The following is a 72,089-nucleotide window of genomic DNA, read 5'->3' on the forward strand; positions in this document are numbered from 1 at the left end:
CATTAACAACCACCATTTAACCAACACAACCGCCGGCAGGCTCGACACCACCACACCCCTCCCATCTCGGCCACCACGACATCCCTCCTCTTCTCTTCGTCTTCCCGTATTGCTCCTCTTCATCATGGTAACTCAAATTCAACGAAATTAGGGCTTTACAGTGTTGATGAAGGTGCATATGCTTTCGTTTCAAAGCCATTGATTTGGGTGGAGTTTGAGGTTTTTTTAGGGTTCTTGGAGATTTAACAGGAATGTAAGGGTTTTAAAAAATTTTCTCACCGGGTAAGTTAAATTATGATCAGGTTATGTCATATATGAGAACACAAATCAGAGTTTAGGATTACGGGTTTAGGGATGTGGGGAGGGGGGGTGGTGACTGGTGATGTTTAAATCTATGGTATGAAGATACAACTAGCCATTTTTTGATGTTTAAGTCGGTTTAGTAAAGTTTTTGGTGACTGGGACTAGGTGATTAAAGAAAAAAGGAAAATAAATAAAAAGGAAATTACAAGTTTACCCTTGACTTAACGGTGTAAAATAGACGGGGTTACGAAAAAAAATACTAAAATGGCCAGTTTTTGAAACATGGGGTAGCCAGTTGCGAAAAATTCAAAAAAAAGTACTAAAAGTGCACAGTTAATAAAACCACAGGTACTAAAATGGCATTGAACTCTTTTATTTTAATAATGTTAGCTCACTTTGTATGTAAGTTCTTCTCTCCTAGTGAGAATCCCAATTTCTAATATAAGGTTATGCATTATTGGTCACTTTACATTGTTCTAGATCATTCGATGCATCAACACCACCTCAACTAATTTTCCTCTATCATTCAAACACTCACTCAACCAATGTTATATTTCATTATCCATCATTCATCAATTTCTATTTTTTTATTTAATACAATTTATAATTATAATATTTATACAATAAATTAAAACCGGTAATATTTATAAAATAAAATAAAATGAATACTTTGGTTAAGAAAAATACAAATCATAAACTTAAAAAACTAAAAAGAAAACCCGCACAACAAACTTTAAAAAAACTAGATAGTTAGACTATGTTTTTGATGATTTTTCTCTTCAGCATCAACACCACGTCGAGGTCTGCTTCAGTAAGATGGTTGATATTTCACGTTATGATATTAAAATATTCCCGATCGACTCCTTTAAACAAATTTTTATTTGTTTGATCTCAGTCGTCACGTTGCTTAGTGTCTCCTTCAACCTTATCTTCTTGATTTGCTATCTTTAAATTTTGTGAATTCATCCTTCATAACATCCAAATTGGAATTAAACCATGATAAATTCCTAATCATCTCCCTTCATTTTCCAAATTTTGTGAATTCATCCTTCATAACATCCAAATTGGAATTAAACCATGATAAATTCCTAATCATCTCCCTTCATTTTCCGTTTAATGAATTGTTTTGCGATACGCCTGTAATTGTAGAATTTAATGAAATTTTATTGTGATACTCTTCTAAAAATACGATCCCAGTTGATAGTTACCTAATAAAATATATATTTTTTTAAACGGTAACTAAGACGTAAATTGTTTAATGTTTCCAAATTAGTCCAACTTCGTACCTTTTCGGCATAAACCATATATCTCAGAGAGGTCGTATTTCTTTTGGTTGGTAGTAAAGGAATGCTTTAATTATCTAAAATGAAGAATATTTCCCACCAAAAGATCAGTCCAATAATACCACTCACCAAGGGCGGATCCAGTGTTTGGTCGGGGGGGGGGGGGGGGGGGGCGTTTGCATCCACTAAAGTTCATATTTTATTTTATAAATTTGTATATATTAGGTCCAAAGACCCAAGTGAACAATCCAAAAAAAATTTAGTGACCCATCCAAAAACAATTTAGTGACCCATTCAAAATTTTTTTTGAATGCTTGTGTAATTTGTAGTGTTGAAAAAGAAGCACTTTTAAGTGTTACGAATGAAACTGGACCGTTTTCAAAAGATGAAATCACGTAGAGGTCAGTTGTAATATGTATGTTGTTTATCTTTAATGAAATTTATTGTTTACATTTCTATACGTAGTTTGTTTAATGTAATTTTTTACTCGACCCGTTTCGGTTTGACCCGACCCATTTTTGTTTGACTTTTTTTAGTTAGAATTGATGAGTTTTAGGTTGAACCTTTTTTTGCACCCACTGGCTACATTTTCTGGATCCGCCACTGCCACTCACCGGTAAATAGCGCAATACTTCTTCATGAATCTCATGCATAGTGGTGGAGGGAGAAGTGTGTCACGTGACTCCCAGTCAACAAAAAAATGGGTTGTATTTTAGGGGGTTATAGTGGTGTGGGAGAGATTGGGGGAGAGATGTCATAAATTTAGCGGTTTCTTTGATCGGCGTTAACATAAGTCATTTCTCTCTCCGGACGGGTCAACGTGTTCCTTATCTGCCCACTTTCTCATCTTTTCTTCTTTGCGAGTTGGGTTTGGATTTCCGATACAAACAATGTTTTAAATCTAAAGCTAATAACTTGTATAATTGTTCATGCCCTAGTTTCTGTTCATTAATCAAATAATTTAAAATAATAAAACTATCAGATTCACTTAATCACTTACCTAATTGTCCGTAATCCGACCTGGCGAAGGGCGTATTTGACAAATGAAAAACAATTGATTACCTTGATTGATTGTCAAGTTATCAAAAAAAAAAAGTTACACCGTTGTCCAGCTAAAATTTATATACAAATCAAGCAAAAAATAACCTATAACATTTTTAAAATATTAAAAAGTAAGTGAAAAATAGAATAGTGGGTTAGGTGGTACGTTTCTTATACATACATCATCCCATACTACATCCATTATTCAAGAAAGAAAACAAACATATACTTAAGTAATTTAACCGCCGGTCTTCTTCTTTTAATTTCTACTTGCAATTGCAAAGCTTTCTAAATTAGATGGTCGAAAAAATCTCCGACACTTTGTTGTTATTTTCTTCAGGGGCGTTTCCGAGAATTTACATACCTCGGTCGAACCGAAATAAAAAGGCCCATATGCCTTAACAAATAATGAAATACGTAAGCTCATTTTTTTTATAAAGGACGTTTAATGTTATAACAATAAACATAGTAAAAATATAGTAGTAATATAATGCCCCAATTTTCGAAACCCAAAAATTTAATACATATACAAGTTATTAATACAAAAATGGTATGTTGTTGAAATATAATTTATTAAATTAAGGGTGAAGTTTAATTGAAACAAAACTAAAAATGGCAAGTATGTAGATAATAATTGAATAATGAAATAAAGAGCGTAAACTATTTTTATTATTCCTTAAAACTTCATTTTGAAATCATCCCTGCCTCGATTTTTTTTGGATGAGTAGGTTTAGGAAACAACTTATGGATACTAGGTGTACGAATACGTTAATCATGAAAACTAGATATTTCGCCATCTCAAATGGTGGAATATGACACTTTATCACGTTTTTATGCTTTCAAACTAGTAATGTTAGTAAAAAAAATTATATATGAATCAACAGCATCTCTTAATTTATAAAGACAGAATAATTACGCATCAATTGGTTTCAAATTTCATCCATTTTAGCGTGGATTCATTAGTAAATACTTGCTACAAATCTATACTATCGTTTTTTCATAAATCAAGTTCAAGGGTTAGTAAAATAAGTTAATAAGTTATAAAACTTGAAGGTTAATGCTTGTTTTGTTTAATTAATATTTATTGTATGTTGAGATTAGAGATTAATATTTACTGCATGTAAAAAATAATAAAATAAAATTATTGTATATCTAGATTAGAGATGACAATATATTAATATTAAAATAAATCAGAGACCAGTTTTGCTATTTCTCTTAACTTGATTTGCAACAAATTCAACATCACGTGTGCCTCGTGTTCTCCGGCCGGACCTCTAATATTCCAACGCAAATGAACTTTTCTGGCGAGTTTTCTACAACCAAAATTAAAGGCCAAATCGACCAATAGACAACGTCGTTTGGCTTAGGAACATTTACCGATAAATATATATATACATGTAGGGGTATGGTACTAAAACCCGGTTCTACGACCCTAAATCTATTATGTTTGGCTTATTTTATTACATGGACTAATATAATGTTATTGGGCTGAGGGGGTTTTGTGGAGGTAACCCTAACTGGGCTAGGCCCATTAGGGTATCATGATGGTGGCCATGAGGCTCTCTATATAAGGAGGTCTCCACCTCCTTATTAGGGGGTCATGCTCAATAAGAGCCACCACCACTTTTTGTGTCTGTAAACAAGAGATCTTAGGATTTCTTAGCAGTCACCTCCACACCTCCAAAAAGCCATCGCAGGTCTCAAGCAGCCGAAGAAGAAGATCAAGACGTGGTTCGTTCATCTCAAAATCCATGGAAACATCGTCATGGATCAGGTCAGATTTCATCTCGTGTTTCGACATTGGCGCCATCCGTGGGACGGCAACGAACTACCCTTCGATCTTCATCTCGGCTGTCGGATCTCTCCCAGGAAAAACCCAGATCTGGAAGTTTACAGAAAAAGGCTTCAAGGCTTGTTCTATTAAAGCTCAAAAAGATCCATAGATCTAAAAAGAGGCTTCCAGATCTGGGCAAGAAGAAACGGCCTGATTCAAATGATCAGGTCTTCGGATCTGTGATGGTTTTAAATCTGCTCCGAGCTTCAGATCTATCTAGGTCTGAATTACAGATCTAGGTCTAGGTTACAGACCTGGATTTTAGGTCTAAAGTTGCAGATCTGACTCTAAAATTGCAGATCCAGAAATTACCAGACTTCCGCCGCCATGTACGCGCGCCCGCGGATTCTCACTCCACAGCCGTGCATGTGCCGCCGCGGAAACCACCATCTGGGTTTTGCGTAAGAGACCTCCGCCATGCACGCGCACTCACGAGTCACCACTCCAACGTCGTGCATGCGCGCATCAGGCCTCGCGCCAAACTTCTAAGGTTGGGAATCCTCATAATATCCCATATGGCTACGCGCCAAAACTTAAAGGTTGGGAATCCTCATAATATCCCATATGGCTACGCGCCAAACCTCAAAGGTTGGGAATCCTCATAATATCCCATATGGCTACACGCCAAACTTCAAGGTTGGGAATCCTCATAATATCCCATATGGCTACGCGCCAAACCTCAAAGGTTGGGAATCCTCATAATATCCCATATGGCTACGCGCCAAACCTCAAAGGTTGGGAATCCTCATAATATCCCATATGGCTACGCGCCAAACCTCAAAGGTTGGGAATCCTCATAATATCCCATATGGCTACGCGCCAAACCTCAAAGGTTGGGAATCCTCATAATATCCCATATGGCTACGCGCCAAACCTCAAAGGTTGGGAATCCTCATAATATCCCATATGGCTACGCGCCAAACTTCAAGGTTGGGAATCCTCATAATATCCCATATGGCTACGCGCCAAACTTCAAAGGTTGGGAATCCTCATAATATCCCATATGGCTACGCGCCAAACCTCAAAGGTCGGGAATCCTCATAATATCCCATATGGCTACGCGCCAAACTTCAGGGTTGGGAATCCTCATAATATCCCATATGGCTACGCGCCAAACTTCAGGGTTGGGAATCCTCATAATATCCCATATGGCTACGCGCCAAACTTCAGGGTTGGGAATCCTCATAATATCCCATATGGCTACGCGCCAAACTTCAAGGTTGGGAATCCTCATACCATATGCTCATGCATCACATATGCTCACGCATATTACACATGCTTACGCATCACATGCTCACACATATCACTGTCTACGCGCACGCGCATGCAACATCTGCGCGTGGCGCATAACACAAAACCAAAGTCTACGCGCACGCGCATGCAACATCTGCACGTGGCGCGGTACATAAAGTAGCTCGTAAGCCGCCTCACGCGCGAGCTCTACTATTATTACAGCCCGTAAGTCGCCTCACGCGCAGGCTTTATTATTCATACAGCTCATAAGACGCCTCGCGCGCAAGCTGTTATTATTCTTTTAGCTCGTAAGACGCCTCGCGCGCAAGCTCTATTATTATAGCTCGTAAGCCGCCTCACGCGTAAGCTTCATTATTCTTACAGCCCGTAAGTCGCCTCACGCGCAGGCTTTATTATTCATACAGCTCATATGACGCCTCGCGCGCAAGCTGTTATTATTCTTTTAGCTCGTAAGACGCCTCGCGCGCAAGCTCTATTATTTTAGCTCGTAAGCCGCCTCACGCGCAAGCTTCATTATTCTTACAGCCCGTAAGTCGCCTCACGCGCAGGCTTTATTATTCATACAGCTCATAAGACGCCTCGCGCGCAAGCTGTTATTATTCTTTTAGCTCGTAAGACGCCTCGCGCGCAAGCTCTATTATTATAGCCCGTAAGCCGCCTCACGCGCAGGCTTTATTATTCATACAGCTCATAAGACGCCTCGCGCGCAAGCTGTTATTATTCTTTTAGCTCGTAAGACGCCTCGCGCGCAAGCTCTATTATTATAGCTCGTAAGCCGCCTCACGCGCAAGCTTCATTATTCTTACAGCCCGTAAGTCGCCTCACGCGCAGGCTTTATTATTCATACAGCTCATAAGACGCCTCGCGCGCAAGCTGTTATTATTCTTTTAGCTCGTAAGACGCCTCGCGCGCAAGCTCTATTATTATAGCTCGTAAGCCGCCTCACGCGCAAGCTTCATTATTCTTACAGCCCGTAAGTCGCCTCACGCGCAGGCTTTATTTTTCATACAGCTCATAAGACGCCTCGCGCGCAAGATGTTATTATTCTTTTAGCTCGTAAGACGCCTCGCGCGCAAGATCTATTATTTTAGCTCGTAAGCCGCCTCACGCGCAAGCTTCATTATTCTTACAGCCCGTAAGTCGCCTCACGCGCAGGCTTTATTATTCATACAGCTCATAAGACGCCTCGCGCGCAAGCTGTTATTATTCTTTTAGCTCGTAAGACGCCTCGCGCGCAAGCTCTATTATTATAGCTCGTAAGCCACCTCACGCGCAAGCTTCATTATTCTTACAGCCCGTAAGTCGCCTCACGCTCAGGCTTTATTATTCATACAGCTCATAAGACGCCTCGCGCGCAAGCTGTTATTATTCTTTTAGCTCGTAAGACGCCTCGCGCGCAAGCTCTATTATTATAGCTCGTAAGCCGCCTCACGCGCAAGCTTCGTTATTCTTACAGCCCGTAAGTCGCCTCACGCGCAGGCTTTATTATTCATACAGCTCATAAGACGCCTCGCGCGCAAGCTGTTATTATTCTTTTAGCTCGTAAGACGCCTCGCGCGCAAGCTCTATTATTATAGCTCGTAAGCCGCCTCACGCGCAAGCTTCATTATTCTTACAGCCCGTAAGTCGCCTCACGCGCAGGCTTTATTATTCATACAGCTCATAAGACGCCTCGCGCGCAAGCTCTATTATTATAGCTCGTAAGCCGCCTCACGCGCAAGCTTCATTATTCTTACAGCCCGTAAGTCGCCTCACGCTCAGGCTTTATTATTCATACAGCTCATAAGACGCCTCGCGCGCAAGCTGTTATTATTCTTTTAGCTCGTAAGACGCCTCGCGCGCAAGCTCTATTATTATAGCTCGTAAGCCGCCTCACGCGCAAGCTTCATTATTCTTACAGCCCATAAGTCGCCTCACGCGCAGGCTTTATTATTCATACAGCTCATAAGACGCCTCGCGCGCAAGCTGTTATTATTCTTTTAGCTCGTAAGACGCCTCGCGCGCAAGCTCTATTATTATAGCTCGTAAGCCGCCTCACGCGCAAGCTTCATTATTCTTACAGCCCGTAAGTCGCCTCACGCGCTGGCTTTATTATTCATACGGCTCATAAGACGCCTCGCGCGCAAGCTCTATTATTATAGCTCGTAAGCCGCCTCACGCGCAAGCTTCATTATTCTTACAGCCCGTAAGTCGCCTCACGCGCAGGCTTTATTATTCATACAGCTCATAAGACGCCTCGCGCGCAAGCTGTTATTATTCTTTTAGCTCGTAAGACGCCTCGCGCGCAAGCTCTATTATTATAGCTCGTAAGCCGCCTCACGCGCAAGCTTCATTATTCTTACAGCCCGTAAGTCGCCTCACGCGCAGGCTTTATTATTCATACAGCTCATAAGACGCCTCGCGCGCAAGCTGTTATTATTCTTTTAGCTCGTAAGACGCCTCGCGCGCAAGCTCTATTATTATAGCTCGTAAGCCGCCTCACGCGCAAGCTTCATTATTCTTACAGCCTGTAAGTCGCCTCACGCGCTGGCTTTATTATTCATACGGCTCATAAGACGCCTCGCGCGCAAGCTGTCATTATTCTTATAGCTCGTAAGTCGCCTCACGCGCCAGCTTCATTATTATTACAGCTCATAAGTCGCCTTGCGTTCAGGCTCCATTATTGTTATAGCTCATAAGTCGCCTTACGCGCAGGCTTTATTATTCTCATAGCTTGTAAGACGCCACGCGCGCAGGCTTTATTATTCATACAGCTCATAAGACGCCTCGCGCGCAAGCTGTCATTATTCTTATAGCTCGTAAGTCGCCTCACGCGCCAGCTTCATTATTATTACAGCTCATAAGTCGCCTTGCGCGCAAGCTCCTTTATTGTCATAGCCTGTAAGACGTCACGCGCGCAGGCTTTATTATTCTCATAGCTTGTAAGTCGCCTCGCGCGCAGGCTTTTATTACAACATGTCACCATCATGAAGAAAACCTCCCAAAACTCAAAAGACAATAAAGACAAGGCCAAAGAAAAGGGAAAAAACCGCCTCACACCTTATAAAGTCCAGCGCTCCACCTAGACGCTTGCGCGCCCAGGAGCAACGCTGGACTTGGGGGGCTTGTTGGGGTATGGTACTAAAACCCGGTTCTACGACCCTAAATCTATTATGTTTGGCTTATTTTATTACATGGACTAATATAATGTTATTGGGCTGAGGGGGTTTTGTGGAGGTAACCCTAACTGGGCTAGGCCCATTAGGGTATCATGATGGTGGCCATGAGGCTCTCTATATAAGGAGGTCTCCACCTCCTTATTAGGGGGTCATGCTCAATAAGAGCCACCACCACTTTTTGTGTCTGTAAACAAGAGATCTTAGGATTTCTTAGCAGTCACCTCCACACCTCCAAAAAGCCATCGCAGGTCTCAAGCAGCCGAAGAAGAAGATCAAGACGTGGTTCGTTCATCTCAAAATCCATGGAAACATCGTCATGGATCAGGTCAGATTTCATCTCGTGTTTCGACAATACATAAAAAAGTTTTGGCTCCCAAAAATTACGTGCCCCGGCCGAGGGTGCGACTCGCACACCCTTCGGGCCGGCCCTGATTTTCTTTTATCTTTATTTGCAAAGTTTTTTTTTTTTTTTTTTGGGGGGGGGGGGAGGTGTGGAGCACTTGGGATCAACACGTATGTATAGTACCACATCCGTCCCATTAAAAGTGTCTACATTTTCTTTTTTTATTTGTGCCATTACAAATGTTCACTTTCAAATTTATTAGTCAATATAAAAGTTTACCCTTAAACACACACAACTAATATTAATAAAAAATATTGATGACCCAATTTTCAAGGACATTATTGTCATTTGATAAGCAAAAAAAACAATAAGTTAATCTACCTTAAACTTTGTGTTTTTCAAAGTAATACATTTTGACGGGACAGAAGGAACACTAAAAAGAAAGATTTCAAGGGGGGTGGCCTGCCCACCCATGGATGATCATGAGTCGGCCCCTGTTTATTATTGAGGGTAATGATAGAAAATTAACTAGTAACGAATTGAAAATTGAATGTATAAACAGATAGACTACGGGTCACTCGAGATACATAATACATCACTTGATTAAACCGTAGGGTAGCCTAGCAAACATTTAGGATATAGAAATCACCACCTACACAGCTAAACTTGTAATTAGGTTCCAAAAGACACCACTCAGGGTAGGCAATAATTAACATTTTTTTTTCAACATAAACTCATCTGCCCTTCTTTCATTCATCCATGGATATTACAAGCAATAAAATAAACAAAGAGTAAAGTGTCATTTTTGTCCTCTTAGTTTGGTAAATAATACGAATTTAGTCCAAAAATTTATTTTTTTGCTTATGGACCCTCCACGTTTCCCAGTTCTTGCCAATTACGTCCAAATCACTAACCCCGTTAAATTTTATCGCTAAGTCAGGGGTAGACATGTCTTTTCATTCTTTCTTTATTATAATACTTATCTAAGTGAACTGCGGTTTTCGTCCCTCTGGTTTGTCCAAATCTGCAGTTTTAGTCTAGTAGTTTCAAATTTATAATTTTCTTCCCTACGGTTTTATTTCACTTGCAATTAAACCCGAATTTATATAACCTCGTTAAGTCTTGTCGTTAACCCATTTGCGTGCCCCTCATGTGACAATCAGTTTTGTCGTTTTTCTCCCTAAATAAACCTTAGTCCTAATTCGCAACCCCCATCATGTGAGGGGCTGGGATGTGTTTGGGGAAAAGAGAAAAAAGAAGAAACAAAATTGCCCATCACGTGAAGGGCACACTGATAAGTTTAACGACCAAACTTAACGAGATTTGGGAATTCAAGTTTAATTGCAAGTGAAATGAACCATAGGGAAAAAATTACAAATTTGAAACTACTGGACTAAAATTGCAAATTAGGACAAACCATAGGAACGAAAACCGCAGTTCACTTAGATAAGTATTATAATAAAGAAAGAGTGAAAAGACATGTCTACCCCTGACTTAGCGATAAAATTTAATGGAGTTAGTGATTTGGATGTAATTGACAGAAACTGGAAAACGTGGAGGATTCATATGCAAAAACTAAATTTTTTGGACTAAATTTGCATTACTGGCCAAACCACAAGAACAAAAATGACACTTTACTCTAAAACAAAAAAACAAAACAAAACGCCTACAACCCATATGATGAACTCAGGATAGTGAAACAACTACTTTGAAAGGAGTTCATGGGCTGTTGCTTAGTTGAACCAAGGCTGACCTTCCAGTTTTTACCAAGTGGGTTTAAATTGCCACCTCTAGTACTCATTCAATATTATTTGCATTGGCTTAAAATATCTTGATCAACCCATTGTTATGCTGCAGCCGTTTTGGAAAATTTGTTGAACTTCAGTTTGATAAATTCGGAAGAATATCTGGAGCCGCCATCCGGACATACCTTCTAGAAAGATCTCGTGTTTGCCAAGTATCTGATCCTGAACGCAATTATCACTGTTTTTATCTCCTTTGTGCAGCACCTCCAGAGGTAGTTAGTTATGTAACTAAAACTTTAGCTAATAACTTAAAGATTGTTAACTAACTGTTTTCATAACTTTCAAGGAAGTTAAGAAATATAAACTGGGAGATCCTAAGTCTTTTCACTATCTCAATCAATCAAATTGCTTCGAACTTGATGGTGTAAGTGATGCCCATGATTATCTTGCCACTTGTAGAGCCATGGATATTGTTGGAATTAGCAAAAAGGAACAGGTTTTTACATCTTCTAATGGAATTGTTAGTTATCTTTCTTCAAACTGAATCGTTAGTTATGTTTCTTTTGCGGTTTTCAGGATGCAATATTTAGAGTTGTGGCTTCAATTTTACATCTTGGTAACTCTACATTTTCCAAAGGGGAAGACGTTGATTCAGCAATTCTGAAAGATGAGAAATCCAAATTTCATCTGCAAACGACAGCCGAGCTACCAATGTGTGTTTCTTTCTGTTTATGTTTTTTTTTGGTGGATATACGTATGTGTGTTTATATGTTTGTATGTATAGGTGTGATCCTCATGCATTGGAAGACGCTTTATTGAAGCGTGTGATGGTGACTCTGGAAGAAGTTATCAAGAAAAGCCTTGACCCGGAGGGTGCAGCTCTCAGCAGGGATGGTTTGGCTAAGACCTTATATTCTCGTTTATTTGATTGGTAATTTCAACTGTTCATGTTTCACCGAATTAACCAACTTGTAACCGATTAAACCGAGATAACCGAACCGAACTCAAAACCGACAGTTCGTTTTCTGAATTTTGTGAAAACCGATTATTTCGGCTCGGTTTTTGTTATGCGGCTTATGCCTTTATCCATCACCGAAAATAACCGAACGCACCGATGAACCGAACAGATCTACATTACCGCACTGACCTTTTGGCTTGAAACAGGTCATATTTTAATATTAGCAAAATGGGATACGTTGGATTTCCCTGCAAACAATATTTTATTCATTTTAAATTCTAATAAATAGTCAGTACAGTATTTGTGAGTGTAAGAACAGTACTTTTACAATATACGAGTCACAATTTTTTTATACAATAATAACTAATATAGTAAAGTGGCAGTAAACCGTTTGAACTCCCCTTTTTAGCTTTATTTTTTATTTGACAAAGTTGAGAAAAAACACTACCTGAATTGGACCCATGCATAAGTTATTAGTGTCAAAATTGCCACCTTTAATGAATTTGCATAATATATGTTTCATATTTACAGGTTGGTGGATAAAATTAATGTGTCAATTGGGCAAGACCCAAATTCAAGTTCATTGATTGGTGTTCTTGACATATACGGCTTCGAGAGCTTTAAAACCAATAGGTATGTTTTATGCTTTGGAACTTATAGTTATTAATGTAATTGTTTCTACATTGACTTGATTTTCATTATTAAATTGTGCAGTTTTGAACAGTTTTATATTAATTTTACTAACGAGAAGCTGCAACAACATTTCAATCAGGTGTGACCTATGTTCTTTCCCAAATTGTTAATTTTCTATTTGTGATCGTGTATTGGTATTAATTTCCATATTATTTGTCCCCTTCAAACAGCATGTTTTCAGGATGCAGCAAGATGTATACAACAAAGAGGAAATTAACTGGAGCTACATAGAGTTTGTAGACAACAAAGACATTCTTGATCTCATCGAAAAGGTTCCTATTTTTACACACACACACACACATATATATATATATATATATATATATATATATATATATAGGGAAGGGTTATCCTAAAAACAAAGAGTTTCCTAGGAAGACTAGGAATAAATCATAGCCGTTGGATCATATCAATCAATGGTTGAGATCTAAAATTACAAAATACCGTCATAGTTTCCTACAATTACTCTTTCACCATTATAACCGACATAGTTTCCTATAATTGTTCTTTCACCATAGGTTTTAATGCTAAATGTCAAAATTCTATTGGTTCTTACCATTCATAGGAAACAACTTTTTTTTATTTGAACCCTTTTCTCTCTCTCTCTCTCTCTCTCTCTATATATATATATATATAGGGTAGGGTTAATGTAAAAAACAATATTTTTGTGAGAAGAATAAGAATAGATCTAGGCCCTTGGATCTATGATCTAGTGGTTGAGATTGGTAGTTTCTAAATAATTGTATCGTTTCCTATTTACATGGTATAGTGTCATATTTAGGTGGTTTGTTTTATTTTAAAGTTCTTCTCACACTTCTCACAAAACAATTGTTTTTTATTTGAACTCTTTTCTATATATATATATATATATATATATATATATGTAGGTTTAAGTTCAAGGAAGAAATGATATTATTGCAAGAAATGTGAGAAGTCCAAACAACCAATCGGATATTTCTTTTACTTTTTTTATTTAATTATATGAAGGGGTATAATAGGAAACATATCAATTTTGTTATTTTGGTAACTATCAATGATTTTTGGTAGTTTCAGTTTTACTAAATTATTATTTTATTTCTTTATTAATCTGTAAATAAAAAAAATTAAAATTATTTTGGATTCAATTAATCACGCTTCTTTTTATCATATATATATATATATATATATTATTTTGTTTTATAAATGATTAATCTTCCAACAAAATGTAGGGTTTCCATTATCAAACATTTTGATTCACAAGTAAATCGATTACTGAAGATGATGATTTGGGTTGAATATTCACATAATTCAATTGAATCTACATGTTGATTCACAACTAAAATGATCACGATGATACATCATTGAATAGTATTCCTACACATATTATATACAAAATAAATTTCAAACCATGCAAAATCATATACACTATCAACATTCAACAAAACATTATTTTTTGTCCTTTTTGACCATACCAAAACAATCAACTCAATCTTTGCATAATCTTTAAAATCATATATATTCAATATCCTCTTTCGAACCAAGAACCTTTAATATATCATCTCTTTTCATGTTTTTGCTTGCGAGTAAGATCTTCATCGGGTTTTCTTTTCTTGCTTTTTTTTACCTAAGCTCAATAGTTGTTAATCCTACTTCATTGAATTCTGTGCAAAACAACGACCCGAATTTCTTATCGATGCTCCGTATAAGTTTCAATAGTTGTTGATCCTAGTTAGTCGAGTCTTCTGCGAAACCATAATCAGAACTTTTTATATACAACTAAACATAATCTCGACTACCTACACAAATAATATAGTGAAGTTACACACTCCTACACAGAATATAAATTACCTACACTGTTACCCTGTAAACTTGCATATCCTACACATAATTAAGAAAGAATATCGGAACAATTGCATGTTAAAAATACTAGTAACTGTAAAAAAAATATACAACAAATTACATAAAGAAAGTATGAATAAAATGTAAATTTACCTACGCTGAACAAGCTATAAATACACACAGATTGATTTGTACATACACATAAAGATACGTACCTACATAGAAAAATCTATACATACACAGAAATATTTAATACAACTCTACAAACCAATTACTTGAGTTCGTATAAAAAAAGACAAACTTAGTTAACATGTATTGCATGCCAAAAAAACAATCTATGTACGCGAACTACACGTGGAAAAAATGATACATTCCAAACTTAACATACCGTTATAAAAAAATAAAACACAATAAAACATTCCACGTGGTACATTTACCCTGCACAAGCTATACACAATAAAACATAAATACCCTACACAATTATAAACAATGAGACATGGCTTTCTTCAAACTCAACTGAGGTGCGGCCACACACAACAAATATATTTTATAAAAAACACACTACATTTCATAATACTACATAACCTACACTTCAATACAGAGTTCTCCACTTCTTGCAATACATCAATACATACACATGAACTAAAACAAACATCAATAGCTACACAAGCATATTAAATACATAAACAAAACTAAATCCTCCACTGGATATTTAATACATGAAAAATTCAATCATCCACTGGATATTTAATACATGAATTTAGTGTAGGGATGGCGACTTTAGTTTATGAAGTAATTTACAATGTAGGAAACATGTGTGCAGTTTAGGAACCATCAATTACAGTGTAGGAGACAGTGTGCAATATACTTCACCAACCCATGATATTAACCTACAATTATTTTGTTTTGACCTACACAATAGTTAACATACATGAACAAAAATCCAGTAAATGACGACAATTCCAGTGACGGCAAACATAACCAATCGGATCCACACCCACTAGTTGAAACAAGTCAAAAACTACGCCTACCTACATCGGAGAATAGAATGACACAAATAATATATATAAACTGAATCTTACCGTCATGGCTGTAAAAACCTTGACCGATTGATGTCAAAAATATCATCAGCGACGATTATGCTTCCCAAACCCTAGCATTATGATTAATGAAGATAACCCCTTTTATAATTGTCCATGATGACGGATCTTCAATACAAGAATGATTTCAGAAATCGTTGATATATTTAGATGATTATGATTGTTCAATTTGATATGGTATCGTGGTTGAAGATGGAAGGTTTTTTTTCTGGAAAGGGAATTTGTGTTTGACCCCCGTGAAGTGTGGTGGATTTTAATGTGGCGCCACAACTAATATGCCACAACAAATACTAACCATTGATCATTCTTAATCGAGGGCTCTTGTTAACTTCTTTCATTTCTTGCAATAAATCTTCTCTCTTGAACCATCCCCTATATATGTATATGTATGTTTTTTATATCTGTATATACAGAAAGAGAGAGAGGAAGTAGGAGGTTCATTAGACAGGAAGAATGTTGGAAGCAAGATGAGTCCAACATATAGTTTCTTTCTAACTGAAAAACCTTAGATATTACGCGCTAAACTAATATTTGTGTTCTGTTTTCAGAAACCTGGTGGGATCATTTCTCTACTTGATGAAGCATGGTGAGCAACATTATGTTCATGCTATTATGCAAATTTGATGATATCTCTACATGCACCTGTGTGTGTTTATATTCATGTTCTATATGCATTTACTTTAGGTCTACACAATTTAGAGTACATATCATATCGTTAGCTCACAAGTGACTAATTCTTTTTCCAGTATGTTTCCCAAGTCAACTCCTGATACATTTGCACAGAAGCTGTATCAGACATTCAAAAGTAACAAACGTTTTATCAAACCAAAATTAGCGCGCTCGGATTTCATCATTTCTCATTATGCTGGAGAGGTAGTCCACAAATTTTAAGATCTCCTAGGAAAGAATTCTTATGATAAAAGTGAAAATGGGTTGGGTCCTTTTTAGATTTTGTAAATAATTAATGTATTAAGTATGATAAAAACTACTTTTGAACCGTTTAACCCATATGAAAATTTTTATTTCAATTACTTTTAATAGCGGTTTAACTTGTTATCAACAACACTGTAAAATGTTTAAACTTTAAAGCATATGTTTTGTGTCAATATTCAGGTTCACTATCAGTCTGATCAATTTCTAGACAAAAACAAAGATTATGTTGTTCCTGAACAACAAGATTTGTTGAGTGCTTCCAAGTGCTCTTTTGTATCAGGGCTTTTTCCGCCATTACGTGAGGATGCAACCAAATCATCAAAGTTCTCATCAATCGGTTCTCGCTTTAAAGTAAGTTTGCTGTTAAGTAATAAACTATGACTTATGAGGTAAAAAGTTCGCTTCTAAAAAAGATTAAAAAAGTGAAGTAGAAATAGAAGATAAAAGATAGAGGAAGGAACAAGCTTAGTATATAACCGTTTAACATCTTTAATGTGAGACTGGGGAATGGTAATGGTATTAGTTGACATCATAGTTGGCTACTTTAGTTGAATGACATGTGGAAGAATGGTATTGTTTTAATAGTATAGGTAGATTTTCAACCAGTTTCTTTATTAATCAATGCAGCTACAACTTCAACAATTGATGGATACTTTGAATTCCACACACCCACACTACATTAGATGTGTGAAGCCAAATAATCTTCTTAAACCTGCAGTTTTTGAGAATCTCAACATCCTTCATCAACTACGTTGTGGGGTGAGTTAAATAGTAAATAAATGATTTAAGCTTTAGTTTTACTTCTTGAACTCATATTCAAAATGGGTTTCTTGCACTTCATGCAGGGGGTTCTAGAAGCTATTCGTATCAGCTGTGCTGGATACCCAACCCACAAAAGTTTTATTGAATTTGTTCATCGGTTTGGTCTTCTTGTTCCAGAGGTTTTGCGTGCCAAGTAAGCCAAATACATCTATAAGAAATTTGCACAAATGGTTAGTTTGACCATATTGCAAGTTTGATCCCTAGATTTTAAAAATTGCAAACTTAGTCCATGCATTTGTGAGAGGGTTGCACGTTTAGTCCCCGCCGTTAATCCCACGTAGTTTTTAACGAAAACGTGATGCCATGTGCCATTCATGTGAGGGCAATTGTGTCTTTTTAAATTTAGAACCCTATTAAAATACTCTTCTAACTCCAAAATTCCTAGCGTAGACTTCATTACCTTCGTTGCACTAAACCTTCGATTTTGATCCGATCGAAGCTGATGAAATTGACGTTACGAATTCTTGTGTTTGAAAAAGTATTTTATCAGGGTTCACAATTACCCTCACATGACGTCACTTCTCCGTTAAATCTAAGAGCATCACTAGTTAATAAATGCCAAGAACCGCCCGCCGCTAGGTCCACGTCAACTCCATCCCTTCCTCTCATCACTTCTCCTTTCTCCTCTCTCCTCTACCTTCTCTTCTCCCTCACAAAACTGTTCGCCTCCCTGGATGGTTGTCTCTCTCTCTCTCTCTCATCTTCTCCATTCCCAGACGGTGCCAACAAGGCATCATTGGAGATGCTCTAACTGGGACTAACAATAGGGAATAACGTGCAACCATCTCAAAAAAATTTGAAGTAAGTCTGCAACTTTTAAAATCTGGGGACCATACATGCAATATGGACAAACTAGAGGGACCATCTGTGCAATTTTCTCCGCGTTTTAAATATATTCTAAAAAAGGTAGATTTTATCACAATCACTTATTTCAACAGTCACGATAAGGAGGATGCATGTAAACAGATTCTGAACGATGCTGGACTCCAGGGATATCAGGTAATAAAGTTATTGGTTTCTTACAAGCAAGTTGGCTTGTAAACGCTCTGTTTGTTTAACTCTAGTTGAACAAAGATTGAACACGAAATGAACAAACATAACTGAGTTAAAACCAATCAAAAGTAAATGTGAACAACAATGTACTGGGCTTAAAAACATATTAAAACTAGTCATCATCATCATCGTACTCAGTATATCCCACCAATAGCAATGCTATGGTAGGGTCTGAGGAGGGTAAGATTAATACTAGTTTATTAAAACTAGTACTAGTCTATATTGTAACGGGCCTTAAAAGTTAAATGTAAAAATTAATAAACGTAAACGAACGAACATAAAAAAACGAACGCTCACTAACATAAATGCATGAATGAGACACATGTTCATGTTCGTTTGTTTATCACACAAACTTAAACAAATTTTCTGCTGAGCGGTACACTGAATGCTCGGTTCGTTTACAAGCCTAAAACAAGATTTATAATGTTAATAACTGTGAATCTTTAACATTGGGTTGTTTTGCTTAATTCGTCCATAAATGTGTATTATGAGTTGGCAGATTGGAAAAACAAAAGTTTTTCTTCGAGCGGGTCACATGGCTGTATTAGATGCACGTAGAGCAGAAAGGCTTACTGTTGCAACCATTTATATTCAAAGAACAACTAGAAGTTACCTTCTTAGAAAGCGTTTTCTTGCTATGGCGAATCTTGCGCTTGCATTGCAAACTCTATGCAGAGGTTTGTCTTTTCAGTTAAATCATATATGAAACATTGACCTAAAAGTGGGTGATCCGGGTTGTTATTGATCTTTAAGGGTAAAATCGGTGAATTATATCAACTTGTTCAACTGGAATAGATGGAAAGTGACATGCAGTTTATTAATGCGTGCATCCTTTTAATATGCTTTGTTCAAAAATTTGGATGATTCTTTTAATAACTTAGTCTTCATGATCATATTCAATAGGGTTAATGTTGGATTATCCATCCAGCTTTCAACATGTTATCAAATACATCCCTAACTTTCTTTATAGTAGTTCACTACCTAAATTTTTCCTCTTATTCAAACATAATCTAAGTAGGTGGATTTCTTATAAGACACATAAAGTTTACTAACTAATTGATAAATTAGGCAAAAATATCCACCCCCTTTTATATGTGTGAATAAGACAATAGAAGTTTAGGGACTTAATCCAAGCACATGCTTGAAGTTAGTTATATATAAAGTTCAAGAAATGGACAAAAGATTGTTTGTGGGTGACCCGACTCAACAAGCATTCAAAAGCACATGTTTAACTTGAACCCGTTTGACCTATTTCTTACCTATCTTTCCCTCCTCTAATGTTATTATACACTATTTCCCCCCCTTTTTTTTTCATATTTGGGTGACCCAAGAGGCGCGCATCACATGATGCAGTGAAGAGATCGCATCACGTGCATCAAGTTTAATTGAACAAATCCAACCATCGGATGAGCAATGTGTTTAAGTTTTTGAACAGATTAAACCATCAATTGAACAAAACTGGCTCAAGATGATGAAATTATCTTATATTTCAGTGTTTAAAAGTTAACATGTTATCCAAAAATATAGCTTTTAGCTTCTTTTTTAAATAATGAACACCTCTCATGCGTGATGCGCGTGCTTTGTGCATCACACATCCGCTTTTGGGATCAAAATGCATTGGATCGCCACGTGACACTGAGATATATGATGGTATGTAGTGTATTTAGCTTCATTACCCTTCATATACACTTTTTGGATGATTTCTACTAGGAAAGCTTGCTGCTAAGATATATGATGATATGAAAAAGCGAAGCGTATCAACTAGGATCCAATCTAATTTTAGGCGATACACATTGAGGTCATCCTACATTAGACTCCAACATGCTGTCGTGCTCATCCAGACAGCTCTGAGAGCGATAGCGGCTCGTTCTGAACTTGGACGCAAAAGGCGACATAATGCAGCTATTAGATTAGAAGTCGGTACCTGACACACACACACTTCTTATAAATCTATATAGTTTCAATTTTTTTTCTCTAATACGAGTCAGATATTGTTGTAGGCCAAATGGCGTGCTCATAGAGAGTATAAACAGTATAAGAAACTCACAAAGGCAACGGTTGCCACTCAATGTGGATGGAGGGGGAGAGTTGCAAGGAGAGAGCTTCGTAGATTAAAGATGGTATGTTTCATTTAATGAAGGGTTGCCATTCAATGTGGTTAGGCCTGTAAACAAACCGAACGAACACAAATGGAGCATGTGTGTTTGTTTAATTTTAATTGAACAAACGATCAAATATGAACAATTAAACAAACGGGTTTTTTTTGTTGGTGTTCATTTGCTAAGAAACTGGGCGTGTTTGTATTTGTTTGTGTTCTTAAAGAACTTAAACAAACATACATGGACGTAAATGTACGAACGTAAACGAACATAAACGAATTTAAATGAACGAACTTTCATGAACATAGATGAAAGAACGGGACATGTGTTCATGGTCATTCTTTTAACTAATTGAACCAACTTTTTTGTTAATGTTTGTCCCTTTATTAAATAAAAGAACATAAACGAACTTCCAACCAAACGGCTCACTGACGCTCGGTTCATTTTCAGGCCTACTTGTAGTATTATGAAATAAATGAATATATTTATTCAAACAATGGCTGATGGCTCAGTGTTACTTATCTTTAAAGTAAATATATTCAGAACTGTTCTTAATTTAGTAATCTGATTCTGATCAACCCTTACATAAGATGTTGAAGACATTTAGAAACTCTAGTTTCTCATTATTGTTTTTTCTATTTCTCTCAATATAAAACTGATTCAGCATCAGTCATGACATCATTAGTTGCTTATCCTTAACATATGTAGGCTGCAAGGGATAATGGTGCACTCCAAGAAGCGAAGGAAAAGCTTGAAAAACAAGTGAAAGATCTCACACAGCGTTTAGATCAACAAACACGTCTAAAGGTAACACTACTCTGCTTTAAGGATAATCTTGAAGTGATAATGCTCATAACATGGGCTAAGTCACACAAGAAAGTAATTCTGTGTCATTTGTTCTCTTTCATTACATGGTCAAAAGATAAGTAGATACATCATTGTAATCATGTAATCTTTTCCTTAAAATACATGTTACTTAATCAACAGAATGAATTGGAAGAAGCATTGCATGCCAAGGAACATGAGGGTGCTACAAAGGGATCTGACGTGGAAAAGGTTGATAGTTTAACTGCAGAAGTGAAAAAATTGACGGTAATTTTGGTTTTATTTTTTTTTTACTTTAACTTTATCTTAATGTGAGAACTAGATACATAATGGGCTGGCCACTGGCCTAATAATGAATCAAAACATGTGACCTTTAAGTTACTGAGAAACACTTCTTGTCCAAAATATTAACTAATAATGTTTCAAATATCAATACATAAGCTATATTGTTATAAAATTTTCTGAATTTTTGTATAAAGCTCTTTAAGAGTTTGTATGTACTTATTGGCATGCAGGATTTATTAGACTCAGAGAGACAGCGAGCTGATGAATGTGAGAAGAAGTACTCTAAAGCCCAGGAAACAATTGAAGTTATGAGGTCAGAAGAAACTCATCTAAAGGTACATAAACTTCAAGACTGTAATTGCTTTTGTTTATTCCATCATAAATTTATAGCATATATGTATACTGTAGGTATAATATTTTTTTTTTGAAACAAGAATGAGATGTATGGAATGATGAAACCAAACAAGAAATATATTAAAATACTTGATAAGAAACGAAGTTCTAGCTGCATCACATCTTATCAACCGTTAATTATTTTCCGATGTTGTATACATCATTCTTAAGGGAAACTTTATGGTTATTATGATTGCATATAAGGTAGGGAATGGGGATCATATGCGAAAATCTGAATGGTGAATGATGATCTTCAATTCTTTTAGATTTTTAAATTCCTCATTTTGTATACATTACTGGCATGTAGGCTTTATTAGAATCAGAGAGACACCGAGCTGATCACTCTGAGAAGAAGTCTGCTGAAGTCCATGAAACAATGAAAACAAAGTTGGAACAAACGGAAAAACGGGTATGCCAAACTTTATAACTACAAATATGCAATTGCTTTTTGGGTCCACCATAAATTAATTAATGGGATATATGTTACGTATAAGTAAAATTTATTGCAAATAATCACACGATTTTTAATATCATGAAACTAACCTAGCAATATATCAAACCACATGAGAAGTGAGATGCAGTAAGTCATTTTGGTCCCATCAATAGGAACGTTTATCTCATGCTTATGTAATTACTGAAGGAAATGTAGACGTATTAAAGAATTGGGTCTGTGCTTATTGGATTCTTGAATGCAAACTTTTATCATCATGCAGGCCGAATTGAGTGACACATCTATTGTTAAGGAACGTGAGTTTGCAATAGATGCATCTATTGCAGCTTTGTCCATTGCAAAAGAAGCCATTATTTCTATGAAGGACACTGATAATATTAACAGTTTAACCCCAAAAGAAAACCTAAAGGTATGTTGATTAAATATAATTTTGTATTTCTTAGAAATTAGAGTAAACTATACAAACCACTAAAATGTGGTATAGAAGTGTCAATTTTGGCCCTTTTAGGTATATATGTCATGCTTGTGTAATTAAAAAGGAACTGTAGATGGATTAATGAATTGGGTCTGTGTTTAACCTTCTAATCTTATCTACAAATTTATTTTATCACGCAGGCTGAACTTAATGACGCATTCATTGTTAAGGAACGTGACTCCACACCGGAAGCATCTAATACAACTTTGTTTATCGCAAAAGATGCCATTGAATCTATGAAGGACACTGATAAAATTAACAGCTTAACCCCCAAAGAAGAGAAACAAAAGGTATATAGATTAAATAAAACTTTGTTCCTTCAAATATTATAGTAAACAACATCAAACCACTACTAAAATGGGGTATAGAAGTGTTGATTTTGGCTGTGTTACTTTTACATTTCATGTTTATGTAGTAATTAAAGGAAATATAGATGGATTAGAGAACTGGTTAAGTGTTTAATCTCAATACCCTGAAGTCCCAATATAAGTTTATTTTAACATGCAGACCGAATTGAATGACGTGTTTGTTAAGGAACGTGAGTCTTCAACAGAAGCATCTGATGCAACTTTGTCCATTGCAAAAGAAGCCATTGATTCGATGAAGGACAGCCCTGTTAATAACAGTTTGACCCCAAAAGAAGCTAATCAAAAGGTATGTAGACTAAATATAATTTTGTTGCTTAGAAAAAAAACGATTTAAACCACTAAAATGTGGTATAGAAAGTGTCATTTTGGCCCTTTGACTTTCATGTTTCATATGTACGTAATTGTTAAGGAAATGTAGATGGATTAAAGTAATGGGCTTGTGTTTCACCTGAGATTTTAGATATAAGTTTATTGTATCATGCAAATCTAACTGAATGACGTGTTTATTGTTAAGGAACGTGAGTCTGCAACAGAAGCATCTGATGCAACTTTGTCCATTGCAAAAGAAGCCATTGATTCGATGAAGGACAGCCCTGATAATAACAGTTTAACCCCAAAAGAAGCTAACCAAAAGGTATGTAGACTAAATATAATTTTGTTGCTTAGAAAAAAAAACGATTTAAACCACTAAAATGTGGTATAGAAAGTGTCATTTTGGCCCTTTGACTTTCATGTTTCATATGTATGTAATTGTTAAGGAAATGTAGATGGATTAAAGTAATGGGTTTGTGTTTAACCTGAGATCTTAGATATAAGTTTATTGTATCATGCAAATCTAATTGAATGACGTGTTTATTGTTAAGGAACGTGAGTCTGCAACAGAAGCATCTGATGCAACTTTGTCTATTGCAAAAGAAGCCATTGATTCGGTGAAGGACAGCCCTGATAATAACAGTTTAACCTCAAAAGAAGCTAACCAAAAGGTATGTAGTACAAATATAATTTTGTTCCTTAGAATAAAACTATTTGAACCACTAAAATGTGGTATAAAAGTGTCATTTTGGCCCTTTTACTTTCATGTTTCATATGTATGTAATTGTTAAAGGAAATGTAAATAGATTAAAGTAATAGGTTTGTGTTTAACTTGAGATCTTAGATATAAGTTTCGTGTATCATGCAAATCTAATTGAGTGACGTGTTTATTGTTAAGGAGCGTGTGTCTGCAACAGCAGCATCTGATGCAACTATGTCCGTTGCAAAAGAAGCCATTGTTTCTATGAAGGATACTGATAACATTAGCAGTTTAACCCCAAAAGAAGTGAACCATAAGGTATGTTCATTAGGTATAATTTTGTTATATTTTATAATTAGAGCAAACTGATTCAGACCACAAAAATGTGGCATAGGAGTGTGATTTTGGCTTTTTTACTTATAGATATTTATGCTTTTGTAATATTTAAAGGAAATGTAGATGGACTGTGTTACACAATCAGGATCGAATTGTGTAGTAATTTGGAAGATCAATGAATCTGATATATACGACGGGTCAAGGAATTGGAAGACAATATTTATAAACACAATATATTGATAAAAGATCATGACCACCCGACATTGTTTATCAGTAGTATTTTTACTAAGGAAATGACACAATTAACCAAGACACCTTTTCAAGTGGTGGTTAAATAACTACCCATAACTAATATTTTAACTACCGTATTAACCAACTTAATAATAAGACTAATGATAAAATAAAACATATGGTAGTAATGATATTTTATAGTCAAGATTATTATTTAATAGTTTAAATAATTGGGTGTGTTTAACCACATATTGTTAAAATATATTTTTTATTATGCTTGTGGAACTGAATGACACATTAATTGTTAAGGAGCACGAGTCTACAACTGAAGCATCCGATTCAGCTTTGTCCGTTGCAAAGGATGCCATTGTTTCTATGAAGGACGCTGATAATGCTAAAAGTTTAACGCCAAAAGAAGAGAACCAAAAGGTAATGTTGATTAAATGTCGATTTAGAGGAAACCGTCTGAAACCACTAAAGTGTGTTGTAGAAGTGTCAATTTTGACCTATTTACTTATATATTTCATGTTTATGCCATTATTAAAGAAAGGTTTATGTGTTAAAGAATTGGGTCTGCGTTTAGCCTCAAATTCTTAAAGATGGATGTATTTTATCATGCAGAACGAATTAAATGACACGTTTATTGTTAAGGAACATGAGTCTGAAACAAAAGCATCTGATCCAGCTTTGTCCATTGTGAAAGAAGCCATTGATTCTATGAAGGACGCTGATAATACTCCCAATTTAACCCCAAAAGAAGATAGCCATAAGGTAATGTTGATTAGTAAAAATTCTTTTCTTCTAAAACTTAGAGTAAATTGACTCAAACCACTAAACTGTGATCTAGAAGTGTCATTTTTGGCCCTTTTACTTCTGTATTTCTTGTTTGTGTAATTGTTAAAAGAAATGAAGATAGATTAAAGAACTGGGTCTCTGTTTAATATCAATAATCTTAATATAATTTTATTTTATCATGCAGATTGAATTGAATACAACCGTTGTTAAGGAACGTGAGTCTGCACCAGAAACATCTGATGAAACTTTGTCCATTGCAAAAGAGGCCATTAATTCTATGAAGGACACTGATAATGTTAACAATTTAACCCCAAAAGAAGAGAACCAAAAGGTATGTTGATTACGTATAATTTTGTTTTCCTTCAAAAGTTAGAGTTAACGGACTCAAACCACTAAAACGTGGAACAAAACTGTCATTTTGATCCAGTACTTTGACCTTTAAAAATGTAACCCATTATCACTTTTTTAACAAACATATAAATAAATTAAGTTTTTTATAATGAGAAATATAAAGCTTACTTTTCATGCATACTGAGTTGGACGAATTGCTTGTCCAGGAACATGAGTCTCCAATGGACGTATCTGACGTGGCAATGTCTGTATTGAATAAAAGCCCAGAAGTTACACATGTTAAGGTAAAATGCCCCACTTTTTATTTAATTCTAACTTTCTTAATATATTTTTTAGCTTTCACTTTTGGTCTTGTAACTATCTCACTCATTTGTATAAGTAGTTTAATGTGCCATGTAATAAATAATGGATATGTAGACACATGAAATAGATGAATGCATACCACTTGTCAGTCTGTTACTGCTAATATTTAAACAAACTTAAACAGACATTTTGTTTGTATAAGCAGAAATATAAAATTACCTTATCATGCAGACAGAAATGGAAGACGCGTAGCTCGCTGAGGAACGTGAGTCTGCAATGGAAGCATTTGATGAAGCTTTGTGAACTTGCAGTAATGTAAAATACTAAACTATATACTAAAACTATTTACAAGAAATAAATAAAAATAAAAATAAAATAAAATAAAAAGTTGGGCAATTTCAGTATCAGCAGGTGATGATCAAAAGAACTGCTGAGCATAAAATAAGTGGGCCCGAATTTAACCTCAAATTCTTGAATGCAAATTAGGCTGCTACCAAGTGGTGTGGAATGTCATTGTGATTGATTGGCAGAAAATGCAAAGACATTGTATTTACATATAAAAATATATATAATTAAATTATATTGCAGACTGAAGTGGAAGATGGGTTGCTTACTAAGGAATACGAGTATGGAGCTGAAGTATCTGATGAAAAGATTGACCGTTTGACTTATGAACTAGGAAATTGCAAGGTAATGTTGCTTTAATTAAATTCTTTTCATTCGACAACGTGGTTATCCGAATTGATTTACTTCAAGAAGATATAAGTTAACGTCTTTGTCCATATTTTGGTTAGTTAATAAAAATATTAAATTATATATATAACATTTTTCAAACCATGAATGGTAGTAACTTGACCAATTTCAATTTGCCAATTTTTAAGTTTCAATTTCAACCCTTTCTATAAATAATACACATCTTTAACACTTTCAATTTTTTTTAAGTGTTTGTTTCAACCATTATACTAGATATAGTCATATAGATACTTAACCCATTTAGTTTCTGAATAATGTTTCAGTTATCATTTAATTTTATTTTTCTTTAATAACTTTTCTTCATTAATATATTTAAATCTTTTGAACGTACAAATGCTTTTATTATTCTTTTTTCTCAACATTGAATGATATTGAAAACAGAGTTGTATTTAAAATAACATATTTTTTGGTATCAAAAACGATTTTCGCACGTGCCTTGATAGGTCAGAATGTCAGATTGTAGATATACATGTACAACATTCTTGTGGCATTGTGCGGGCAAACTCTAATGATATTTATTTTTTTTATTCAACGTTCAGATATAAATTTTATTGAAAATAGAGTTGCAGTCAAAATAAAGTATCTTTTGGTATGGTAAACAACTTTCGTAAGTGCTTTAATAGGTCAGATTGTTGACATACATGTACAACATTCCCACCACATCACGCTCAGAAACTCTTAGCTAATTAATAAATATGATAATATTGATTACATAAAATATCTTCCTATTTTGATCTTCAAATTGCTCATATCGCATACTTAATGGCATGCAGGTAGTATTAGAATCAGAGACACAACGAGCTGATGAATTTGAAAAGAAATTTTCTGAAGCGTTAGAAACAATCGAAAGTATGCGTTTAAAGTTAGAAGAAACACAAAGACGGGTACATCAACTTGAAGAAGCAGAAAGAAGGGTATTTCAACTTCAAGACTATGACTGGTTTATTCTAGCCCATTGTAAAATTGTGGCAAATATGTACATTGTAGAGATAATTTATTGCAAGTAAATACAAGTTAGATGCATACATATATCAAAGCACATGGTAAGTGACGTAAATAAACATGTGAATCAAATCTTGATTCTTAATTATAGCCTCAAATACCTGAATACATAGTGCTAATGTGGATTTTAATTGTGACTTGTCTGTAGAAAATATGAAAAATATTGTGTTTGTATAGTTAAAATTATAGTTATATTATTATGTAGAATGAATTGAATGAAGCAACGCTTGCCAAGAAACCCGAGCCTTCAAAGGACACTGGAGAGACTGCAAGATCAACTGCAGAGATGGATAATCTTAAGGTAATACATTTGTTAGTTTAATTAATACATTTATGTGAATTATTCATATTGTATATACTGGGTTGCAGGATTTATTAGAATCTAAGAGAAAACGAGCAGATGAATCTGAAAAGAAGTATGCTGAAGCATTGCAATCAATGGATATTATGCGCCGAAAGTTGGAAGAAGCTGACAGAAAGGTAAGCTCTCTTCATGATTTTGAAACAATGAATAGTATAATAATATATAGTTGCTACATAACGTTATTATATACCCCTACGAACTTGGAAAATATCATATATGCCCTTATAAAGTAGTTAAAATATTATATATACCCAATTTATTATAAACAGTTTAATAAATGACCATTTTACCCTTATTTTTATTAAACATTTGAAATTTCATATTCGTCCATTTTTAACTTCAATTTATTTTAATTACCCGTTTCTAAGTTATTTTTTCTTTTTAATTTTTACTCATAATGGTTTTCTCAAAATATTATATGTAACTTTTATTTACAGCATGCATACATGATATAGGAATGAAACAACTTCTGCTAAAAACAAACATTAAAAAGAACAGACGTAAGAAACAGTCTATATTCATAGTTTTCCATAGGTACCAAAAAATAGGTTTTAAACAAATATAATGGAAATAGGTAGAATGTTCATTAAGTAAAAATTCATTGAAGTTGGGTATATATATGAAAACTTTCAAGCTTTTAACGGTATATATGAGATTAATTCTATATTGTAAGTTTGATTATTATATTATACATTAATATACATAAGATTACCTTATCTTTCAAGGAACGCGAGTCTCCAACAGAAGCATTGTCTATTGAGAAAAAAGCCAAATCATCTGTTGAAGATATTAAAAAGATTCAAAGCTTAACTGCTGATCTGGAAAAGTTGAAGGTAATGTTAGTTACAATGATGTATTTAACTCCAATGGTCCTTTTCAAATTTCAACCATATTTCCAATGTTATATAGTTTCCATAACATTGATCTTATGTACTTATAATGCATGCAGGCTTTCGTGATTTCAGAGCGACAAAGAGCTGATGAATTTGAAAGAAAGTACAATCAAGCTCTAGAATCAACCGAACTTAAACGTAAAAGGTTGGCAGAAACCGAAAGAAAAGTCCTTCAACTTCAGGATGCCTTAGATAGGTAAGATTTATTCTCTGGTTAAGCTTGAGTTTGTTATTTGTTTTTATATTAGTATATAACATTATTGTCTGTATATTTAGGGGCATTAAATTTTTAGGGGTGTAAACGAGCTGAGTCAGTTGTGAGCTACTCGAGATCGGCTTGTTAAAAGCTCAAACCGAGCTGAGCTTTAACGAGCTCGAGCTGGCTTGCAACCTAAACTAGCTTTTATATATAATTTGTATTTAATATATTTATAAAAACATGTGATAAAAATAATTAAATAATATATATTATATGTAAAAATTGTAACTATAAATATATATCTAAGTAATTATTAAAGTTATATAAGTAAAATAATCGGATGATTAAAAAATAATAAACGAGCCGAGCTCAAGATTGACAAAAGTTAAACTTGGTAATCAGTAATTGTATTATTGTGTCAATCGATGATTACAATAGGAGATTATATAAGACATATATTTGCACTATAATCCCTCTAATATAAACATATATATAAAACAATCTTACTTGTCTAATATTCCCCCGCAAGCTAAGGCCGGGAAGCGAGTTGTAGCTTGGACCGTAACAGGAGAAATCGTTGTGAAGATAGTGGCTTGGTGAACACATCTGCAATCTATCGTCAGTGGAAATGAACTGCATTGTAAGTTCTCGTTGGGCAACCTTTTCTCGGACAAAGTGAAAGTCAACTTCGACATGCTTTGTACGCGCATGAAAAACAGGATTAGCTGACAGGTACGTAGCACCAAGATTATCACACCATAAAGTAGGAACAGACTTGACAGGAACACGAAGTTCACGAAGTAGTGTTTGAAGCCATGTGAGCTCAGCTACAGTATCAGCAAGGGCTTTGTATTCAGACTCAATTGAGGAACGAGAAACAGTCTTTTGTTTTCGTGCAGACCATGATACTAAGTTGGAGCCGAGATAGATCGCATATCCACCCGTGGATCGACGGTCGTCTGGGTACCCGACCCAGTCAGAATAGGAGAAACCAGTCAAGGAATGGTAGGCTGAATCTGTGTAGGCATGAAGGATTGTAGCCGACCTATGCATGAGGTGTAAACCGTACTCAGCGGTTCCCTGCAAGTAACGAAGAATTCGCTTGACTGCAGACCAATGGTTTTCAGTGGGAGAGTGCATAAATTGGCACACCTTGTTAACTGCAAAGGTAATGTCCGGACGTGTCAAAGTGACATACTGGAGGGCTCCCACAATCTGGCGATATCTAACAGGGTTGTTAAAAATGACACTATCATTCAGAGCTAGATGGGCATTAGGTGTCATAGGAGTTGTAACTGGTTTTGCAGTAGACAAGCCCGCACGTTGTAAAAGGTCAAGGATGTATTTTCTTTGTGAAAGAATCAGATCAGACCCTTTATGCACTACCTCAATACCAAGGAAATAAGACAGTTGGCCCATGTCTTGAACGGGAAAAGATTTGCTAAGACTATGTACCACTTCGTCAATAACCTGCGGGTTGTTTCCGGTCAAAATAATGTCATCGACATAGACCAACATGTACAAAAGTGTGCCTCTGTGAGAGTAAATAAACAACGAAGGATCCGTCTTGGACCCGTGAAAACCAAGAGAATGAAGAGCTGTAGACAGTCGATGGAACCAGGCTCTAGGGGCCTGCTTTAGCCCATATAGAGACTTGTGGAGCAGGCAAACATGGTTTGGTTTATTAGGATTAACGAACCCCGGTGGTTGCTGTATATAAACTGTCTCTTTGAGATCACCATGTAAGAAGGCATTTTTCACATCGAGTTGCCTGAAAGACCATTTCTGTGTAACAGCTAGTGACAAAACAACACGTATGGTAGTGGATTTGACAACTGGACTGAATGTCTCTTGATAATCAATGCCTGGTTAAAACCTTTAGCAACTAAGCGTGCCTTATATCGTTTTATTGCCCCATGTTGATCCCTTTTTAATTTGTATACCCACTTGCAAGCAACCACATTGGAATTCGGGACACGTGGTACTAATGTCCAGGTACCATTCCTCATCAGTGCTGAATACTCTTCAGCCATTGCATGACGCCACTGAGGGTCCCTGTTAGCAATAGTAAAGGTTGCGAGCTCGGTTTCGAGGGAAGAGTGTTGGGTATGGAATGAGGTAGCATTATAGGGTTTGGTTTGTGTTGGATTGGGACGTAAATTGGCTTGCCTGGTGCGAGTAGGCTGAGCACTAGTGGGCTGGTTATTGTATTGGTTAGACGGAAAAGATGGGTCAGGGGGCTGTGGTCCTGGTTTGGTCACTGTTAGCGGGAGGCTGGTTGATTTTTGTGACTTTGGAACGACGGTGATAAGTGTGGATAAGAGGTGGCTCGACCTGAGCTGTGGGTGTTGGAGTAGGAATAGGTGTTTGATCTTGAGAGTCGGCTGTAGTTGGTGAAGGTGTGTGAACCTGAGAAGGGATGGGATATGAGGAGATGTAGGGGTCAGGATTCGGATTGGAATATGTAGGTGTTGGAGGTTTATCAAATGGGAAAGATTGTTCATTGAATCGAACGTGACGGGCTATGTAAAGGCGATCAGTTTGTGGATCGAAACACCGGTAGCCGTGATGAGCAGTGCTATAACCAAGAAACACACAAGGTGTGGATCGGAAGTCCATTTTGTGTCGATTGTATGGACGAAGATGAGGGTAGCACTAGCATCCAAAAACCCGAAGAAAGGAGAAAACGGGTTTATGTTTAAACACATGTTCAAAGGGTGAAGTGTTGGAGTTTGTTCGAGATGGCATTCGATTAATAAGGTATACTGCGGTGTCAAAACCGTTGTGGAACATGGGATTGAGCGGGTAAAGTTAAACCGGTTTCAACCACATGACGGTGTCGTCGTTCAACGACGCCATTTTGTTCACTGGTATGTGGACATGAAAGACGATGGTGGATACCTAAAGAAGAGAAGAATGGAGAAAGGCTCCGAAATTCGCCTCCCCAGTCAGTTTGGACATATTTTAATTTGGTTTGAAATTGTCGTTCAACCATTGCAAGGAATCGTTTAAAAGTGGCATACACATCAGATTTTAGTTTCAAAGGAAAGATCCACATAAAACTAGAGTAATGATCAACACACAATAAAAAATAATTATGGCCATCAAAGGAAGTAACAGGAGCACGGCCCATACATCACAAAAAACTAAATCCAAAATGTGTGAACTTTTATAAATAGATGGTAATAAATGAAGTTTAGACGATTTCCCAACAGAACATGAATCACAAAAAGTACTAGAACATTTATTTTGCAAAGGTAAATGATATTTAGATAACATGAACTTCAAAAGCTCTGGATGTGGATGTCCAAGTCTTTGATGCCATGTGGTAGAAGAAGCACGAGCGGTAGAAAAAGCTACTTTGGAAATAGGTTGACTCTGAGGAAGACTAAAAGAATAGAGACCACCATTACTTGGACCCGTGAGGAGGGTAACGTGTGTAAACTTGTCCTTCACAGCAAAGAAAGAAGAGTGAAATTCAAAGTAGACATGATTATCAAGACAAAATTTTTGAACAGAAAGTAGGTTTTGTTTTATTTCAGGTACGTGAAGTATGTCTTTAAGGTTAAAGGTTTTGTTTGGTGAGTAAAATTTTTAGTGACCAATATTTAGTATGGGTAAACCCTTACCATTGCCAACGTGAAGATTGTCCTCACCATAGTAGGCGTCCGAGTTATCGAGGCTAGATAGATCTGGTGCAACATGGTGGCTAGAACCAGTATCTGGAAGCCATGACGTTGATGCTTGTGAGCGGTATTCTGTAAAGTTGGCCGAAGGTGATTGTCTCGTCCTCGTAGTTGTAGGATCACGGTTAGGACATTGAGACGGAATGTGACCAATCCCACACCTGTTACATGTGCCAAAAACAGTGTTTTGATTAGAAGCCCAAGTAAATTGATTACGGTTTCCTCCTCGTTGAGTTCTATTGTTGTAGTTTCCTCGTCCACGGCCACGATTATTCATTGAACTGTTAGTATAAAAGGCTTGGGCATTACTAGGTTGAACATGAAGACCAAGTTGTGACAGAAGCTGCTGAATAGCTTGAAATTGATCTGGTGAAGCCGTGGGCAAAGTGGGATTAGTGGCAGCAGAAGTGCGGCTGTTTGTGACAGCCGTGAATGCTTGATTCAGAGACATGTCGGCTGGTTTCTTGATCATATAATCATGGTCAGCGAGCAGCGCATGCAGTTCTATAAAGGCTATGGTAGATTGACGACCAAGAAGGGTTGACTTAAAACCGTTGTACTCTTCTCTAAGGCCTGAGAGAACTAACATGACCAGATCTTTCTCCTTCATGGGTTCACCAATGTTTGCAAGTGCATCAGAATATTCTTGAGCCCTGGTCAGATATGCGGAGGAGGTTTCATCAGGGTTCATCTCCAGTTTAAGAAGCTGGGTTTTTAGGGTATATTCTCTAGAAGCTGTATGAGGAGCATAAGCACGCTAAAGTGATAACCAAAGATCACGAGATGTATGCCCATGAACATGCTGGAACGACGCCTCAGAGATGGTAGATATAATTAACATTCGGACATGAGCATCATTCGAAACCCATGTTGAAAAATTAGGGTTGGGTTGAGACGTTGGTGGGGTTGTTTCTTTACCTGAGACTGTTGCAGTAGTTTGTATTGTTTCTGCTAGACACGGTATGGTTCCATCGACATAACCAAACAGGTTATTTGTAACCAGAAACGGTTGTATCATTGCCTTCCAGTAACCATAATTGGTTGGCGATAGAGTGAATCCAAACTTGTGAGAGTTGTGTGCTGTTTTGTCGGTTGTAGTGATTGCAACAAGAAGGGCCATTGTTTGGCTGAGTAGAAGCTTGCTGTATTGAAGAGAAGGAGGAAGGCAAAAAAATCGGTGTTTTAGGGTTTGGTGAGCGACGGCAGGAAGGAGGCTCTGATACCAAGTTAAACTTGGTAATCAGTAATTGTATTATTGTGTCAATCGATGATTACAATAGGAGATTATATAAGACATATATTTGCACTCTAATCCCTCTAATATAAACATATATATAAGACAATCTTAATTGTCTAATAACAAACAACTCACAAGCAGAGTTCAAGCTTTAGAAATGTAGCTTTAAACGAGCCGAGCTCGAACTTTAAAAAGGCAGCTCTAAATGAGCCTAGCTCGAGCCCTCTTGAATGTGTGATGTGGCGTTTAAACTAATGCGAGGTGTATCTAGTGTGGCTCAGGGTGACGTACTGCATGTCCGACCAATTTACAGAGCTAAAAGGTATATTACGCACTTCATCCAGCTGTTCAAGTGTAACTTCAAGTTTCATTACCAAAAACACCTATGGCGACACTACTTCTGCTTCTTCCACTGATATTACATCAAGTGATTCCGATGATAACAACTAATTCATTATATATATAGGTATTCATTTTCTAATGCTAGCTACTTACATTTCAAAATATACAACTTATTTAATAATCAGCCAGTTATTTCATTCTCAGGAAAACGATGTCATCATGCAATTTATCTATGTCCGAGCACCAAGAGGATCGAAAATAATAATCGGGTCACTTTGGGTAATCGAGGTCTGGGTAGGCTCAAATTTTCACTCCAATAAGTTTGTCTTTTGGGTTGCGATGTTTCTATTCCGAGCCTGACCTGAAACGTGAATCAGATTGTTAAAAATATCGACCACTAGTTTTAAATATGCTTCTTAGAATATATATGTAAGATTTATAGATATTTCAAATAATTCAAATAAGAATCAAGTAGTATTAGTAATAATAGTCATTTGTTATTTGGAATACAGTTAGAAGTATTTAATATTTAAATCTGCTCAAAGCATAATAAGAAAGGGTGGGAAAGTGAACAACTTTAAAGAAGGTTGAAGGACCGAATATGTAGAGCAGTAAATAAACCGAAAATTAAAGTAAACTGTTCAACGGAAAGTTTGTTTATCTAATAAAAGGACAAACATGATCAAGACTATTTGTTCATTTACTTTAGTAAACTTTCATTTACGGCCGATCATTTATGTTACATTTGTTATTTGTTATGTTTGTTCACTTATGTTCGTCCGTTTATGTTCATTATATTGTATTTAGATTTATTTGTTAGTTATTAATAATACTAATCTATCCATTGTGCATCAATCCATCTCTCTAATCATATTTCAGAACGAAGACTTGGGTAATCAATTCAATTTCCAAATGAAAAAGAACATGTTCATTATGGTTCATTTGTTTTCATTTATTTACGCCTGCTTGAAATAATTAGCGAGCGGGCATAAACGAACACATTCATTTTTGTAACAAATGAACTTGAAAAAAAATCGTCCGTTTAACTGTTTGTGTTTGTTAGGTTATTCGGCTAAGTTAAATAAACGAACAAACATAAACCATGTCCTTGTTAGTTTGGCTCATTTGCATGCCTATGAATATGTAAATAGAAAAAATCTTTCTAAACCATCACATAAACCATCGGTGCCTCACAGTTATTGGCCCATAAAAAAACTGGGCTCGACACGAATCGAACAGTAGGGTTGAAAAGCAGTTTGTAACACTGTACCTTGAGACAGATGAAACCCGTATCGGACTGGTTGAAACCATGACAAATTTCATCCTTTTTCTCCTTATATGCCGGTTTAATCTGAAACCGGTTTGAGCCAAAAACCCATTGTTGACCAGGTTTGACTCTACCCGGACCAGCTTGTGCCCCTGGCCCGATGTGTTACATGTGTACACCTAGACGTGCACAAATCGGGTATTTAAAAAACCCGGAACCGGGTAGGAACCGGTTCCGGGTATGGTCAACAAAAGTCAAACCAGGTTCGGTTCCGGAACCGGTTCCGGGTATAGTCGGGTATTTGACCGGGTTTTGACCAGTTCCGGGTCGGGTTTTGACCGGTTCCTCCGGGTTTTTTTCGGGTTTTTGACCGGTTCCTCCGGGTTTTTTCCACCGGTTCCGGGTCGGTTCCGGTTCCGGAACCGGCTCTAGAGGAGAAATCCTATACCCGGTCAGGAACCGGTTCCGGGTATGGGTTAGAACCGGTTTCGGGTCGGTTCCACCGGTTCGGTTCCGGAACCGGTTATTTTGTGCACGTCTATGTACACCTCTACTCACATGTAGTTAATAATAAAGAGCAATGGCCCATTTATGGGCCCATATGATCAAGTGAAAACACATCAAGAATACAAAAGTAACATCCTCAAAATAAAGGTTTGTTTGAAATTCTCGACTCAAAACCTTAGGAGCATGTTAACCATCTAGGAGGCTGTGTTACTCGTGTTGTTTAAGTTACACTTGACAGTCTATATTAAAATTAAAGTCACGTTCCACAAAGTTTATGTACGACATTTGTGCTTTAGTTTTTATGAAAATAAACCGGCTTTTTTTTTGCATGTAAGGGTGTTTATAGTTCGAATCATACTTGAAAAGCTGAACTATTAACCAAATGTTTATGAATTGGGTTTGCGTATGAACTTATTCTAATTGGTGCCAGGCATTTTCCCTCTCCCGCTCACTCTATGGTGACGACATGCCGTCGCTATAGATGGCAGGAAAAAAAAAAGAGACAACCCCACCTTATAGCAACGACATGTCGGCGCTACAGGTGGTCTATGTAGACGATATATGTCGTCACTATAGGGCTTGTATCAAGTAAGATTTCTTGTAGTAAGCACCCCTATTTTCACAATGCAACACTTGTTTACATTTAGTGTTCCGTATACATTTAGTGTTCTATATATATACAAAGACTCTGGACTTTAGAGCATCCATAATGAAAAACTTTTACCAACTACCACATCGGATTCTAACTTTTCTTCAAAAGTTATGACTTGTGAACTATATATATGATAAATGTGACAACATAGAGTGCTTAATTCTCAACTCACTAGAGGTATGGTAACAAAAGGGGATATCATGTGTGAGTAAAGAAGTCTTATTGTTTTTATGAGGTTTTGAGTGGAGTGATTGAAGTTTATACACTTGTGATCTTATTTGGTGTTGGAATAGAGTGAGTCATATTTCTCTACTAATCATTTTATTGAGTTCTTGTATGTGTTCATTTTTGCTATTTTGTGTAATTCTTTTTTTACCTCTTATATTAATGAATAAAGAAAACATTAATTGCTTCCTTGAGATAGTTGGGCATACAAATTAATAATTATTCCTTTGCACATTCTCTCTACTACGATATAATGTGTTAAAATTCTAAAATGTGTATATACCATTTAAACAATTTCACATAAATTATTACATCTTTCAAATGTATACAAATTATATGTGTATTTATACGTACAAACACCCCCCCCCCCCCCTCCACAACATCTATATTTAGCAGGCATCACGGTCAGTTTATCTTATCTTCATCATAAAGTCATTATAAAATAGACATATTATTCTAGCCTTTTCATCATCATATGTTAAGTTCATAAAACACTCCCCTCTCTCTCACACACACACAAAGGTACACTCGATCGATCACCACAAGTGTAGTACGTCATCGATCACTAGTGTAGAATGGATCACAAGTTCAAAAGCAAATGGGAAAACAACATCCTCTATGATAAAGATTATGGGTATGATCTAGTCTCATGGCGTCAAAGAAGCTTCATGTGTAACTTTTGCAAGAAAGAGTACAAGTCTGCTCAAGCTCTTGGTGGTCACATGAATGTTCACAGAAGAGATAGAGCCAGACTCAGACAGTCTTCACCCACTCCAGCTGATCAACACCCTAACTCTAACCCTAACCCTAACCCTAATATATCACAATCATCATCATCTTCATCATCTCTCATGTGCTTACCCTTAAAGACATTTCAGTCTTCACTTTTGTCACTTGATCTTTCATCTCCATCTTTAACCATGAACAATGAAAAGAAACAAAACATGTTCCCATTCGTACCGCAATATTCGCCATGGAACTTTCTTGGAGAGATGAAAACTAATACGAACATTGATCAAGAGTCTGTGGTGCAAGAAAATGAAACTAGAGTTTGGAAGAAAAGAGAGTGTTTTAGGGTGGAAATGGAGAAGGGTCTGCTTAAAGATGAGATGGGTTTGGATTTGGAGCTTCGACTCGGTCTATCTTGATCCGTTCTATAACATGATCGTTAAGCGTTTAATTATCGTGTTCGTCGTTTAAGTATTTGATAAGATTATTAATAATCTTCTAGGGTTTATGTTTTTAATTATTTTGTGTCTTGAACTATATGTGTATGTACTGTTAGATTGATCTAGATCCATTATCAGTTTGCTGGAGATTGAATCTAATGGAGGATATTAAATTTAAGTTTTAGTTTATTAAATGATGTTTTATCCGAATCAAGAATGATGAATCTCCATCATGATATGAATTTGCAAGCAACAGATGGTGGAAAATAATTATTATGTGGCCTTTGTTGAGCTATTTCAGAACCGGCATACTCATAGTTGTACGTACTTCAAATCACGAGCTTCATGTTATAATGAGAAAGTTTTACCTCATAATTAATTAAACAAGTTTAATTACATAGTTTCAAAAACTAATTTAAATTAGGTGAAGTTTAATTATAATAAATATTTGAAGCTGGTTTATAATAAATGCTTTTAGTATTGATGATCAAACAAATATTTCATAGAAACATCCAAACGATTTACAATGAAGTGGCAGGTAAGCGGGCAACAAGCTGCGCCGCAACCCCCTTTTGGATAGCAAACCCAATCCGACTAAAAACAAAGTTTTGATTCTTATGGGCTGATACGTTACTATACACAACTTTCTGAACCCTATTCAAAAGGTCCACGGCATCCGGAGCTAAGAAACCAAAAGTGTCAAAGGCGAAGGGGATAAACACGTGTTGATTCTCCAAACAAGCTCTCTCGTGTTTAGCAACCTTGCCCGATGCCGCCATCAATGCTGTCTGGCCTGCTATAAATCCAGTGTCCCTAATCCCAACAAGAGGGGACACTCCTGTGAGGTCGACACAAGCGTGTTTTCCCCCTACCCACCCAAAAACAAGTATATCGGCCGGTCGTAATGTAGATCTTCCTTCTTGAGGATCCGTAAGAAAGTTTATTATATACGAAAAATAATATAGAAATAAAGTTTATAAATTCGTAGCAATTATAATTAAACATGTAAAACAAGAAATTATAAGACATAATTTGAATTAATTAGCTAGACCAGTATCTATCATGTACGTTAATTCTATTACAGATGATAGTCGCTAATACTCGTCAATTAAATACAAGGAGGATATATAGCTGATACAGGATCTAATTAATTGTGGAATGAATTAATTGTTTATCAACTCATATGATACTTTTGACATGTTAATACATGAAATAAACTAACAAACATAGGGATCTTCTTAAGTGAATTAATTATGTGGTGATCGATCAAATGTCAACATATGGAATCGATGCTTCTTGATCGAGACACATGATACTGAGTGATCAAATCGCGTAATATAAAAACTATCACATTAGAATAGAAATTCATGTAAAATAAACTAGTGGGCGGAGCAACAATTAAGTTTTATCACTATCTGAAACTGGTATATATGTGAGTAATATTTTTATACAACTGGATTTAGCGATCGAAATCGATATCATCGCGACCTGTGCGTGTCCAACACTCATTTACGACCAGCGTTTTGTTCCATCGAGGGTGGGGATACAATATAACACAATCATTATTTGAAAAGAAAAAAAATGGTTGTGATATAGGGATAATAAAAAAAAAGTTTTAGACAGGCAATATATAATTTGAACAAGAATAGCTAAGGAACACATAGATCTAAAGAATCTATTTAGCTATCTTATCGTACTCCTAGGTTGTTTTATGACTATCAATTGTAGGAGTATATATGATCAAGTTGAATAAAAATTAGTAATAGCATGATAATATTTATTTTTTAGGCGATATATTGTTGGGATTCTAAAGACATATTGGGACATCAACACGAAACTTATAAAACAGATTCACACTTAAACTAACTAGACATAGAGGGAATACTCGAGTTAAAAAAATCATCCACTTAAAAAGCGCATAAATTGGGTTGTGTGTAAAATTACATGCCTTGAGTACTGTAAAAAAGCGTTTTGACGAACCAAATCATGTGGTAATGTTTACTGACGGTATGTCCCAACTCACGTTAGCCAAATTCCATCTCCATCATGGAGCCCCGATTTCGTAGTAAATAGTTTATCTCCAGATTTACAAGTTTTGATTTATCTCCTTATCCCTATGTAAACGTGACAATTTAAGTGTTTATATAGTCGCTTTCATAATTAGAAAAGTTAACTTTAGTTTTCTAAAGTTTGGTTCAGTTTTCTAAATTTAGATTTACCCTATAAAATAGAGTTTGATGTAATAGTTTATGCCTCCAATATTAAATTTTACCCAAAAGTATTTTTTATATATATTTATTATAGACGTTTACGAACATAAATAAGGCAACAGAGAGTGATAATAATTGATGCATAAACTCACTGCATTCATTTAAGATTACATATAGTAAAAACAAACAGCTTGAACCTAGAATCAAGCAACAACATGGCCCATGATTCCATGATCAAATAACTCCCAAAATATGGTACATGATCCCATTATGAAATTACTCAAAGAAAACACGTACTGATATACTTAAATGATGAAATTAAATTGCCATTAGATTAAAACTATCATAATGAATTTTGTGTTTGTACTTTGAAGTACATTTTTGCAATTGATGATCATATGAGCCAAATATTACTAAGTTACTTACAGATAGATCATCATTCATTGATGTTCATGATTATATATATGTTTGAAACCAATTCAGTGAAGTAAATATATAGTAAATGTCATAAAAGAAGTTCAAAAAGAAATATAAATATGAGTGGAATTTAGCATGCAAATTATACTAAATTAAATGCTCAAAGTCTGATGTGCAGTAGCATTGAGTCAATGGAAACACTAGAATAGGGGGGATAGAAAACATAAGTGTCTATGAATCAATTAATGTATTACTGAGATCAGATCTGATGCTATATCTTTTACATGGAAAAGAACAAGTAAGACACTCTCCGTGGTATGTATTTGAAGGCATATTTATGTCATACCCACATGCATGTCAAAAAATTACATAATACATATACCCCCCCCCCCCCCCCCCCACCACCCTTTCCCAAGTATACATATAAATTTTTTATTTTAGCAGCATTTAGAAGTACCCCCAAAGGCAACATTTCAATATCATGCAACATTTCAAATATGTCAGTGTTGGTCACTTGATATGTTAATGATGTAGGGTTTTCTCTTATATTAATTTGTGTACATGTTATCCAAGAATGATGAAATGCGAACAAAGGGTTTGAATATTGCAGAAAGAGATGAGATGGGGTGGGGCGGGGGGGGGGGGGGGTGATAGTTCCAACACATGGATGCACCGTTTGCTAGTTCCCAACGATTGTTATAGGGTTTTTGTCAGTCAGTTTCATGATGTCTTTTTCCTTATATGGTAACAAGACATTTTGTATCAGTTTCATCATGCATGCTTCTAACTCTCCTAATATGCTATATATGCTAAACCATCATTTGTTAGTTTTCTCTCTCTATATATGTATGTATGCATAGAGTGAGAGAGAGAGATAGGGTACCTTACCTAGGGGGTAGGGAGGTCCCTACAACAGGTGAAATCAAAGGTATGAAAGTGGGGGGGGGGGGGGGGGTTGGGAAGTAGAGATGATGGTGACAAATGTACATGTTTTAGCGTAAAGACAATTGAGAAGTATGGGATAAAGGGGTTTTATTGGTTAGATGTCACCACTCACCACCATCTCTATACCCTCTATACTTCACCCTTTTATTGGTTAGATGTCACCACTCACCACCATCTCTATACCCTCTATACTTCACCCTTGATTATTGGAAGCTATATTAATTAGATATACATCATTTTCATTTCATTAACTAGGAATTCATAAAAAGAAACTAAAGCTGGTATTCATGCAATCTTATGTATACATGCATACATATTATTTATGGAAGGGTAAATGAAAAGATACAAGAGACATTAAATCTACAAACACTATTGATACAATTGAACACTAGATTACTTTTTGAACGGCAACAAACATAGAATGACTAGGTACTCCGTACAGGGTGAGTCATAGGCAAAAGGCCACCGTCAGCTGGTCCAACCTAGTCGTACGGAGCCCTTAAGCGCCTCCTAGTTATCTACAGTTCCGGGGAAAACACACCCACCCGAGACGCTTAAGGGCTCCGTGTGACTGGGTTGGGTCAGTTCCGGGGAAAACCTATCCGCCGATACACTTAGGTTTATAATTAAAGAGACAAGTATAGCCTCCTACTTGACTCTTTTATAAACAAGGGCCTAGATATATAAAAGGAGTTTCAAACAATAATGGACAATAGTAGAACTTTAGGTGATTCTTGTGGTTTATAAAAGCAGGAGTTATTATTTAAACAATATTAAATGTTGATTATTATTTCACAGTTTTATCCTCTGTGCAAAATGAAAACTAGAGAGAAGTGATGGAAAACATAAATCAGATAAAAAGACACTCTTTGAACATAATTTGCAGCGAAACTTTGTAAATACAATTTTGGACAAATACGTAAAGTGCTTTCTCCTTAATTATCATAAATTGTCATCTTAATTTTGATAGGTAATTAACTACTTATCGAAACTTGATTACCTATCAAAATATGACGATTTGTGATAATTAAGTTAGCACAAATCCTAATCTTCTGCCTTGATTAATTACGTACGCCGGAGTATTGCTAATGGATGACCACCTATATGGTGCTCATCTTCATCGATAGATTTCTAACATATATCTGTCGGTCATAGTCATTTTGTTTTACGATGCGACGAAGGGTTTATAAAGGGTGTAAATATGAAGAAAATATAAAAGAGAAAAAGTATTGTTAATATAAAAAGTTAACTCGAAAATCTTCAAAACAAACACTTTCTTAGCTAGACCTTAGTCCATAACAGATTTATTTGTTTATAATGAACCAACAAATGATTAACTGAAAAGAACATTATTTTGTATAAATCATAACACTTAATTAATAACATAAAGGAAATTTAATTAAAAAAAAAAAGAAAGATGTCACCTTAAAAAGAGAGAATGTATAAAAAGAAATTAGTCAAGAGTAAGACAATAATGTTATGATACAACATGAAAAAGTTAAATACATGTTACTTATTTATCCTTGTATATCATCACATTCATTTGATCAGTATATTATAAATGCCGTTCATGTGCTTTTGGTAAAGTAGACTTTAAATCCAGAAAAAGTTTCAAAAGTGATCGATGACGTTGGGTCCCAAATTAAAATGTTTGAAATGATCATCAAAATCCCTTTTCAACCTCTATCATGATCGGGAACTTTTGACAGAGCTTACAACTGAAGATGTTAACTGTATAGAGGTGTTTGAAATAATTAGTAGATGTATGTGGCTTCCATTCTAAGTTATATAAAAGACCAGTCCATACATAAATATGTATTAAATACATAGCTATTTTTTTTAAACTACATTACACACTTTTTAGCTCTACTTTTAACTTCCACCATTTGATGATAGCATGGGACTTGAACCCTCATCATTTAAAATTATAAAGTCTAATGTACACTTCTATCGCTAAATCAAAACCTTTAATTTGATAAATACATAGCTATTTAGCTATATTTTGGTGATTGTTTTACAATCTTATTTAAAGCAACTTGTTTTTCTAAATTTAAATTTAACTCTCCAGTCTCCACTACTAAAAACTAGTATTACTAATGGAATTTTAAATGCAAATTTAACAAAAAAAAAAGTAGAAAGCAATGGTGGCAAAAATGCAAAAACTAAAGCACTATTCTTGTGCAAACTTGGGTTAGCCTCGGTTTCAACATATGTCTTGTGACATAACTAGGGAATTCAACTCTACATAATTTTAACACGAGAGAATATATTAGTTTGCGTATAAAAATTAATTCTGACAGCATAACGATTACAAAATAAACATTTCATTGATATGTAATAAATAACTAGCTTTACAAATACGTTGTCATTCATAATGTCAACCAATATATCTATTTAATTATCCTAACTTATCACGAGATGATCAAGTCGTATCAGTACTCCAAGATCCATATAAATTGAAAGCCTTGCTGCCACTTTACCCGACTTTGAAGCAGCGAATTTGCTCTCATATAAATGTTACAAAAGGCGACACGATAAATTAGTGCAAGGACAAATTTACAATGTACATTACAAGTACTCAAAACCACCATGTAACTTGTTAATTTTGAGTTTCGAATACGTACGTTAGTCGCAAAAATAATGATCAGCCAAAATCGATTCATCTTTGCTTTCTGTGTCATTTATGTAGATGTTCAATGGTTTTTTTACTTTTGTTGATTTGAACAAATCCTTCTACATCTGTATTATCATCATTGCTGACTTCATCAACATATTGTACTATTGGTTTTGTCTTGACAACTCGTCAATGTTTTAAAGTATTTGTCTTTGAAGGACACGTTGTGTAACACACTTGTTCTACTTGTGTGCGAGTCCTAAGTTTCAAACTTAGGACCCCTTATGCTACTATGATAGTATAATGATATTAGCTACTTGAATAAATATCTAATATTTGTGGTATATATGTGTAAATATTTATATTAAACTTTTAGTTTAATATGGTAACAATAACTATATATTTTTATACTTTTATGATTTTTTTACTATTACGATGAAGCTATTTATAATATGTGTTTTTTTATGTTTTTTAATTATTAATTTTTTTTATCACGTCGTAGGATTCAACCAGTTTGATTAGTGAACTGGTAGGCAAATTTAGTGGTCGGTCCAGTTTTAAAACATTGCTATAAATGAAATGTGTATTGGTTTTTATTAATCATAACTATTATCTTTTGGCCGTTGTCGGTCCCAACTAACGAATTGGCCGATAACGATCCCACTTTTTATCATATTTGTTCCCAACGGTTCACGACTAACAGATGCTAATGCCGTTAGTTGTAAGTTGCAAGAAAAACGCTTTTGGTAATCACATTTTTTTCCAGTTGATTCAACATTTTCGTCCTAAACATCTTTATAACCTTAGATAAGCCTTTAGGTACCTTTTTTCTAGTAAAAGCGCTAATTATTGAGGTCGATGAAACCCTAGAACCATCGTCGGAAATGGTTGGTGCTGCTCACATGGTGGTGGTTCCGGTGGTGAGTCGGTGGTTGGTGATGGTGGTGTTCAGGTGGTGTTTCCCGGCAAAAAACTTGAATTTTTCGGCCAAAAGCGTTTTCTAGTAACCTGTAACTAACAATATTAGAGTTTTGTTAGTCACATGACTCACATATCGTTGGGAACAAATATGATAAAAGGTAAAACTGTTATTAACCAATTCATAGTTATGACCAATAATGATCAAAAGATGTTAGCTAAGATTAATAAAAACCTAAATAAAACTACAAGGTAACCTAAATAAAACTACAACCTTGTATTGTATCAAATTCAATGTTTTCTGATTTGTGTGAAAGGGTTTAATAAAAGAAAAACAGAAGGTTCTTCTCACTCTTCAAACGTGTTCATCAAACATGAAACATCACTATTTTCTTCTAACAAGCACCGAGTTAACACGCTTCTAATGTTTTTATTAACCGGTTAAGAAAATAGTATTAGCAGTTCACTTTTAAAATGACTATAATATAAATTATAAAGCGTCGTAAATCGGAAAGCATCAGTGGTCTAGTGGTAGAATAGTACCCTGCCACGGTACAGACCCGGTTCGATTCCCGGCTGGTGCATATTTATTTTTCAATTTCTATCATTGAATTTTTTTTATTTTTAATCAATTTCAGGTTGTCAAAAAGCCCAATCAATCATCCATAACAGAACCAGAAAAAACAGTTTGAACATATATATTCTTCAAACCAGACACACAAATCTCCATTTCAACAAGACTTTCTTTTTTTTACATAAACGTCCACACAAAAGACCATACACTGCAGATCGTCCAACATTTCACTAGACCAGGTGGACCCCACTCCAAGGGGTTACGGTTTCGAGTTCAAAAGGAACCCGAATCACCGAGTGAGATAATATATGACCTGGAACCCGACAACAAACGAAGCCACAAGAGTAAACATTCTTCGGCTTGACTTAGTCTCAAAAACCTGAAGAAAATACATACAAAACAATTGCTTATAATGGGTTATTTGGGATAATGTTTTAGCATGTAAAATGTCATAGATCATTTTATTCAAAAGAGTGGTTTGTTGCTAAGGCATGTAAATTTGTAACCATGTTTGACGTGCTGATTATTTATCAAGAATAAAAAATTTACGAATAATAGTTTTTGATTCAGCACAAACTAGTGTTGGCACTCGTGTTGAGTTGACGAGTTTCAATCACATCAACCATAACTTCCTAATCGTGTAACACAAATACGACCCGTTAAATCAAACAGGTTGGCAGGTTAATATAAACGGGGTTGTATGGCTGTAATCAAGTTGTAAGCGTGCTAAATGGGTTGTTGGGTGGTAATTAATTAGTTAACAGGTCACCATAGATGGGTTAAGCATGTCAACCCCAACACGATCCGTTTAATTAAACAGGTCAAATCAAATACTACCTGTTATTAAACGTGTTACAACTAAATTTTAAAAGAGAAAAATTACCGTTTTGAATTTATCCATAGTTCTAGATAGCATGCCTCGTGACGAATCCATATCATTCCCCTAATAAGGAAAACAAAGATTGACATTAATCAGTCAAGATATTTTAATATTACAGAAAAAGATTTTTTTTAAAATTACGAGATTACCATTCTATCCAACATACGATTATGACCCTCAACTTCTTCATGGATGTCACCTGTCAACTGTTGAAATAAACCAGCTTAGTTTTACTTCAAATAAATGCTAGACATGATATTAATTTAGGGTTGTAAAACGTTCATAGAACAGTTTTTCGTGAATTGAACGGTGGGAAGTCAATTATGTTTGTTCGTTTAACAAAAGAAGGAACATGAACAAAAAATCTCGTTCGATTGTGTTCGCTTATGTTCATTAATGTTTGAAAATGTTCTTTCAGTCATTGAAGCTTTTTTACATTCTTTTATTTTTTTTAGTTTATTATCCAAACATTTGAATGTTATCTACTTTTAAATTTTTATTAGTTTATCACCATAATTTCTATACTAATTTATTTTTATTATATATTATTATTATCATTATTAATTTATTATGTCAAAACTAATTTTAGATAATAATGTCAAGCAATTAAATTTATATTTACTTTGAGTAATTATGTCTAATACTCGAGTTTAAGTATTTGTTCGTTTATTGGTTTGTGTTCGTCTATGAAATTAACGAACGAACACGAACAAAATCATTTCCTTAATGAACGAACACGAACAAAATCATTTCCTTAATGAACGAACACGAACAAGAAGTTCTGTCCGGTTCTGTGTCGGCGACCCGTCCGTTTGTCCAATAAATGCTTAAGGAACATTAACAAGGTCGCGCTCGGTTCGGTTCGTTTACAGCCTTGGATGTTATCAAGTTCAAAACATGATCAAAATGACACTATAATGATACTAATCACAAGGTCAGAACTTGCATACCCTTTTCAGCAAAAGAACTCTATCTTGAAGCCGTGTTCATCAATTTCATGAGAAGAGTATGAAGAAGTGGCCCTTATACCACCATCTTCAATTTCATCAAACAGAGCAGATCTGGTTCCACGAACATCCCTGATGCATATACATTTAATCAAGATTTATTAAATAAAAAAACATAACTAATAATTTAATAGAGTATGCAAAACATTAACTTCTTATCATAGTTAATTTAATAATAGAACATCATATCACAGGAAGCGGTCCGTGACACGCGTCACCTTTTCATGTTTGCAAATTGCAATCAGTTAAGAGATGTTACAAACACATAATAATTATTTTACTATATTTTCAATCGCCTGACGTATATTTAATCAAAATTTATCTTGAAAAAAGAAGGCATAAGCAACAGAGTATGCAAAACAAGAACTCCTTATCATGTTAATAATATTAGAGTAAGCGGTGCGTGACACGCGTCACTTTTTCATGTTTGCAAATTGCAATCAGTCATGAGCTGTTACAAACACATATATCCTATTTTGCTATATTTTCAATCGGCTGACGTACATTTATTCAAAATTTATTTAAATAAAAAAAGAAAGACAAGCAATAGAGTATGCAAAACAAGAACTCCTTATCATGTTAATAGAATATCATATTACAGTAAGCGGTCTGTGACACGCGTCACATTTTCATGTTTGCAAATTGCAATCAGCTATAGCTTGTTACAAATGTATAAAGCCTAATTTGCAATAATTTCAATCTAAACCAGCAATCATAACAGTAATTGAAAGTCTATTGATGATTGAATTTATCTAGGGCTTGGATTTAGGTTATAACAGTTCAATGCCAGATCATCTTCAATAGGAATAAGCGTTTTTTACCGTATACCGGTACCGAATGGTTGTAAAAATCCGCATAGCACCGATGAATCGCTAGTCGGTAACCCACCGACTAGTCACGGGTTAATTGCTATTTGGTCAAAATCGATCAAAATTGAAAACTTATACAAATTCCAACCCAATTAATCACTGGTCCCTACCCCACCGCTCGAGTAGAGCCTAGTGATTTTAACAACACTGCCAGTATCGGTACTCAGTTTTCCTGTTAACAATACCGATCCTCACCGAGTACTCAGTATACGGTTTCAGTCGTTTTCCTAATCCGATCTCATCACTAACTACTGAAAGCAATCTGAACATAATCGGCAACACGCTCGATGGTCGGTTACACAAGAATCAAACATTCAATTAAAGCAAAGACTCACTCAGATAATCAAGATCTAGAAATGAAAACCCCCCTAGTAGCAAGCAAATCACACATATTTAAAAGTGAATAAAGATGAATTAATTAACCTTCGAGTATTCATAATAGCCCTGGTGAATAAAACCCAAGATTACAATTCTGCAAAAAAATAAATAAATAACAACAACACAATCAGTAGTAACTTTAATAATAATTCATATTCATTAGGGAAGAAAAATTAACAATTGAACTAAAATTATTATTATAATTGATTGAATAAGAAAAGGCGAAAGAAATATAGATCTCCGGCAACATTCGCCGGAGCCGGTGGTGGGAATTGAATAATAATAATAATAATTAATTAATTGGAAAAGAAAGAAAGAGTGATCGGGTGGTTTACCTGGTGGGGAATACTGGATATGAATAATGTCCAGCGTTATGTTGTGAGAATCAATATTAAATAACATTTTGGGACTTATATTATTATTAAAGTTTTTTTATTTTTATTTTTTTTTAGAAATTTTTAGAAAGGGTATATATGTTACATTTAGTTATTTTATTATTATAGAACCCGTATAACACAAGAGGTGCTAAAAAGAACTACAATTAAGCAAAATGTAATACTTCGTAAATGATAAAAAAAAGTTTAAAAAAATAGTACTTATCAAATTAAATGGCTTTATAAGTTCATATGATATTTTATAATGGAATAATCGTACGAATACGTGGTGTATTCTCACGCAATATCTTCGGAATCACGAAAAAATGTATTTAGTGATTTTAAAAGTTGTAATTATTTTTTTAATGGAATAAAGAATTATAACAAAAGATGATAATATGTTTAGTTATGAATGACATAAAAAATAACATCATATATAAAATTATCATGAATAAAACACACTTTTGTATTGCATATGCGACACAGATGGATGAAAATTCCTTGGATCCATTGAGGTTAAACAAACACGTGAGGAAAAAAATTGATTCTAATTCATAATATCTTCTTTTCTTTATCATATTAAACCTATAAATATCGCTAACTGAATTTTACCACATCCATCTTATACACTCAAAATTGTATATAAATTGATTGAATAAAAAAATAGATAAATCTGATTTCATTAAAGATAATAATAAATATTTTGATTATATTGACATAAATATGCATATATTTTAATCCATATAATTTAGGTAATTAGTTATTTTATTAAAGGATGAATATACGTTTTGATACACTGACATAAATACTTTTTCAATAAAAGTATATAACAATTTGAGCAGGAATTTTATGCTATGAATGAATTTTCAAGTGACATGTGTCCCTAGTTATTTTATTTTATTATAATAGGTAGATATTGGTGTGTTATAGGGTTGAATTGTTCGTTACAAACATGGAAATGTGTTTAATTCGTTTTAAAAATATTAGGTTTTATTTGTTTACGTTTAGAATCGTGGAGTCGAAGATGGTAGTTTTAACTTATTTACTTATTTATCTAAACATGTGGAACGGTTGTAAACATGTTAATTGGGGTGATGGTTGTAAAAGAATGGTTAAGTGGGTCACAAATGGGTTAATGTGGTTGTTCAGTGAAACAAATTGGCGAGTTAACAAGTTTACTTAAACGGGTAAATGTTTTATTATAAACATGACCCTTTTGTTTTTCTAGCTCAACTCCAACATGATCCGTTTAAAAATGGGCTAGATGGTAATATGGATATATTGTCATCATTTACATTTATTCTTCTTAGCTACAAGTTTAAGTTAATATGCAAAATTGTTGTTGTTGTGGGGTGTGGGGGGGGGGGGGGGGGATCGACTGAAGGTTTCAAGAGTAGCTAATTATTCGGGATGTAAAGTTGGCTCCTTGTCGTTCACCTATTTGGGTATCCCAGTGGAGGAAAATATGTGCCCCGAACCTCGTTTTCCGTGCCCGTTACCTCGATATACGTGCCACTACCCTACATCCCGAACAAGAAGGAGGTACTGGCCGACGACCCGGTGATTTTCTCGAAGTACGTGCCAAAGGTGTTGACGTCTCGAAAAGTGTGCCAAGTGTAAGAAGGTGTTGATCAAGTAGAAGTTGATAAGCAAGCGACGTCGAAGTGCTGCCCAAGTGTCTAGGGTAATTTCCAAGCCAAGCAAGGTAGGCATAATGCCTGACCAAAATAATAGTAAAATATTGAAAGGGTTTAATACCCTAAGTCAATATTATTCTCGACTAACGAAAGAAATATATAACAAAGAAAAGAAAGAAAAGAAAGATAAAATATATATATAAATATATATAAAGATAAGATTATTCTTTGTTATAGAAATATATTATTTAAGTATTATGAATATACTTAAATAATAAAAGAAATACGTTTCTTGAAGAAGAAGAAACGTCGGGTTTTCAATATAAACTAAAGGTTTTAAAGTAAATAAAAATGAACTAAAGGTTCATCGAGATGATAAGACTAAAGTTCTTAAGCCGGATCGTGTATCCGACTAATGAATGTTATACTCGTACTATAGGTGCGAGATAGCAAAGGAAGAACTAACGGACGGTGTTGGAAGCCGATCCCATTGAAAGGTGAATACGCCTTTCTTTTACAAACTTGATTTCAAACAAACAAACGTGTTATGTGTAAAACTTTACATGAGGCTATGTGTCTCTAAAAACATTATAAATAAGAGTATAAGCCAGCCCTCAGGCTATGGTATACGTTTGTCTGGATCCTTACATATGTGGAACCCGGTGGGCACATCGCACCACGCTTGGTCACGACCTCCAGCCACGATGGGCCGGACCTAAGTTACGTCCGAGAGGGGAATGGCCATGTGTATATTTATGGTACCTAAGTTATGTCATAAACGCTGCGGTGTTTCACTGAGGTGACCTAGTGCAGAGACTCGAGTTTATGATGAGTGTTTAACTTGATTGTTCGTAAGCCAAGATGGGCCGAGGCTTATGTAGTCTCGAGGGGTAATTAAGTAAAGTAAATGTTTTTGCGTCAGCATATTCACCAGCATACGTTGCTGACGTATTTTATTTAACATTTTGCAGGTAATCAGGATTAGAGCTTGAAAGGACGAAGAAGCTCAAGTATCCGATGGCTCGGATAACTTTTATGTAAATATTAAAACGTGGTGGTTTGTAAAACGTATAAACAAGTAAAACCAAACGAGACTTGCGTCTCGTATTTTGTATTGTAATATTTACAATATCGATTCTTTGTTTTTATAAAGTCTTCCGCTTAAACCCGCAACTCTGATTTATTTACGAACACGATACCAACTGTGGGTCACACTCCTAGGCCTAGATTGGGGGTGTGACAGGTTGGTATCAGAGCCATCGATCTTAGCGAATTGGGTATCATAAAACAATACCCAAGCTTCGATTCAAGCATAGGAAATAATTATTTGTTTATTTGAATAGGGATAAGATTGGTTGGTAACCCTTTCTTTCCCTCTCTACATTATAAACCACCCAAAAAGATGTCGTATGAAGAATTAATGAAGTATTATGATAATGAAGCAAGAAGAGCAAGAAAGTATTATAATTTCCCCAAGGACATCATGAGCAAGGATTACTTTGAGTCATTTTTCAACTCCAACGAAGGACCTAGCCAACATCCTAACATGGAACCAAGTCCTATCTATCATTTGGATAATATACCACATGAAGTGTACCAACCGCCGAGACACTCGAGTTATCATTCCACAAGTCTACCTATGTATCAACCATCGGAGGTACCGACATATTATCCTTCCGAAATTCCGACTTATCAACCCATGGAGACTCCACCCCATTACTCAGATCCAATATATGTGCCACCAAATCCACACCCGTCATATTATTTCCTCGCAAACTTTCCAATCAAGGAGGAACCTAAATCTCCATCTTCGGAATGGATGAAATGTCACTCCGACCAAAGGAGGTGGCATACTGCCAATTCTCAAGGGCAATCCCACAAGCCCAAGATGAGGGTGATTATGCCATACGAAAAGATTCACATGCCGGCAATGACGGAAGAAGAACTGGAGGAAGAACCAGAAGAGGAAACTGACCCAGAAATGACCGAAGAAGAACCTATGGAAGAAACCGACCCCGAGGAAGAGTACCCGGACAACCCGAATGAAATGAACACACCGGAGGAAGAACAAACACCAAGTTATGGGTCCGTGGATCCGTACATGAAATTTCTTCAAGAACTTAAGGGTAAAGCATCATCAAGTATCCCACCTTATCAAGGCAAGATTCCATCCATTGAAGAACAGGCCAATGAAATCCATGAACAGAATGAAGCAGCTAATGCATTCTTCAATTATCCTTCCGACGAGACTGCATCACCATACCCAGATCCCAAAAACCACTACGACATTGTGATAATGGGTTACCGCGACCCACCACCAAGATATGGGTATCCTACTGACATACCGCAGTCCCAGGAAGAGCATTTGGATCGAGCCCTACAAGAGACTGATGAGTTGAGGAAGAAAATTCATGTTGATGGAAAGAAGAAAAATAAGATGGGAAATAAACTACTTCGCAAATACATCAAACTCACCAAAGTTGTGAAGAAGTTTATGAGAGATTGAGAAGATGATGGAATAGGCGACAAAGTTTGTGTGTGAAATAGTTGTATAATATGTATAACTTATGTAATAAGGATAGGATCTTATATATCGTTTTAAACGATATATAAAGTATGTTGTAAAAAGATATACATATCATTTATGATATGTATATGAATGTGAAATAAATAAAACTTGTATAATAAAATGAATGTGTTAATTTCAGATCAAGGAATATAAAAGATAAAAAGATTTAAAAGAAAATGTCTAGACAAAGCGATAATCGTGAGGTTTCCCGAAAGAAAGCCGAGAAACGAGAAGCGAAAGGGAAAGGTCCCGAGAAAGCACAAGAGGATCCGATTCCCGAAAAATATATGAACCAAATACAACAAATGATTGATAAAGCTGTTAAAGAAGCATCTGAAAATAGATCCAAAACAAAACAATCACATTCTGAAAATCCTTCTCGAAAGTCTGTTTCCAAACCCCGATATAGACCCTCCCGTATGGATGAAAGCATGCATGAATCAAATGCCGATGGAGGCATGAGACAAGAATTTAAGAAACTTAAAATAAGTGGTTGCTCATTCAAAGATTTTAAGTATTATGGGCCGAAGGAGTTTTATGGTGACAAGGGAGCCATCAATACCGTAAGGTGGATTGAAGAGATGGAAACGATTGTGATCACGAGCAAGTGTACGGAAGAAGAAAAGATAAAATACTCCGCTTTGATGTTCAAAGGCGAAGCACACGAATGGTGGAACGCATTAATCTTGAGTAGAGGAAGGCAGGTGAAGTATAGTCTGACGTGGAATGAGTTTAAAGAATTGTTGATGTCAAAGTTCTGTCCGATGCACGAGACAGACCAGATCCAAACCAAGTTCTTAGCTCACAAGGTTGTCGGAACAAACCTTCGTGAGTACAACACGAAATTTCACGAGTATTGCCGTTTAGTGCCCCAGCTGGTTACCCCGGAATCCAGCAAAGTCACACGTTACTTATGGGGACTACCACGTGAAATTCGTGACATGGTGAGATCGCACTTGCCACAAACTGCTGACTCCGCGATGGAGTTAGCAGGATACTTGATGGGCGGAATGATCCGCAATAAAGAAGAAGATAAGAAGGTCGTGATGACTCACGACTCAAGGAAAGGAGGAGATACCCGCTTCAAGGGTAAAGGGGTTGACCAACGAAGGTCTAATTCCAATTTCGGCATTCCTCAATGTAAAATTTGCAAGAAGTATCATCGAGGTAGATGCAACTTTGCTTCCCGAGTCTGTGAATCGTGTAATAGACCCGACCATGCCACGACCGATTGTTGGAAAAAGAATATGACCTGCTATAACTGCAAAGAGATGAGACATATTAGCTTTGAGTGTCCTAAAAATAAACCCGCGACTGGTGGTGCGGGTGGTAGCAGTTAGAAGAATGAGCCCAAGAAGGGCAATGCAGGAGTCTTTGCCCTTGACACAAAGAAAGCGGCTGACATGCCGGAAACTATAACTGGTACGTTTCTTGTTAACAACGCCTATGCTAGAGTCTTGTTTGATTCAGGAGCCAATTTAAGTTTTATAGATTATAAATTTTGTAGTCTATTAAACGAACCTTTAATCAAACTTAATAAAACTCTAAGCGTCGAAAAACCGCTAATGGTGACATTGTTAAAATCTCCGAAGCTTTAGAAAACAGAAAAATCTTGTTAGCCGGTTATGTTTTGCCTATTCAATTGTTACCCATGACTCTTGCTGGTTTTGATGTTGTATTGGGTATGGATTGGTTATCCAACAACCATGCACGTATCCTTTGCAATACCAAGACTGTTGAACTCCAAGCCCCTGATAAACGTACTATACGAATTGAAAGGGACAAGGACGCTAGCCAAGTTAGCCTAATCTCTATGATAAAGGCTAACAAATGTTTGAATCAAGGATGCTTAGCATTCATGTCCTACGTCACCGAAGAATCGAAACCCAAAGAAATCAAAGACGTTCCTGTTGTTTCTGATTATGCCGATATATTTCCTGATGAACTTCCCGGCATCCCTCCCGATCGTGAAGTATAGTTTAGAATCGACCTTATTTCCGGTACTGCTTCGATCGCTAAAGCTCCTTATCGCCTCGCGCCAACCGAGATGAAGGAACTGAAGAAACAACTCGATGAGCTCCTAGAGAAAGGCTTTATACGACCAAGTTCATCACCGTGGAGAGCGCCAATACTGTTCGTTAAAAAGAAGGATGGATCCATGCGAATGTGCATTGATTACCGAGCCCTCAACAAAGTAACTATCAAGAATCGTTATCCACTTCCGCGTATCGATGACTTGTTCGATCAGCTTCAAGGTGCTAGCTATTTTTCCAAGATCGATCTTCGTTCCGGCTATCACCAACTCAAGGTTCAAACTGAAGACATTCCTAAAACCGCCTTCCGAACGAGGTATGGCCATTATGAGTTCACCGTTATGCCATTCGGACTCACTAATGCGCCAGCCGCGTTTATGTATATGATGAACCGTATCTGCAAGCCTTATTTAGATAAATTTGTAATCGTTTCATCGACGACATACTTATTTACACTAAATCTAAGGATGATCACGAGAATCACCTTCGAACCTTACTTGAAATCCTTAGAACCGAGAAGTTGTACGCCAAGTTCTCGAAATGCGAGTTTTGGTTACACGAAGTGCAATTTCCTGGTCACATAATAAACGTTAATGGAATTCAAGTAGATCCCGCTAAGATTGAAGCTATCTCAAAGTGGGAAGTTCCAAAGTCGCCAACCGGGATCCGAAGTTTCTTGGGATTGGCCAGCTACTATCGGAGGTTCATTGAGAACTTTTCTCGAATCGTTGTTCCTCTAACTTCTTTGACTCGTAAAAACATTAAATATGAATGGGGAACAAAGCAACAAGAGGCGTTTGACATACTTAAACAAAAACTTACCCAAGCTCCTATACTGGCTTTGCCAGAAGGTATTGAAGACTTCGTGGTCTTTTGCGATGCGTCACATTCCGTATTGGGATGTGTGTTGATGCAACGCAAGAAAGTTATAGCTTACGCCTCTCGACAACTTAAGGTGCACGAAAAGAATTACACAAGTCACGATCTAGAGTTAGGCGCCATAACCTTTGCACTTAAGATATGGAGGCACTATCTCTATGGAGTAAGATTTGTCGTGTACACTGATCACAAAAGTTTAAAACACATATTCGATCAAAAAGAGCTAAATATACGCCAACGACGCTGGATGGAAACTCTAAACGACTATGACTGCGAAATTGTCTATCACGAAGGTAAGGCCAGCGTCGTGGCCGACGCCTTAAGTCGTAAAGAGCACGAAAAGCCAAAAAGAGTCTGAGCGTTAAGGCTAGAACTTCAAATCGATCTTATTGACCAAATCAAATCCGTGCAAACTCAAGCGATTAACGAAAACCAAATCTCCGACGAAAAACGAAACGGCACCATTGACTCACTAGTCAAGGGTGACGATGGTATCCTAAGACTTGATAATAGAATTTGGGTACAAATCGTTGGAGGATTGCGCGAAAAGATCTTAAACGAAGCCCATAAGTCCAAGTATATGATGCATACCGGAAGTGACAAAATGTATCAAAATCTTAAAGCAAATTATTGGTGGAACGGAATGAAGAAGGATGTCGCTTCGCATGTGGCGAAATGTCTTACTTGTTTGAAAGTCAAGGCCGAACACCAAAGGCCTTCAGGATTGCTTCAACAACCCGAACTTCCCGTGTGGAAATGGGAGTTAATAACCATGGACTTCATAACCAAACTCCCAAAGACGACTCGACAACACAATGCGATATGGGTGATTGTGGACCGTTTAACCAAGTCCGCACATTTTATACCTATCAACGAGTCGTATTCAATGGATAGATTAGCACGTCTCTATGTAAACAACATCGTTGTGTTGCATGGAGTACCGCTGTCTATAATCTCCGATCGAGACAGTCGTTTTACGCCTCACTTTTGGAAAAGCTTCCAACAATCTCTCGGCACAAAGTTAAACCTTAGCACCGCCTATCATCCACAAACTGATGGGCAAAGCGAAAGGACAATCCAAACGTTGGAAGATATGCTCCGTTCATGTGTGATAGACTTAGGAGGAAATTGGGATGACCATCTACCTCTAATGGAATTTTCATATAACAATAGTTATCACACGAGCATTCAAACCGCACCGTTCGAGGCGTTATATGGACGAAAATGTAGAACGCCCGTGTGCTGTTCTAAAACCGGAGATAATCAATTATCTGGACCCGAGATAGTCCAAGAAACTACCGACAAGGTTCTTCAAATTCGTGAACGACTTAAGACGGCACGTGATCACCAAAAGAGTTACGCCGATGTCCGTCGTAAGCCGTTAGAGTTTAATGTCAGTGACAAAGTCCTTTTAAAAGTCTCGCCATGGAAAGGCGTAGTCCGATTCGGCAAGAAAGGCAAACTAAGTCCTCGATTCGTTGGACCCTTCAAGATACTCGAACAAATTGGTACTATCGCATACCGGTTGCGACTACCCGAGGAAATGCAAGGAATACACGATGTATTTCATGTTTCGAATCTAAGAAAGTGTCTAGCCGATGAATCTCTTTCAATGCCCCTAAAAGATGTAGAAATCAATGAAAATTTAAAATTCATAGAACGTCCTATCCAAATCGAAGATTCAAAAACTAAGAAACTTAAAATACGAACCTTGAAGATCGTGAAAGTGAGATGGGATTCCCAAAGAGGACCCGAGTATACGTGGGAACTCGAGTCCGAAATGAGAAGGAAATATCCCCACTTATTCTCGTAAGCAATCTCGATGACGAGATTTATTTCAAGGTGGGGAGGATGTAACATCACGTAAATTTCGGGCCAAAAATGTCAAGTTTCCAAAGTCAAGGGACCAATTCTGCCAATTTCCAAACTCCAGGGACTAAAATGTAAATTCTGTTTTCTGAACCCATCGCGCTACGCAACAGGGTCAAGAAAGACACCCATCGCGTACCGTGATGGGGTGTCTGACACGGATTGACAAGCGTGCCACGTGGCACACGGTGGCAGCGTCTGCTGCCACGTGTCACCACGTGTTGACACGTGGCAGGTCTAGGGGTCTGACTCGCCAGGCCTACGTCGCGGTACGTGTCGGACCAGCCCAGAGACCCATCGCGTACCGAGATGGGGTCCAAGATCATCCCTATAAATAGGGGTTACAGGTTCATGCCATTCTCACCTCAAAAATCACACACATACTTTCTCTCTAGACTCTCACACTACCTCGTAAAGCGTGCCCTTGATCCGTCTCGATAAACGTGCCCGAACCTCGTTTTCCGTGCCCGTTACCTCGATATACGTGCCACTACCCGACATCCCGAACAAGAAGGAGGTACTGCCCGACGACCCGGTGATTTTCTCGAAGTACGTGCCAAAGGTGTTGACGTCTCAAAAAGTGTGCCAAGTGTAAGAAGGTGTTGATCAAGTAGAAGTTGATAAGCAATCGACGTCGAAGTGCTGCCCAAGTGTCTAGGGTAATTGCCAAGCCAAGCAAGGTAGGCATAATGCCTGACCAAAATAATAATAAAGTATTGAAAGGGTTTAATACCCTAAGTCAATATTATTCTCGATTAACGAAAGGAATATATAACAAAGAAAAGAAAGAAAATAAAGATAAAATATATATATATAAATATATATAAAGATAAGATTATTCTTTGTTATAGAAATATATTATTTAAGTAATATGAATATACTTAAATAATAAGAGAAATACGTTTATTGAAGAAGAAGAAACGTCGGGTTTTCAATATAAACTAAATGTTTATAAATTACTATTAAAACTAAAGGTTTTAACGTAAATAAAAATGAACTAAAGGTTCATTGAGATGATAAGACTAAAGGTCTTAATCCGGATCGTGTATCCGACTAATGAATGATATACTCGTACTATAGGTGCGAGATAGCAAAGGAAGAACTAACGGACGGTGTTGGAAGCCGATCCCATTGGAAGGTAAATACGCCCTTCTTTTACAAACTTGATTTCAAACAAACAAACGTGTTATGTGTAAAACTTTACATGAGGCTATGTGTCTCTAAAAACATTATAAATAAGAGTATAAGCCAGCCATCAGGCTATGGTATACGTTTGTCTGGATCCTTACATATGTGGAACGCGGTGGGCACATCCACCACGCTTGGTCACAACCTCCAGCCACGATGGGCCGGACCTTCCGGCGAGATCATTTCGATCCGGGGCGAGAGAAGCGGCATGACTACCAGCGTCATCACCCTCATGAAGGCGCAGAAGTATCTACGAAATGGTCATCCGGCAATTTTGGCGCAGATTGTTGAGAAACCCGCGTATGAGAAGCGAATTGAAGATATACCGATTGTGCGAGATTTTCCGGAAGTTTTCCCGGAGGATTTGCCTGGACTCCCTCCTATACGACAAGTCGAATTCCAAATAGAGTTGACACCCGGTGCAGCACCCATAGCACAAGCCCCGTATCGGCTCGCACCGGCGGAGCTTCAGGAACTGTCCACTCAGCTGCAAGATTTGTTGGATAAGGGTTTTATCCGACCTAGCTCATCGCCATGGGGAGCCCCTGTCTTATTTGTCAGAAAGAAGGACGGGACTTTCCGCATGTGCATCGACTACCGGGAGTTGAACAAGGTGACGGTCAAGAACCGTTATCCTTTACCCCGAATTGATTATCTGTTTGACCAGCTCCAAGGATCGAGTTACTATTCGAAGATCGATCTGCGGTCTGGTTACCATCAATTAAGAGTGCGCGAAGAAGATATCTCAAAGACGGCTTTCAGAACACGATATGGTCACTACGAGTTTTCAGTTATGCCTTTTGGCTTAACCAACGCACCAGCCGTATTTATGGATCTCATGAATCGAGTATGCAAGGCGTACCTTGACAAGTTTGTGATTGTTTTCATTGATGATATTCTCGTCTACTCCAAGGACGAGGCTGACCACGAAGAACACTTGAGATTAATTCTGGAATTGTTGAAGAAGGAACAACTGTACGCTAAACTCTCGAAATGCGAATTTTGGCTTCGCGAGGTTCACTTTTTAGGACATGTGATCAATGAGAATGGTATCCATGTCGATCCCAGCAAGGTAGAGGCCATCAAAAACTGGGAAGCACCTAAGACTCCGACTGAGGTGCGGCAATTCCTAGGACTGGCCGGCTACTACCGGCGTTTTATCAGGGATTTTCAAAGGTTGCTCAACCCCTCACCGCTTTGACTCACAAGGGTACTAAGTACAATTGGGGTGACGCGCAAGAATCCGCTTTCCAACTGTTGAAAACCAAACTCTGTAGCGCCCCTATTTTAGCCCTCCCCGAGGGAACAGAGAATTTTGAGGTACATTGTGACGCATCGATACAAGGTCTCGGTTGTGTGCTGATGCAACTCGAGAAGGTTATAGCCTATGCCTCTCGACAACTACGGATTCACGAGAAAAACTACACGACCCATGACTTGGAACTTGGAGCTGTGGTGTTTGCCCTTAAGATATGGAGGCATTACTTGTACGGTACCAAGTTTACCATTTACACCTACCACAAGAGTCTCCAACATATCTACGATCAGAAGGAGCTGAACATGCGACATCGTCGTTGGGTCGAGCTGCTTAAGGATTATGATTGTGCCATCAAGTACCACCCTGGCAAGGCCAATGTAGTGGCCGACGCTCTCAGCAGAAAAGAAACAGATAAACCCAGGCGGGTGCGAGCATTGCAACTCATGATTCATGCCAACTTACCCGATCAGATTCGCGAGGCGCAACTCGAAGCTTTGAAAGATGATAATCTTCCATCAGAACTCATGCGGGGCATGAACAAGCAACTTGAAACCAAATCGGACGGGGTCCGATATTTTGAGAACCGGATTTGGGTTCCACGATACGGAGAGTTGAGAACTCTAGTGATGGACGAAGCTCACAAGTCCCGATATTCTATCCACCCCGGCTCGGATAAAATGTACCATGACTTAAAGGCACTTTACTGGTGGCCGAACATGAAAGCCGACATTGCCACCTACGTAAGCAAATGCTTGACTTGTGCCAGAGTCAAAATAGAATACCAGAAACCATCTGGCCTACAACAACAACCGGAACTTCCAATGTGGAAATGGGAACACATTTCAATGGACTTCATCACGGGATTACCTAAAACACCGACGGGATGCAATACCATCTGGGTGATCGTTGACCGGTTGACTAAGTCTGCGCACTTTTTAGCGATTAAGGAATCGGACAAAATGGAAAGAATGACTCGCGTCTACATGAAAGAAGTGGTGTCTAGACACGGAGTGCCTGTCTCAATCATTTCTGATCGAGATTCCCGTTTCACTTCGCACTTTTGGAAGTCACTACAGAGCGCACTAGGCACCCGTCTTGATATGAGCACAGCATACCATCCTCAGACGGATGGGCAAAGTGAACGAACTATTCAGACCTTAGAGGACATGTTGCGTGCATGTGTGTTGGATTTCGGAAAAAGTTGGGAACCTCACTTACCTTTGGTAGAGTTTTCGTATAATAACAGCTACCACGCAAGTATTAAAGCAGCGCCGTTTGAAGCACTGTACGGACGGAAGTGTCGATCACCTCTCTGCTGGGCAGAGGTGGGTGACAGCCAAATCACTGGTCCAGAACTGGTACTCGAAACTTCAGAAAAGATTGTTCAAATCCGAAACCGCATGGTGGCAGCACGAGATCGCCAAAAGAGTTACGCCGACAAGCGCCGAAAACCTCTCGAATTTCAACTGAACGACCAAGTATTACTCAAAGTCTCACCTTGGAAAGGTGTGGTTCGCTTTGGGAAGCGGAACAAACTCAACCCACGATATGTTGGCCCTTATCGAATAACTGAGCGCATTGGTCCGGTGGCGTACCGACTGGACCTACCAACGGAACTCAGTGACGTACACAATGTATTCCACGTATCCAATTTGAAGAAATGCCTATCTGATGAAACCCAAGTAGTCCCTTTGGATGAACTGCAAGTTGATGAACAATTACGCTTCATTGAAGAACCAGTCGAAGTTTTGGACTGGGAAACCAAAACACTCAAGCACAGTAAAATTCCAATTGTTAAGGTTCGTTGGAACTCGAGACATGGACCGGAGTTCACGTGGGAACGCGAGGATCAAATGATGAAAAGGTATCCTCACCTTTTTGAAGGACTGACCAAACACAGAAAACCGCGAAACCCGACAAACCATCAGAAATCACCGGAGGTATGAATTAAATTTCGGGACGAAATTTCTTTCTACTAGGGGATGATATGACAAGCTGAAAATTTTTTTCTTACTTTTTCAGACACTCATCACGACTTGACTCAAATTTTCGGGACGAAAATTCTTTAACATGGGAATGATGTGACATCCGTCAATTTTAGGTTAACTCCGTTAACTCAACTCCGTCAATTCAAACTTAAAGATCATTGAATCTATAACGCACACCTCATTACATTTAAACTAGGGTTTAAATGACGCTTGACAATTACTACATGTGTAGTCTTTCGGGAATTGCACCGAAACGCAAACGAGTTGACGCTAATCATTGGTGAATAAACGAGAAACATTAAAACAATAATTATGTGTTAGGCTTATGTGTTATGTGATAACATTGTTTAAGAAGTTAACTCAAGATGCAAACTAATTACTTTAGGCTAGTAAACTAATAATTTGAAGTGGAGGGACCTAGATGTAACATGATTGTTATTAAATAATAATAAACCTAAACCCTAACTCCCTCTACCCATTCCCAAACCCGACAGCAGCCCCTTCTTCCCCTTCTCCCTTGTGATCGGCCATCACACACACACATACAATCAAGATTGTTCAAGTTTGATTGAAGATTAAGGTGCTAGGAAGGTATAAACAACTATCCTATGCATCCTCTATGCTTAATTTCGATTTTTAATGGGTTAATTATAAACCCTAGGTCCGATTTTTATATGTGATTGTGTTCATGTGTCTTGTTTTGATTGAAAGATGTATTGATTGTTGAATTGATAGCTAGTATTGGTGTTATTGCATGTTAATCGTTTGTTTCTTGATTTTGAGTTCAAGCAAAACCCTAATCATGTATGTAATGTGTAATTGATGTGCATGGATAGTGATTATGGTGTCTAGAATGTCATATGAATGGATTGTGGTCTATAGATGGTTAATATGTTGAGTTTGGATGCAAACAGTTTCTGGACAGATTATATTGTTGATGTTCAATTGACTGTAACGGGGGGTAAAGGTGAAAATTGGTTGAGATTATTGATACTACAGTAAACTAGGTTGAGTCTAGTTTCTAAAGAATATAAATTTGCAATTTTTGAACGTGTAAAAGTTAACTTTTATGATTTTACAAAAACGTTGTGCAAAGCTGAGTTGTGAGACCTGCTGTTAGGTTGTTTTGTAAATATTATATCTCATGAACTACAAAACCAAATGGGTTGGTTCCACTTCTGGAAGTTGACTTGTTGAGTTAGGAACCTAACCCAAGTGGTCTTGCATTTGTTGGATTTTTCATTTAACGGGAATTTTAAATAACATTCTGTTGCGCATGAATTTGACTGTTATGAGTTGCTGTAATGTTTTGATCATTGTGAAAAACCTATGTGGAATAAAAATATAATAAAATATGTTCTGGAAACCTAATCCATGTATGCTTTTGTGATGATTTTTGATGAATTAATTTAGATGCTATGATCGGTGTAATAGTAAAATCTTTCAAGTAGAATTCTGTCTCGGTAAAGTTAACTGCCGAACTTTGTGAAAATGCATGAAAAGTGCTAGTTGCTAGTTAATTGTTATAATTTGACCAAATTGCCCCTGCGGGGGATAGTTGCTAAATATGTACACTATAAATACTTGACACGTAGATAGTCATTCACAACATGTAACGTATCACAAATGTACTTGTTAAAGTCACACACGATTTACAAACGAAACACGAAACGTAATATTTGCATAGGTATTACGTGCCGGGTCTAGAGACTCGTTAATAGCTTGGATACTTAGAAAATCTCTTTGATGTTTTAGAACGCTAGAGAGAGTTTTCTGTGACGCGCATCACTTGGTGAATTATTTTTGGGAAATTCTTCGCAAACAGTGAGTTTCACTTACCCCTAAACTGTTTTAAACGCTTTTCACTTGGGGGAGATAACATACTCCGAAAAACGCATTTAAGATTTTGTTAGTAAATTATATATCACTTGTAAAGGCTAAGTGGCAAACGAAACAATTGAAGTCCTACACATCGAACCGGCTAATATTTGGATAATAGCGAGTCACTGTTGAGTAGTACTACTGGGTTTGACAAACCCCACCCAATGCTAAACTCGACTGGAGGTCGAGTGGGTGTAATTTTGGCTAACACATTACCATAGTCTGGATGACCTGGTGGCAAGGCACTTGATAAATAGTCAGCTTCGGTGTCGAACACTTAGTAATACTTGTTGTATAGGCTAGCTACCTATCGATATATAATTGATTTAACACTATCTGGTAACCCAAAACGCTAAACGCAAAAAGCTGAACGCTGGACGCAAAACGCTAAACGCTTTATTTTATATAAACTTGTGAATTCACCAACCTCGTGTTGACACTTTTAGTATGTTATTCTCAGGTAGCCGAGGCGGGCGCGCGGTATAGGATCATGCATTGTTGAAAACGCTTTTGTTTATGCAAACTGATTTTAAGCTGTTGTCATTGGATTTTAAGTCGTCCTGCGTGACGCAACTTTTGTCTTTTGGTTTTTACGCTTCCGCACTTATTTTCATTTAAACGTTTTTATGGTTTGATTATAACTAATGATTCCGATCCTGTTAGTTCACCCCCTCTGACGGTAAAACTCCATTAGTGGATTTTGAGGGTGTGACAGCAAGGCACTTGATAAACAGTCAGCTTCGGTGTCGAACACTTAGTAATATTTGCTTTATAGGCTAGCTACCTATTGATATATAATTGATTTAACACTATCTGGTAACGCAAAACGCTAAACGCAAAACGCTAAACGCAAAAACGCTAAACGCAAACGTAAACGCAAACGCTTTATTGTATATACACTTGTGAACTCACCAACCCCGTGTTCACACTTTTAGTATGTCATTCTCAGGTAGCCGAGGCGGGCGCGCGGTATAGGACCATGCATTACTTTGAACGTTACTGTTTATGCAAACTTGTTTTAAACTATTATTATTGGGTTTTAAGTCGTCCTGCGTGACGCAACTTTTGGTTAAAGGTTTTACGCTTCCGCATTTGTTTACGCTTAAAAGTTTTCGTGGATTGAAAACTTTATTTATGGTTTGATTATAACTAATGATTTCGATCCTGTTAGTTCACACCCTCTAACGGTAAAACTCCGTTAGTGGATTTTGAGGGTGTGACAGGTGACCTAGTGCAGAGACTCGAGTTTATGATGATTGTTTAACTTGATTGTTCCTAAGCCAAGATGGGCCGAGACTTATGTAGTCTCGAGGGGTAATTAAGTAAAGTAAATGTTTTTGCGTCAGCATATTCACCAGCATACGTTGCTGACGTATTTTATTTAACATTTTGCAGGTAATCAGGATTAAAGCTTGAAAGGACGAAGAAGCTCAAGTATCCGATGGCTCGGATAACTTTTATGTAAGTATTAAAACGTGGTGGTTTGTAAAACGTATAAACAAGTAAAACCAAACGAGACTTGCGTCTCGTATTTTGTATTGTAAATATTTACAATATCGATCATTTGTTTTTATAAAGTCTTCCGCTTAAACCCGCAACTCTGATTTATTTACGAACACGATACCAACTGTGGTTCACACTCCCAGGCCTAGATTGGGGGTGTGACAGATATACTCGCGTTTGGTTAGACATATGGCTAGGTGAGGTTGATTTTGCTTTATGTTTCAAGCAATTGCTAAGCAACTTGGTTATGATATTTTAAAAAAAATCTGATTATTTTATTTCTAATCATGTACCAGTACTAGAATAAGGATGAGATTTTCCCAAATACCCGTACTCAAACATGTGCACATACTAATACTTCAACCAATATAGTCTATTTGGTATAGGTATTGGTAACAAAATTTTAGGTTTCCGGTATTCGGTATAATCAAGTACGGGTATTAGTACGGATACTTCAGTATATTGTATTTGTATGGAATATGTAGAGGTTAATTGAGAAATATGCATATGTAATATCTAATAAAATTGTTCCAATCGACTTGCAAATCATAAAACAAGCAGACTTCATCGAGCTTGCTGTTTGGGGTTTACATCATTGAAACATCTCTTTACTTGCCTCTTTGTCATCGAATCCTTAACCAAAGTAGTTGTACTAGATGTTGCCATCGTGCCGAAAAACAAACCAGTACTAATTTAACCAGCTTGGTACCGTCGCGTGCCAGTACCCAGACCAACTAAACTAAATTGTTATTTGTAGCGACACCAAGATCATTGGAGAATTGAACGGGAAAAAATAAAAGAGTAAAACGGTACGAAAGTTGGTGCCATACCGGAATACCCGTACCGTACCAATAAATTTGGTACTTTATTTTATTTTTGATTTTCGATGCTGACACAATCGTATATGGATACATATAAAGGTATTATGCGGATCTCATCGTATGGTATAACACTAAAAAAAAAGCTTTATCCTAAAATGGTGCCAATGGCAATGAAACTTATCATTACCGTATTTTTACCCATTTATATTCGTTATTTTTTATGATTTTTTTTCATTTCCTGTTTATACGATACGTCTCTTGTTTAAATTTAATGATTTTATCTTAAAGCACTAACCATGCTTTTGTCAATGTGTGTTGTTTTTATATGAATTGATATAGACATTTTTCTTACTTTATGGGATTGGCTTGATTGTAAAATCGAGTTGTATAATGTTGTCTAATCAAGTAATCAATAGAGCTCGGTTGTCTTATTTTGAGTGGTTATATTATCTTGCATATAATAAATTTAGCACATATATATTTGTATTATGTGAGAGACATTGAGTGGGTTAGAAGTACTTTCATTTGATTATCGGATAGAGACGCGCCGATATATACAATTGATGTTGGTGGTGGTTAGCTATGAATGAGTTTTTATGTATGCATATCGACATGTACTTATATAGTATAGATGTGATGCATTCAAGGCGTGTGCATGAATTAAGAATCGTAAAACATATATTTTTAATAGCACCAACTAAAAAACAGTGAAGGTGATCATCAACTAGTGATAAACTAAGAGAAAATAAGAATAAAAATAATAAGATTAGATAGTAGCATGGAAAGGTTCTTTTATGAAGCATCAAATTTACATTTTTTTTTCCACCTTAGAACTTGAATCCTTAACCACATAAAACAAATGTTAGTACCATGGGTTTCTTATATACTGTAAAGGCTAAATAGTTTTAAAAAAATACGACACAGAATGATGATTAGTTGATTATCACACATTCTGAATATTATTGTTGTCAACCCTCTCACTTGTTCATTTGGAGTTCACAATAACAAGCTAAAAAAAATATATTGGTACCGTGACAAGATTGCTACAAATCAGTATTTCATGGGATAATCAATTCACCATCGCTGATGGATAGACGCCAATTCGAGATTCTACATTGGGGTTCATGGTCATTTGTGCATTTAAAGCGATTAATGGGCATAACAAAGATGAAATCGTACCATATAACTATGTCGATGCATTTTAAAATACAAAAAAAATAAAGTGAATGTTACTTTGACATTTAACCACACTCCATATATCATTTTAATTATTTTAATGTTGTTAATTATAAATCGAAATTTATTTTGCCTAGTCCCCTTATTTATTTACTCTACTGTATGCATGTGTATTATTGCGCAAAATAAAAAGGGGTAGGGAACATAACTCGATTTTGAACCCGAATCGAACCATAGGTAGAAATCGGTTTGTAATCTTGTATCTTATAACAGGTTGAAACCAATCCAACCCGAACCGACGGATACAAACAGATCCCTTTCCCTAGAAAAACCTAGTCAGACCCAACCCGATCTTAGTTGAGCCAAAAAACCCAATTTGTGCAGCTCTAGCTAGGGGGGTTCGCGGTCCGGATTTCGCGGTTTTTGTATCAAACCGTAAACCGAACCGTTAGTAATGGTTTTTGGTTTTTACAAACCAAAACCAAACCGTTGACTTTTTAAACCGAACCAAACCAAACCGTTACTAACGGTTTGGTTCCGGTTTGGTTTCACGGTTTAGGCCCGTTAGTCTTTTATGTAAGATGTCTGAATAAGATATGGTACATGTTAGTAAAGCTTTCAAAAATTTTGAGTTCTTAACAAGTTGTTAAACACAAGATGTCCAAACAAGCTGTTAAAGGGGTAAAAATGTTATCCACAAATTAATCCAAGTGCATGCTGCCCGAACTTGTAAAAAAACAAGATTAGGTGCTAGGATTGAAAATTGTTTTTAGGTTTTAATTTTTAAAAAAATTGCAGAAAGATATTAATGTATTTTGTTTATAGATCATTAGATTTTAATTTAGTTATGTCTAATAATATGTGTGTGTATATATAAGATATAACGTATTTAAAAGATTATATATAATCAAATTATACGGTCCGGTTTTTTACGGTTGGTTTTTGGTATAAACCGTAAACCAAACCGTTTGATACGGTTTGAAATTTTTAAAACCGACCGACTGAAAACAAAGAGAAAAAACCAACCGTGAAATCAAACCGATGACCGGTTTGGACGGTCTTACGGTTTCGAACCGAACCATGAACACCCCTAGCTCTAGCCGTATACGTGGCTGGATACTTGGATAGTGGATAGAGAAACAAAGGCAAGTGAGTATAAGAAAAGAAGGCCCAACCTTGGTATAAGATAATTTCTACATATTTAGGCTTGAGGTTAGTTGAGGACCTAACCTTGGGCCAAACCTTTTGTGTGTGGAATGTGGGGTGTGTTTTAAAACTTAAGTAACATGATAAATTGATAATTTTATAAGGTGTTTGTCAGGTATAGTAAATGAAGAAAAACAAGATTGTTATATAAACTTCTTATTTATTAAAACAAACAGCAAAGATATTTAGATCACATAGTTTTGTACCAAAAACTATTTAGGGGCGGAAACCTTTGACACAAGCCGAACATGACATACAACATCTTTTCTTAAACAGGTTAACTCGAATATGCCTCGTTTAAAAAATGGGTCCCATACTTGACCTTTTAAATAGTGGGTTGACATGCTCACCCTTTTAAAAGATATAAAAAAATGAATATTTTAATTTCAAAAATGTAAAGTGTTAGTTAGAGTTCAATAATTTAGTTTTTAACATTTTATAAAACTCTTAACTTTTAGACCGGTTGTGGTTGAGTTAGTTATAGCGTCATGTTACTAGCACGTAGGCAGTGTAATTAACTAGTTCACAATTTAACAAACGCGTTGTCGTTTAACTATATAGTGTATTAAAAAACAAAAAATTAATGTGATTGGTTGAAACAAGTTGGGGGGCCACCATTTATCCATTTAGCGATTGTTATCGGGCTACCAATTCACCTTGATGACGCCCACTTAACATTGTTGCGTTGTTTTGTTGGCGTTAAGAGATGGCCACTTTTTTTGGCGTCACGTTTGCAACCCCACAACAAAAAATCTTTGATGGATGAGAGAGAGAGAGAGATAACTTCATCAAGAGAGAAAAAATATAAGAGCGAATGATTGGAGGGAGAGAATGAGGTTGAAAACTACCTACATATACACATAAGCTATTAAGTTGTGTAGTATACACCACTAGTGGCCATTAGTGATGCTATTGCTAACATGGCACGAATGGTCTCATTGAAGCACCACACCCGGCTTCCAGTGGTTGCTAGTAAAGGGGTCTCCTTGGGCCAGACAATGCAGGTCATGAACGAAATCCACAAACTTATTTTCTTTTTCTTTTTATATTGATATAAGTATATAAAATGATGAATAATGAAGTATAACATAGGTTAAATGGTGAGGTTAAAAGGTAAAGAAAAAGTTGAGGTGATACTGATGCAACAATGCAACAATGATCCAAAATGATCTTGTACTGCCAACTCATTTCTACTCTCAAGTATTCACAAACCACAAAATTATTGGCAACACCTACTATGAACTAAAGTACTCTAGAACTTTTTGTTTATTTTTTTAGTTCTCCAGGTACAATACATGCAAAAAATGAATCAATTTTATCTGACAAACCTTTATCATTGAATGAAACTGAAGAAACACGAATCCACCCCTCAAGGTCTAACAAGTTAATCCGAGGGTAATGGTTAAGTATTCCCCACGATGGGTTATAATTCTTCTTGGCGCAGATGAGTATATCCTGTAAAATAGAACACCGTGAGCTCGTTACGAGGAATGTGGAGGATTCTCTCGTAACCACCCTCCGGCGTGAGAATTGGTACTCGGTAGTACAGTTAAAATGTATTGATAGAGAGTTGTAATATTGGATCGTGGATCCTCTACCGTCTGGAACTGCAATGGTATTTATAGCCGGAGGAGAGAGAATATGGCCAACTACCTTGTCAGCCTTTCCACCAATTATATTCTCCACTCGTGCGGTTGTGAAGGTTGGTGGACATCATGGACTTCTGTTCCGGACGTGTTGAACTATTTTGTGATGTCCTTTATGTGTTGTCCGGTCCCCATTGGTTGGGTGATATTCCTAATGTAAATTCTTCCTTTTTGTCCCATGCTGGTGCAAATCTTTGCGCTGTCATTCCCGATGTGTCAAACAATGTTTATTATATTAGGCTTTGGTCTTGGCGCCATGCAGCCCGGTCAGCGCACAGTCTGCCCGCTTTTATTAGGCTATTGTTAAGGTGCCAAGTCGTCCGTCTGGCGCATAATTTGTTCTCTCATCGGGTGTTATATTAACTTGACGGTGGGTTTAGCACCCTATCCCTACAGAAACTATGCACACTATTCACATGAGATGACCGATGATGTTACTATATAATTTAAATGTCATACATTCTGTCCATATTGATGCCTAGTCTTCTCAAACATACCTTTTCTCTGGCGGCCACTTACCCCTTCCATGTCTTTCTTCTCAAAAGTTGAAAATCTCTTATACTAGGTGTATATTTAAAAAACTTAATGAAAACTTTATTAAACAAATGCTTATTTGTTTATCTACTTTCTTGCTGGATAGATAGAAAATTCGAAGGTGACTTATGTCCACGTGTCTAAAATAGTTTATAAG

General features: G+C 36.5%; 2 protein-coding genes and 1 pseudogene across 3 annotated transcripts; 2 read left to right on the top strand and 1 right to left on the bottom strand.

The window, feature by feature from the left end:
• Positions 1-11,056: 11,056 nt before the first annotated feature.
• Positions 11,057-35,811, top strand: LOC143637509 (uncharacterized; the record flags this gene model as incomplete). The annotated part of the gene is made up of 38 exons (XM_077104889.1): positions 11,057-11,233; positions 11,308-11,457; positions 11,538-11,674; positions 11,746-11,892; positions 12,451-12,552; positions 12,634-12,691; positions 12,783-12,884; positions 16,079-16,116; positions 16,277-16,403; positions 16,644-16,814; positions 17,091-17,222; positions 17,309-17,418; positions 18,224-18,284; positions 18,838-19,015; positions 20,049-20,254; positions 20,339-20,458; positions 21,146-21,244; positions 21,425-21,529; positions 21,778-21,882; positions 22,248-22,349; positions 22,654-22,800; positions 23,007-23,197; positions 23,238-23,280; positions 23,374-23,520; positions 23,749-23,868; positions 24,098-24,217; positions 24,445-24,564; positions 25,123-25,242; positions 25,435-25,584; positions 25,793-25,939; positions 26,166-26,243; positions 26,851-26,952; positions 27,789-27,929; positions 28,223-28,318; positions 28,387-28,497; positions 29,107-29,214; positions 29,331-29,470; positions 34,678-35,811. Coding segments are annotated over 38 exons (4,677 nt in total), but the record flags the coding sequence as incomplete, so codon positions are not given.
• Positions 35,812-37,847: 2,036 nt separating this feature from the next.
• Positions 37,848-38,913, top strand: LOC143637465 (uncharacterized). The gene has a single exon (XM_077104850.1). The coding sequence runs from the start codon at positions 37,965-37,967 to the stop codon at positions 38,535-38,537; it is 573 nt and encodes a 190-aa protein (XP_076960965.1). The 5' UTR covers positions 37,848-37,964; the 3' UTR covers positions 38,538-38,913.
• Positions 38,914-46,361: 7,448 nt separating this feature from the next.
• Positions 46,362-49,474, bottom strand: LOC143637466 (bet1-like SNARE 1-1; annotated as a pseudogene). The gene is made up of 5 exons (XR_013154432.1): positions 49,416-49,474; positions 48,067-48,195; positions 47,266-47,322; positions 47,120-47,179; positions 46,362-46,615 (listed from the first exon to the last, which is right to left on the bottom strand). The product of XR_013154432.1 is annotated as a bet1-like SNARE 1-1 (transcript).
• Positions 49,475-72,089: the final 22,615 nt, after the last annotated feature.

Source organism: Bidens hawaiensis, unplaced genomic scaffold (genome assembly GCF_021521415.1).
Source record: "Bidens hawaiensis isolate Kalapana, Puna unplaced genomic scaffold, B.hawaiensis_p1.1 tig00008321_1, whole genome shotgun sequence".
NCBI lineage: Eukaryota > Viridiplantae > Streptophyta > Magnoliopsida > Asterales > Asteraceae > Bidens > Bidens hawaiensis.

What these genes read in the sequence shown, in the direction of transcription:
- LOC143637465 (XM_077104850.1), top strand. Translation starts at nt 37,965, where the DNA reads ATGGATCACAAGTTCAAAAGCAAATGGGAAAACAACATCCTCTATGAT.